Consider the following 55,754-nt stretch of genomic DNA (forward strand, 5'->3'; position numbering starts at 1 on the left):
GATCTGTAAAATATTGACAGGTATGATTCCGACAAATTCGATAGCCACGAATAGCCGTTGGCATTCGACCGGCCACCACGAGAGCCAGCGCCCATGCGCTACATATCGTGCTGCAACATGAAAACCAAGGTGTTAGGATCGGCCTGCAGGGGTACTGCTCTGCAAAACTATCTCAGCCCGCTGCAGGTGCGTCGATCGACCCGCGGTGGCGGCGCCCTTCAGAGAACCAGTGAGGACGACAGAGTTAATCCACCATGCGCCTCGTTCGGAGAATCGGCGATGGCAGCAGGGCTGACCACGTTTGGCGCCCAACGTATTGTTGGTTGATTTGCTGGGTGTTCATGGTCTCTCAGCAGCAAGAAGAGCTTCCCTAACAAAAGGGTGCTTTGCGGTACGTGGGCCCCAGGATTCGTCACAGTCTGCTGACACTCGTGGCGACTACAGGACACAAGACAATGGACAACCGGCGGCCACGCTGTGGGGGTCAGCTCGGGTAATAAGACAAGCCTTTCAACACGTAAGCCCCGATTTCTGCGGTGCCCGTCTCACCTCGGAGGGGGCAGTGAAACCTGTGCGAAATGTGTGCGTGTAAGTCCCCTCCCCCGTCCATCAAAGGCGGGCCGGCTACGATGACTCGAACGTTTCCCTCACCTAGGGATCTAGGGAACACGGAGTGTTTATAAGCGGCTGTTTGTCGGCTGCTAGGTGTGCTCGTGATCGTGCTCGTGAGCTGTGTGCTCGCATGCTGTATGCTTCGTCTTGCGTGCTCCATTTGGGAGCCATGCTAGACTGTCGAATGTAGCTTGTTCTAATGTAAATATATGTAAATAAATCCTGTACGCCTAGTTCCTCCCAAGTTCCTCTCTACGACCGTCAACCTGTACAACTGGTGGCAGCGGCGAGATCGCCCGACAACTCCGACAAAGGGTAGCCGAAACCACTAATTTTATGCGTGCTGCTTGCTATATTAGGTGTTTTATCCCTTTTCAGGGAAACGCTCCGCATGCTCACAGTAAGATGTGGAGCACGACTTTCCGAATTTGTATCCCGCAAGAACGCCGCTGACAGTCCAAATCACTGACCGGTGCATTTGTTTACATCGGCAGGTACAGCGACCACTTCGCTTGACATATAATGCTAGCGCTCATCTTTGACGTCAATTAATGACAGAACATATCAAAACAGGCAGATTTTGCACATGTAAGCACCATTGCATCGCTCTGAATCGCGCTATGAGCGACCACGCACCTTTGAAAACAGCGAGCGGGAGACTGTAGTACGGGAGCGTTATGCTGGGGGGGCTACTTATCATTCTTCGTATTCTCTTGACGCACGCAATATGCTACGTAAAGTGGACATAGATGAAGATTTTGCGCGTGTGATAGTTCATTTAGAGAACGCGTAGTATTCTCGCGGGAACGCCGATGCCAGTATAGACATCGTTGGCAGTTGAACGAGGCGGTTGTTTACGCTGCTGTATCGAAGGGGCCTACGCTTGCTGCCCATTTGGGATACGAGGCAACCAGTGCACCTCGGAAGCTAAATAATGGGTCGGCATGACAATACGTAAAAATACACCCCTCTTCGTAGTCGAATTTAATTTAGGGCAGTGCCGGTGAGTGCAGCGGGCAGCTTTCCGTCGAAAACGGCGACGTACCGATGTCGATACTTCTCCGTGCCGTCGCTTCTCGCTTTTTGTATGTGCACTGTACGAAATGCGGAATGGTTTATTTCAAATACGTATGGCCAAACTGAACTACAGAAGGAGTTTTCGTCATCCTGATGGCTTAATAAGCTTCAGGTCAGCCGCTCAGCTCCGCCAGCAACTGACGCATGAACTATACGCGGCTGTGACATATAGGCTTAACCTCGGCTTAACGCGATCGGCGTCGGCACAAACTGTGTGTGCGAATGGCGAGGGCTGAAGTTCGTGCAGCCAACAACGCAACACCACTCGCCTCACATCTCTGACGCGTCTGCAGGGAACGCAACTGCTCGCGAAAGCAACTTCTCACGCCAAGCACTAGCTCACGATCGTCGACTCCTCGACGCTCTCGTCGCTCGTCTGCACGATCCCGGCATGCTCAGCAGGGAACATTCCTGACGTCATGCACAATGTGGCCTGTAACTGAGGAGGAGGCAAGGTGGGTGTTCGAGGCAATTAATTAAATTCATTTGTAAAAAATCTGCGCAACTCACAAACCTGCTTTTTTTTTAAGGACACGACGGAAGTGTTCAGAGGAACGTACCCAGCGAATTTCATCGACATCCGTTGACATCAAAAAATCACCTGAGTTGCCCTTTAAGGCTTTCGCGTTAAAATATATCCGGAACCGACGCGCTGCGGTAATTGGCTAATGCCAATCTTTCATCGCTGTTTGCGAAGAACGCTCTAACTGTTTAGCAACCACTTGTCAGGCACTTTTAAACTTCGTCAGAGACACTGGTTTCAATGAGATATACTTCAGATTGTAGAGTATTTTAGTGTGTTTTGTATATGTTTTATGCCTGTGTCGGGGGGGAAGGGGGAGGGTGCACTGTCTGTAACTCTGTAGAGAAATTCATTTTTCATCCTACCCTTCTGAAGTAGCGTGCTACACGTACCGCCAGACAAATCTCTCCAAGATCCAATAAAGAGGACCCCCCCCCCACCTTCTCTGTCTCGATAAAGTTGGACACATTTTCAACGTGAACCGCCTCGTCAAAATTGGGACGCTCGATCGTACGTGCGCATCACACGCATGACGACGAAGAAATGACGATGCCTGTACAATGACGATGGTGCGACAACTATAGGATGACAATGGCATGACGACGATGGAACGCCCGCGGCGGCACGACGACCACCACACGACCACGGTGGCCTCGCGGCGACGCTGGAATGACAGCGACAGAGTGACTACAATCAAGCAATATGTCGACGATGGCGACTGCATGACGACGACGGCACGTCCGCAATGAGATGACGAAGCTGGACTGATTATGACAATGGGATGGCGAGCCGGAATGATGGCAAGTGTAGGACTGCACGACGGCGTGACGACAATGGTGTGACGACGCTGGGATGACGACGACTGTATGGCGACGACGCAATCACAATGATGGAATGACGACGGCGGTATGATGACAATATAAGAACGCGTTGACTACAGAGTGAAGACGGCGGAAGGATGACGATGGCATCAGAAAGAAAGAATGATGCAATGGCACGAAGTTGATGGAATTACGATGACGCCAGGCCAATGGCGGCGTGTTGGTGTTGGAGCTCGTGCCCGCACTTACATACATCACCAGCCGCTCCCGGCCGCCTCGGTTGTGCATTAAATCTAGTGCATGTTTGCACTATGTCCAGTAGGAGTCAGTTGTGCGAGGCAAGCAGCCAGCAAGCAATACCTAAAATGTGTTGGGAACAGGCAAAAAAGGCTTCGATCAAAATGAATGCCGTGCGAAGCACTTCTTCCCCACCTAAGCGGCCACCTTCATGGCAGCATAATATGTGTCACGAGAGGCATGTGCAACTTTCCACCAATGCCACACCGGCAAGGTGTAATACCCGGTTGCGTCACTATAGGGTTAGCGGCACCCGGGGCGGGTGCTGAACATTTCATTTGCCAAGCGTCACGCTGGGCTGTACATATAGACATAGGCTTTACTGTAGACAGGTCTCCCTGAAATTATTTCACGTCGGGGTCTTCTTAGATAACACAGTCCTTGTTGATGTTGGGATGCTTGAGGGATGACATAACGTCCGACGTAATCCGGAGCCCCCGTTAGAGCGTCTTCCAGATTCCCAGGCCCGGCGGCCAGCAGATGGATCGGATCGATCGCTGAAGAGAGCCCGGGCAGATATTGGAGATCATGTCGAATAAAAAAATAGCGCTTATTTACAAGGTTACACAAAGAACCGGAAGCTAGAAAGGCTGGTCAAAAATCGAAGACTTGACAGACGACGCCTTTGAATCGCATCGGCGGGTTCATTCTTACGTCGAGCTAAGGCCTGCCTCCACAACGCGCGGCGCGCTTATTCTCCTTCTATCGTCCTTAATTCCGTTTGCCCTCTTACCTTAGTACAGGGTATGCAACCGGTCTGTGCAATATCTAACCTCCCTGTCTCTCTTCGTCTTTTCCCCCGCAGAGGCGTCTGCGTCAGCAGGCGTTTGGTGTGTTGCGACACCACGTACCCGAGCACACGAGGGTTGGACCCTCCCGCGTGTAGCCGTGCGCGGCTTAGCCGTGTCCGGGGAAAGGGGGATCCTGGAGGTTGAGCCGATGCCGGGTGTTCGGACCTTTAAGGCCCCCCGGCGGAGGCAACACACCTCTTTGGCCTCTGCTTCACGTAGACGGCACCCCCGGACTGACCCACCCGGGGGAAATCGGCAGTCGCCTTTTCCTGTCCTCCTCTCCAATCTTCGTCTTTCCCTCTCGCCTTTTTCATCTTTCCTGTCTTCTCATCACTTCTCCTCACTTCCTAGTTTCCCGGCGGCAAGGGTTAACCATGTGTAGCTAGCCAGCCTTGGTTATGCTGTATTTGGTTATAGCAGCGATGTACGGCTGGCGTTGGCAGGGTTCCTCTAGCAGGAACTCCTGTCACGTCCCCCTGTTGGGCTCCATGGTGGGTGGTCGGCATCGCGGCCGAAAGTCCAACTGTACTTATGGAAAACGCTTTTCCTGAACTCCCTGATCGCCCTCTGAAACGAGGGCGCACCGAAGAGGTCTTTCAGTTTTTCGGACGCCAAGTCCACAACTTTCCTCGTTTTCATGTGCTCCACGCAGAAAAACCAGCTAAACAAGTGCGAACAATCTCCCCGTTCCTTGTATCTAAGTCTCTTACCGAAGTTTTTGGACCAGGATATAAGGTGTCGAGGATGGCCAGCGGTGACCTCCTCTTGGAGCTCCGCGATCAGAAGCAATTTGAGAAACTGCCTCAGCTAGTATCATTTGGGGAGACCCAAATAGTTGTAACCCCGCACCGCACGATGAATACCTCCCGCGGCGTTGTCTCGGACGATGATTTGCTGGAGCTCACTGAGGCTGAGCTGTTGGAGGGCTTCAGCGAACAGAATCTTATAAATGTCAAAAGAATTAAGATTAGGCGAGATGGTAAAGAAATTGCAACCAAACACCTAATACTCAAACTTCAATTCAAGCGTCCTGCCCGAGTCAATCGAGGCCGGGTACATCAAGCTCCGTGTAAGACCGTACGTGCCAAATTCCCTCCGATGTTTCAAGTGCCAGCGTTCTGGCCACAGTTCGCAGAGCTGCCGAGGCCGCCAAACTTGTGCGAAATGCAGCGCGCATGAACACTCCTCTGAAGCTTGTGAGAATTATCTCCACTGTGTAAATTGTGATGGGGAGCACGCCGCGTACTCGCGGTCGTGCCCATCCTGGAAGAAAGAAAAAGAAATAGTGACGATCAAAGTGAAAGAAAATATCTCATTCAAGGAGGCACGCAGGCGGGTAGCATACCTGCCAAAGAAAAGCTTTGCCGAAGTGGCGCGTCAGGGGGCAGCGTCACAACGGCCTCCGGCGGCTGTCCGACCCACAAACAGTGAGTCGGCAGTTACGCCATCTGCCCCCACGGCGGTTGCAGCTAGCGCTGCTCCGCCAACCCAGCAGACGGGGCCATCGACCCCGAAGGTGGGCGCAGCCGAGGCTGCCCCAACCTCCGAGGCCCCTTCCAGCGCTGGCAACGGCCAGCGCAGCCAAATCCCTCAGGGAGCTCCATCAACCTCCGGGCTGGTGGGCGCAGGGGTCTTGCCTTCCGGGGCAGGACTCTCTCGGAAAACCTCTCGCTCGCAAGAGCGCCTGTCCGGCGTCTCACAGGAGGCAATGGACACTACACCTGTCCTCAAGGCGCACCAAACGCCTAAGGAGCGCCGAGACTCGCTCGAGCGCTTCAGAAAGGGCAAAACCCCTATTACAGGGCCTCGAAAGGGCTCTGTAATCTAAGACATCCCTTCCGTTTCCGTAAACACAGCACCAATTTACTTTAAATATGGATACACAAATAATTCAGTGGAACGTCAGAGGTCTTCTTAGAAACCTTGATGATGTACAAGAACTCATCCACAAACATAATCCAAAAGTGCTGTGTTTACAGGAAACACACTTAAAATCCAAACACACAAACTTTCTCCGAACGTATGTTACGTTTCGCAAAGATCGTGATGATGCCGTCGCATCATCGGGTGGTGTTGCGATTGTCACTCATAAAAGTATAGCCTGTCAACCTTTACAGCTACAAACGCCCCTTGAAGCAGTGGCGGTTCGAGCTGTTATCTTAAACAAACTCATCACTATTAGCTCTCTTTATATACCCCCACATTACAAGTTAACGAAACATGAATTCCAATCCTTTATAGATCAATTGCCAGAACCTTATGTTGTTCTTGGCGATTTCAATGCGCACAGCTCCCTGTGGGGCGACTCTCGTATAGATACGCGAGGTCGTCTTGTTGAACAGTTCCTTTTTTCCTCTGGTGCGTGCCTTCTGAATCAGAAGAAACCCACATATTACTGTCTTGCGAACAACACCTTTTCTTCAATTGATCTGAGCATAGTCTCCCCGTCCATACTGCTTGAACTCGAATGGGAAGTTACGAACAATCCTTACGGAAGCGATCACTTCCCCATACTATTAAGAACACTTAAACAAAACGAATATCCACCACAGGCTCCTAGGTGGAAAATCGATACAGCCGACTGGGAGAAATTCCGAACCTTAACTAGCATATCATGGGATGACATGTCCTCGTTAGAAATTGATGCTGCTGTGGATTACTTTACAGCTTTCATTATAGATGCCGCATCTAAATGCATACGTGAAGTAAGTGGCTCGGCATGCAAACGGCATGTCCCGTGGTGGAACGATGAATGTAGAGTCGCACGTAGGAATCAAAACAAAGCGTGGGGGTTGCTACGTGCTTCGCCCACTGCAGAGAATCTTGTTAACTTTAAGAAAGTTAAGTCTCAAGGCAGGAGAACCCCCCGACAGGCCAGAAGAGAGAGTTGGCAAAAGTTTTTATCGAACATCAACTCGTTTACAGATGAGGCGAAAGTCTGGAACGGCGTAAATAGAATTAGAGGGAGACAAACATATTCACTCCCTCTGGTAAACACACAGGGTGACACGCTGCAACATCAGGCAGACTCACTTGGGGAGCACTTTGAGAGTGTGTCAAGTTCAAAACATTATTCGAAATCCTTCCTGAAGTATAAGCAAATAGAAGAATGTAAGCCACTCAAAAGAAGATGTCTACAGAATGAATCGTACAACTGCCCTTTCAGTATTGCCGAGTTGAGAGCTGCCTTGAGCTCATGCAAGAGCTCTGCACCGGGATCTGACAAAATGATGTATGAAATGATCAAAAACCTACACAATGACACCCAAGTTACACTACTCACACTTTTCAACACCATTTGGGCTGCAGGATACCTCCCAACTGCATGGAAAGAAGCCATTGTGGTTCCTGTTTTGAAACAAGGCAAAGATCCTTCCTTAGTGGCAAGTTACCGCCCGATCGCCCTCACGAGTTTCCTTTGTAAGGTATTTGAAAAAATGATTAATCGGCGACTCATCCATTTCCTTGAAATGAGCAAAATGCTTGATCCGTATCAGTGCGGCTTCCTAGAAGGGCGGTCCACAACCGATCATCTCGTACGTGTTGAAGGAAATATCCGGGACGCATTTATACATAAACAGTTCTTCCTATCGATATTTCTCGATATGGAAAAGGCATATGATACAACGTGGCGTTACGGAATCCTAAGAGACTTGTTAGAAATGGGCATCCACGGTAATATGCTAAACCTAATAGAAAGCTATCTGTCCAGTCGTACCTTCCGCGTAAAAGTCGGTAACGTACTTTCGCGTCCTTTTACGCAAGAAACGGATGTACCCCAAGGAGGCGTGCTCAGCTGCACACTCTTCATCGTGAAGATGAACACGCTTCGCGCTTCATTACCACCGGCAATCTTTTATTCTGTCTACGTGGACGACATACAAATAGCTTTCAAATCCTGCAACCTCGCAGTGTGCGAGAGGCAGGTACAGCATGGCCTGAACAAAGTGTCGATGTGGGCAGACAAGAATGGATTTAAGATCAATCCTAACAAAAGCTCTTGCGTTCTTTTTACAAGAAAGAGAGGAATGATCCCAGATCCTTGCTTAGAACTGGGTGGACAACAAATACCTGTAAACAAAGGGCATAAATTTCTAGGTGTTACACTGGACTACAGACTCACTTTCGTCCCCCACATTAAACATCTCAAAGAAAAATGTCTAAAAACAATGAACATAATGAAACTTCTATCCCAGACTACGTGGGGTAGTGACAGGAAGTGTTTATTGAAACTCGATAAAAGCCTCATTCGATCACGATTAGACTATGGTGCCGTGATTTATCACTCTGCCGCCCCGAGCGCACTAAAGATGCTAGACCCAGTCCACCATCTAGGAATCCGACTGGCCACAGGCGCTTTCAGAACAAGTCCCATACAAAGTTTATATGCAGAATCAAATGAGTGGTCACTTCATCTTCAGAGAACATACATCAGCCAAACATATTTTCTGAAAGTCCACTCAAATCCTCAACATCCCTGTTTTAATACCATTAATGACATGACATATGCTACACTCTTTCGCAATCGTCCCTCCGTAAGACAGCCTTTCTCGCTGCGCGTGAGGGAGCTTAGTGAAGAAATGCACGTTCCACTCTTCGAGCTTCGCCTTATGCATCCAGCCAAGCTGCTACCTCCTTGGGAGTGGCAGCTCATACAATGCGATATATCTTTTGTGGACGTCACAAAACATGCTCCAGAGATTGAAATCCAAATGCATTTCCGGGAACTTCAGCACAAATACTCCTGCACGGAGTTCTACACAGACGCATCAAAGTCACACGACGGGGTGTCCTATGCAGCCGTCGGTCCATCTTTCTCGGAATCCGAGGTACTACATCCGGAAACCAGTATCTTTACGGCTGAGGCCTACGCACTGTTGTCGGTTGTAAAGCATATAAAGAAATCAAAACTACAGAAATCAATTATATATACGGACTCCCTTAGTGTTGTGAAGGCCTTGATGTCTTTCTGTAGCCACAAAAATCCGGTAATTAATGAACTCTACTCCGTACTGTGTAAAGCATATATATCTAACCAACATGTGATAATATGCTGGGTGCCTGGACATAGGGGCATCGAGGGAAATGTACTAGCGGACCAGATGGCCACATCAATTTCATTGCATGCAGTTCATCCTACTGCTTCGGTCCCTGTCACAGACCTGAAGCCTTTCTTAAGAAGGAAACTACGAAACCACTGGCAACGCATGTGGGACGAAGAAATAAATAATAAACTGCATGTAATAAAGCCACAATTAGGTTTCTGGCCTGCTGTAACAAAATCCCGCCGGACAGATGTCCTATTCTGCCGTCTAAGAATAGGACACACTTTTGGCACACATAACTTCTTACACACGGGAAACGAGCCTCCAACCTGTGGTAGATGCGGGGAGAGGCTGACCGTCCTCCACGTCCTACTGGAGTGTCGGGAAGCCGAATCCGAAAGAAAAAAACATTTTCTCTTAGCATACCGGCACCACATCCCCCTTCATCCTGTTATGTTACTTGGTCCAGAACCACTCTTTGACACCAACGCCGTCCTAAGTTTTTTGAAAGATGTTGTGTTGCATGTTATTAGCCCCACACGTTCGTAGCGCTTCCTCTCTTCAGAGGATGCCGCTGCGATAATTATTTTGAATAGCACATGCCTCTAGGCCCTTGTGGTTCAAGGGCTCTGGCGAGGCAGTAGTGCTGTAAGCAATTTAACATCTCGCACATTTTAAACAATGCATCATTCTTTTACGATGGATTTTAATGTTCATAGTATTCATCATTAGTCATCGTCATAATTTTATAGCACGTAGATTTTACGCACTTTACAGCGATTATTTTTAGGCCACTTTACAGCCAAGTCACATCTTCCATAATACATCGTTAACACTACCACTTGTCATGGCGCTCTTTGGCCAAACCTGGCCCTTGCGCCACAAAATACCACACATCATCATCATCTTCGTCTTTTCCTGTATACGGCGCAAACTCACAAAGACATCTTCGCGAGCGGCCCGATAATGGAAATTATGTTCGCCACTGGCAACACGGAAATCACTGAAGCGTCCGAAAGGTCTTCAGTGTCTAAACTTGAACATCACTCGGAATTGGCGGAACGAACGCTCATCCAAGAAGCGACGCGCTGTGTTGCTTTTGGGTACTAAACACCGTCGATTCATTGACCGGTCGATCAATAAATTAATCAAGCAATGGAATGCATGCCGCGAAACGTGTTCCACCGCTAAAGTGTCCCTTTAATTCTCATAGCAATGGTTTTCTCATCCTCAATTTTTCGATTACTAAGGGCGAATCCGACATTTTTTTTTTCTGCATCATTCGGTACTAAGGTTTGGTCGTCACTGGCCACGTCGTGTCTTTCGTATGATACTCCTTTTATGATCGTATTATCAACTTGAGCTCTTCCTTCATGTCAGCGACTGAGCGAGGCCAATTTCGTTTAATGTCGCTAAGTTTCGTGCCCACAATTTCTAGCCTAATGGCGAATCATATGCGTAGCATGCAAGGTTGATTTTATGAGCCTTTCTGCCGCATGCCATCGGGCCATGGTCAACAGTAGCGGAGCACGTCGCGCCGCCAACAGGGAGACGAAACGAACCGAACAGGCGCGCTCATCATCGCGCGGCGCCACTCATTGTGCAGCGGCCACACGTGTCCGTGATGGTCGTCCGAGACGCTGATGGAAGAGCGTGCAGTGTTGGAGGCACAGGTGGGCGTCGAATGAAACACGCGAGACGAAAAAAAAAAAGCTTGAGCGAGAGAGTGTCCGGGCGACGTTCTCCCGTCAGCCGTGGTGTGGCCGAACGGAATACAAGACGAGGGTTGGTAATTGCTCAGCAGAAATTTACGCTCTGAAGGTGACCCACTTAATAAGGCTAACCTTCTTGTGGGTGGGCTGCGCAGTGTGCGTAAGCGCGGAGAATCCCCGGGCCAACCGAAGACGCCCGGACGAACAGCGAGAAGGCCGAGAGGAGCGGCTAACGTGGCGGCCGGACGATAGAAAGGGAAACGCGATGGCGCGATTAGCGAGGCCCTGCCAAGCAGGCGAGCGAGATGCAGCGTGGAAAGTGTCTTCGGATGAGTGCCGGGTATAAAAGCCTCTGGCGGCGGCCCATGGAGAACACTCGAGGGGTTGCTTGAGCCGTTGCAGCCGCGCCTGAGAGGAACACGCCCACTTGATCATGGTGAGTGCGAGCGGGGTCGAGAGTAGTCAGGCATTCACTACCGCTGATTCAGTGCGGCGGTAGAAATCTATTTCTAGAAAAAAAAAGCAGTAAGCGACTTACCAGAGTACTGCGCTCTGTGACGGAGTTTCTGCTTCCTAGACAAAGCTGCGTTTTGTCCCACGACGAACTCCCATCTCGCTTGTAGTCGAACGTACCAATCCGCCTTACCGCGACGATGACTAGCAATGGTTTTTAACGAGTCATTTCCATAGCTTCAGTGACACGATGCCGGTGGCAATTTCCAAGGAACTTTGTATTGGATGCGAGAAGGTGGTCTTTGTATACGATACAACTCAGATCGGGAATGACGAGCAATGAGAAGCCATTCATCGCAGTTCGTCCGTAAGCGGCAGCAAAGAAAGCGGGCGTCCGCAGGATGGGAGGGTTGTCCCGCTCGTGCTGCTTTCACCCCCCCCCCCCCCTACACATCGCCTCACACTCCCTGTATTCGCACACATCTTGCATGTGCGAATTACTCATCGTAATTTCGCTGTGCTGTCCTCATAGTGTCAGTTGAGCATGACTGATTAGCGAGGAGCAAATTCTTTCTCCGACCAATTAGCATGATGAACGGCCCCGGGTTGAGCCAAATATATGGGAATTTGCGCGGGCTGTTTTATTGACATTAAGCTAAGATGTCCTTGAGTATTTGACGTGAAAACAATAAGAAGTGGGAAAAAATATTGGACATGAAGCGCCAATCAGTTTCGCCGAAATTTCAGCGCATTAAATCCGGCACGGGCGGAATACGACAAGATTTTTGATAACGCAGTGAGCAGATCTTTAGGTTGCTAGGGTAACGCCGCATCTGGACGCTCGAAAGCCGCGCGGAGACTCGAAACACGCGCGGAAGGTTGCAGTTGTTTCTGCGCCCCTTGTCGTCTCGGTTGCTCCATTGAGCTAGCTTGCCGTGTTTGGTCGCCCTCTCAAAGCGCGAACAGCGAGGTATAACTTACCGTCTAACAACAGACTTCGAGCGTTGTTTCTTTTTGGGATGTATACAGCAATGACGTAATACAGACGGAGGTTGACATGAGTTACTGTCTTCCAGCACTTTCCTTGAGGTGCGCTTCAAGAGAAAACGAAATCCTGAGTAAGCCTGTGTCAAGCGTACGAGTAATGTTTTTTACCAAGCAAATATTTTACGATGAATGTTACTTAAGAAGCAAATATTTCGAAATAAATCCACCAGTTAGTATAGACATAGGCTGTCCCTCTTTGCTTTGAGTGGCACATAACCAAAATTGCTCATGACTTTTCTTTGAGGGAATGCTAGCAGAAAGTAGCGCTCCACGAACGCGAATGAGGACCCGCAGGCGCTGCCGGATCTCGAGCCTTTCCCCGAAGCAGTCGCTGGTGCGCGTGCTTTCTCATATGGACGGCTTCATGAACTCTGGTTCTTGCTTCTGCCGAGAATCCACGCTTTGATGAAGAAATCAACTGGCACTTATTATTTGACACAGAGGTGAGCGCGTAGACCAGGTGGTGACAATCGTGCCTGTGAAATCCGAAATGACTGCTCAACCGGGAAAGCAGGTAAAATTTCAAAAGAAAAAAAAAAGGCATTGGCGCCCTTCGTCTAAAGAGAGCCCCGCTTCCAGTCAGAAAGCCAATGTCGCACGCGCAAATGCCGCTGTACAAGATGAACTGCCTGCGACGTCACAGAATATGGCACGTGGGTTTAGTAAATCATCCAATGCAGAACCGCCCCTGGAAGTGCACCGCGCAACAACGAGAGGGAATCACCGATCGGCGGACGGCCCGCGTGTGATACAAGCGAAGCGTTTTTTACGTTCACGAAACTTTCTTTGCCTCCTCTTCGCGTTTATATAACTCGATGCTCCTTCTCGCTCAATGCAGGCTCTGGGCCCATTTTGTTGCCTTTCACTTTCTCCACACTCGAGTGCTTTTGTTGCCTACTTCCTCAATTCTTGCCTCTACTTCCTTATTCGGGCAGTGGTACATGAATCCATTCTGCAGGATCGGCCCAGAATGTTCCCGGAAGAGGCTAATAAAGCTTCGCGGCTCAAGAAGCTGCAGGACAAAGTAGAGGAGCTCCGACTGCGTTCCTTGCTTCATTCAAAGAACTCTTCTAAACTCCTTCACATGAAGCTTGTTTTCTTTAATCTTAGGGTAACGCTCTATGCTGAAGGTCAATATCATACGCTGAATAACTCTCATTATGCCTAAGACACTGGGAAGCATATGACACACACTTACTGTTTGAAATCTCTCTTTTGAATGTCAAATCTCTGCTGAAACGTTTCGTGTGCACTTTCAAGTGTTCCATATGATTTCATTGTGTTTACCGAATATTTCTTCCGGAACCTGTATGGCTTCCACATAAGTTCTGTTTAATTTCCGCATGTATCGTAAGGAAAACATACTGAAATACTGGAATGCGCACTAAGCGCTTTAGCAGCGATATATTTGGTTAAATAACAAAGACAAGACATATGCTCTATGTTTTTTTTTTTTTTTTCGTGTGTGTGTGTGGTTGAGTACCTTGCGGTAGCCCTTTTTACGGTGTAGTTTTCGAATTCAATAAAATTAGCTCCAACGTCCATTCTGTCCTGTCCCCTTTTCTGTTCCTCTATCTACGGTGTTTCTTTTTCCCATGAAGCGCTGAAAATATCACTGACGTAAAATCTCTCACATATAATACGGCAAATTAGGATGAAATTAAGGATTGTAAGCAAGTATGCCTGCTCGTAACTTCTGCGCAGCTTACATCATATTCGTGAACTGTGCTCATCAGATGTTAACCTTATGACACATTTTCGCTGTGTGCACAAGTGAATGCGTAAGTTCTGTTATGTAGCATCTCTGTGACTGAAACCAAGTTTTTATGACGCACTTTTCCATCTTCAATTTGGTATTCTTTCCTCGTAAAGAATTTTATGAATAAATGTTTTGAGCAACAAGAAATGTGCGCATGTAGAATTAATCTATATATATATATATATATATATATATATATATATATATAGTGTTCTATATATATATATATATATATATATATATATAGTTTTCGCGAACACTATATATATAGTGTTCGCGAAAACACCCTATATATATATATATATATATATATATATATATATATATATATATATATATATATATATATATATATATAGGGTGTTTTCGCGAACACTTTCAATATGTTTTAAAGGTTGCCTGTGGCAGATAGCGCAATTCTAGTTGGTGAGCCCGTCTGCTCGAAGCGGCGGACACTACTCGCAAAAAAAAAATATATAGATGCAAAATAGGCTAATTAGCACGAATTCGCTAATTACGTTTTAGCTAATTATCTTATGACCTATATTGCAATTTACAAATTCTAGCAGTGGTCTTCGCAAGGCGGATACACTTGGAACGAACTCTCAGGACGACACCAGTTTCGAGATGTAAATTCCCAAACTTTGCGTAGAAATGCATTGGCGTTCCAGTTACTTGTGTGCTTCAGTGCATGAAACGATGTTTTGTTAACAAATTAACTGGAACGCCAATGCATTTCTCCGCGAAGTTCGGGCATTTATATCTCGAAACTGGTGTCGTTCTGAGAATTCGTTCCAAGTGGATCCGCCTTGAGAACTCCATGGCTAGAATTTGTAAATTGCAATATGGGCCATAATGCAATTAGTTAGAAACTTAATTAATGAATGTTTATTAATTAGTCGGTTTTGCATCTCAATTTTTTCTGCAAGTATTTTCCGCCGCTTCGAGTAGACCAGCTCGTGAACTAGAATTGTGATATCGGCCACAGGCAGCTCTTAATGATTTTTGAAAGTGTTCACTGAAACACGTTGTATATATTGGTGTCGCTACCTTTTCAAGGACGTGTATTGCAATTAAGTTACTACAAGTCTTATATTCCTTCTCAGCCGGAGGACCTCGCAGCAAAGTGCGAATGGTTATATTGGTTCTAGGCTGATTATAGTGAACGGTTATAGAAATGATGTGGAGTAAAGGACGCCCAGTGACGTCTGTAGTAGCAGTTTACTTGCATTGTTTCCAAATACATTCGAGGATTATTCACAACTTGTTCACGATTCCTTTACGGGATGGCGTACCTTTACAATAATGCCCGCGAATTTTCCCTATGGTACATGTCTGATTACAGCTACGGGAAACTCAACAGCGGCTACGATGTTTTATGCACTTGCCTCGCTATAAAGCATTACGCAAGCATATATAGTATAGAGTGTGCTATCGGCACTAGGTTAACAACATTCCGCTGACAGAGATTAATTCCAGGGGTCGTTTGCAGGTCTCACTTGTAAATCAGAATGAAGGACACGTCATTTTCTCTCTCTTCCTTTTAACCTCCAAGGAGACAGTGGAAATACAGAGCAGTTTTCTGCTATAAGCTAAATGAACCAATATGTAATGTTCACAACAGATGGAAAGGAGTAGCTACTAGCAATACCAATATGCACTCACGAACACGGTCAAGGAAGCATTCATCTTCCATCATCCGCTTGGGGGAGTAATTGGCTGCTATTTCGACGTTTTTCCTGCCCTTGCGACGACTAGCATCTAAAGGGCTGTTGTATCCCCCGGGATATATAAAGCCACTCTTCTCGTCAGTTCCTCCTAAGCACGCGCTGTTAGATTGCAGGGCAGAGGTCACTGCCTGCTATAAACAACACTCAAGCCAGACGCTCTGTCAACTTACCGCCGTCGATGGCCATACCTTCGAATGCATACAAGAAGGCTACGCGAAGCTCGTTGGCTTGCGCCTACTTACATGCAACAAGATCGCGCACGTAAATGGTCGGTGAGCCATGCGCGTAGATGAACACGTATATACCGAAGGAAGCGGGATAATCGTTTCGTGCTGATTGGCAGGGGCTTCATTTAGCGCCTTGGGCGCAGCGCCGTATGCCGTTGACAAATTGTATAGGGAACGCCCGATGAATTAGCACGTTTTTGTGAGACCGGATCCGGGTAGGTCTAAAGAAGCCATAGCCCAAGATGGCAACCAACAGATGAGAAGCGCAGCTGTCTGTTGGCTGCGCTGAATAGGCTGCGTACTCGTCGGCTGTCTTGTGCATTATGTGCAGTTGCAATCGCTCGGAACAATGACGGTCGAGTGCGCCTAAAAAGCGCGGCCGTGTTGCGTGCCAGACTAACGTACCCTACAGTGAACTGTTGCCGCACGGAAGTCTTTTGTCGCCGTTTTGAGCGCGGGCATTGTGATGCGCCTAAGCCACAGCACTGCAGCCTGCGGAAACATGCGTATACAAAGCCGCGTTCCCGTGAGAAGGCTCTGGCAGGCGGTGGGAGCGGCCCGCTTCCGCAACCGGTTCTCGGAGCGACCGCATTCTGCCCCTCTCGCTTCCGCAACGAAGAAACAGGCCGCCGCCACTGCGCACCGGAGGAGTCGGCACAGGCCCTTCCACACTGGACTTGGTCCTACACGTGTGTCTGCACTGCTAGCGACGTTCCAGTGGTTATGACGGCACTGCCGATTAGGTGAGTGCTGCTCTGCGCGACGTGGCGGCCTCTGGCGCGCTTCCGCTTTCCGAAAGCACCTTCAGCTGCGCAGTCCAGAAACGTAGCAGGCGCTTTTTAATATTCCTTCGCGACGCACCTGTCGTTCGTGATGGTGCCGTCTCAAGATCAACACCCGGGTCTGATTTTGATCGATCGACTCCTTGCTGACCGCACATATAATATTCGCTACTTCAACGCGTTTCACACCGTTTCCTATTTACATTCACGAACGCGTGCTGGCACTTTCGGCTGAAGTAGCTCATAGGCCTATGCATCGGCGCTGATTATATCAAATGCCAAGTTTAGGAACCAGACTACCCGAAAGGCTCGATGTTCAGACTTGCTGCGCTTGTTTCTCTTGTAGCCTGTGAGGGCAGTGCTGGAATGCACGCTTCTGGTGCGCTTATTAGCTGCTTCGTTCCTATCATATTGTCGGGTAGCAGCACGCACGTGTCTATCACTTCTTCGTTCAGCGACTATCTTTGAGCGGTCTTCCGCTCAATTCAAACTTCTGTTTTACTTAATATCCGTGAGATCTGCGCCAAAACGTGATAATTTCAGCGCATGCTTCGGCAGTGGTCAAAACATGCTAAGGGCTCATTTATAGTCATACCTTTGAGCCGATAGATTATGCTCACACGAAGGTTTTTTTTTCCTTTTCTTCTTTTTTTTTTGGGGGGGGGGGGCACACAGCGCAGGTGACACCTACATACATGCGCTCACTAACAATCGCATCTCATTCATTCTCGCCTGTTCAAGAATTACATGTCCTGAAGTTCTAACGGCGCCTGATCTCTAAGAGTGGCCTTATTGCATGCAACACACATTCACAGTCTCACATTCCAGTCTCGCATTGCTACTCGCGTAGCACACACACACACACACACACATACGCAATGTGGTCCGTTTCCCTATGCAAAGATGAGCCGATATCGTCGCTGTTTTTCGCCGCACACTTTTTTACCACACCGCAAAAACATGGCGCACTTCATGGAAAAGCCGATATTCTTCATCGCACATTCCATTACACACCGCCACGTGGTTCATGTTCGCATGTAGAAAAGGCCAGCGTCGCCAGACTTTCAGCACGCAGTTTACCCCATGCCGATATTCTCCGACACACAATACTGCTAATCTAGCTGGCGAGATTCACTGTGGAGATTCACGTTAAAAAAAGAAAGAAAAGAAAGAAAAACACGCGTCCATGTGGTGCCCACCTACACTAAGCACTGCGTGGCTGTTTTGTCAACCAGGGCCACTGCACGTGCGCCGGTGACGTCACGCTGTGACGTCGCCGGCGCGATGTGACGTACCCCAGGAGAGGTCTACAGAGTTTCTTGCAATCTTACTTAGATGGAAATCTGGCGCCATCATCTACACAATTTCCTAAAGCCGCTGTGTCTTCTTGAGAATGCCGACATGTCGATGCAGTGAATAGCAGTGGAGAAATTGTGGCAAGGAGACACAGTATCTCCAATGCTATTTACTTCCACTTCATGCTTAGAAGTATTCCCGCTATTAGACTGGGAAGGCTTAGGAATAAGGGAGTGAGGATCAACTGCGAATATCTCAGCAACCATCGGTTTGCAGATGACACTGTCCTGTTTAGCAAGACTGTGGATGAATTGCAACAAATGATTGAGGACCTTAACCAAGAAAGTGTAAGAGTAGGGTTGAAGATTAACATGCAGCAAACAAAGGTAACGTTCAATAGCCTGGCAAAGGAACAAGAATTCATGATCGCCAGTGAGCTTCTAGAGCATGTGCAGGAGTACGCTTATATAGGTCAATTACTCACAGGAAACCCTGATCACGAGAAAGACATCTAAAAAAATAATAATAATCAATGGATTGGTGTGCATACGGCACACATTACCAAATCCTGACTGGGAGTTCACCACTGTCGTTGAAAAGAAAAGTGTACAATCGTTAAATACTACCGGTGCTAGCATATGGCGCATAAACTTGGAGGTTAACAAAGAAGCTCGAGAAGAAGTTAAAGAGCGCGCAAATAGCGATGGAACAAAAAATGTTAGGCGTAACGTTAAGAGACAGGAAGAGAGCAGTGTGGCCAACATTAGAGGAACAAACTGAGCTGGGCTGGCCATGTAATGTCTGAAGCAACCTCACCGCGGCATTCGCATACGTACTACGCGGCTCAGGGCCAGTTTTTCTTCAAGCTACTACCGTAAGAAACGCCCCGTGCCGTTCCTCCAGGCGCTACCGGCAGAGTGCTTACGGTATTCCGGCCAACTGTAACCCGCCTTCTGTCCTCGCAGCACGCTGCACTCGCGCTGCTGTCTGCCCTGGTGGGCGCTGCCCTGGCGGGTAACATTGGTGCTGGCGGCGGAGGCTACTCGAGAGGCGGATACGCCGGCGGATCCCTTGGCGGCTACGGAGCTGCTGGCTATGGTTCTTCTGCTGGCGGCTACGGCGTTGACAGCATCGGCGGCCATCACGCTGGTGGCTACGGCGGCGGTCTCGGAGGCGCCGGCCCTGCTGCGGGAGGCGCTGCAAAGACGGCTCACGGATATGGCTACTCCTCCGGTGGCTACAGCCTAGACGGTGTAGGCCACCATGGTGGCTACTCCGGCGGGGGCTTCGCGCCCGTTGGAGGATACGGCGGAGGTTCAAGCTACGGAAGGGCAGCAGGTGGATACAGCGGCAGTACTGGTGGCTACGGTGGCGACGGCACCGGTAGCAGTTATGGCGGAGCACCGGGTGGCCTTTCGGGATACGCAAAGTCTAAGGCTAATAAGCATTCCGGAAGCCGGTACAGTGGCGCGTCGCTCTTCGGCGCTGCTGGACCGAGTGGTGGCATTGGAGGCGTTAGGCTCACTGGTGCTGGACTAGGGGGCTACGGCAACGAAGGAGGAATTACCGGTGCCGGACTCGTTGGAGTAGGATACGCTGGCGGCGCTGGAGCTGGCAGAGGAGGAAGCACCGCTGCAGCTGTTCCTGGTGGAATCGCGGGCAACGCGGTGACCATACCGGCCAAGGTTATTGTTCTGAAAGTCCCACTATCCGACAGCGAGGGCGGGGGCTTCCCTCGTGGGACCTCAGCCGGCGGGTTTGTGCCTTCCGGCGGAGGATACGGAGGAGCGCCATCCAGCGGAGGGTACGGAGGAGGTTCATCCGGCGGAGGATACGGAGGAGGTTTGTCCGGTGGAGGATACGGAGGAGGTTCGTCCGGCAGAGGATACGCAGGAGGTTCTTCCGGCGGAGGATACGGAGGAGGTTCGTCCGGCGGAGGATACGGAGGCGGTTTGTCCGGCGGAGGATACGGAGGAGGGCCCTCCGGATACGGACCGTCGTCGGGCGGATATGCAAGCGTGGGCCCAGCTGTGTCCGCTGGTCTGGGCGGTAACCACCACGGAAGCTATGGCACAGGTCTGTCGAACGGCGTGCACCACGGAGGTGGTGGACTCGGTGCTGGTGCAAATCACCACAATGCTGGAAGTGGTCTTGGAGGCAGCCTCGGTGGAGGAAAGGGCAGTTACGGATCATCAGGTTACATCGGCAAGGGCGTATTCGATGGAGGACATCACGGTGGGCTCAGTGTGAAGGATGGCTATGCAGGAGCTGGAGCAAACGGTGGTGGTCTCGCTGGAGGTTACGGTAGCAGCTACGGAGGTGAACCTTCCGAAGGCCACCGTGGCAGTTACACCGGTGGCTACGGTGGAGCGGGGGGCTATCCGGGATCTGGTACGCATGGCTCTGGCGCCGGCAAAGCTGCCTTTGGAGGAGCGCATCACGGTGGCGGCGGCCAAAGAGAATCCAAGGGCGGCGGCGGCGGCTACGGTGCTTCAAAGGGTGGTTACTGGTGACTGCTTCATTCATTGGTATCATGCTTTAGCGCTCGACATGCCTAGCTTCACCAGCGAAAGAACTCGCCACCGACTACAGCTTTCATGCAACTGTTTGACTGTAGAGTATCGAAACTGCTTTTCGATGTGTTTTGTTGCGCGAAAGATTGTGACGTGTGCCTCTAGGAGCTCGTGTGCCTCTCGTGAAAGAATGTGATCTTTTGATGTTTCCTTCTTGTACAGTAAATTTTACACACAGAAGAGATACCTACTTTATTTGATTCTGTTATCTGTTTGCTTTCATGGTCACATAACGAGTATTATCACTTCTAAGTGATCAGCTAGCTAGCTGGGCATCGTAGGTGTATGTGCAAACGTACGAGTTGTGCGCAAGTGTCTGCAAGTGTGTGACTGCGTAATTTAACTGCGAGTGAATAAACACCCGATGGCTACCTTTTCGTCTATTGCGCTTGCCACTGTCTTCGGCGCACATATAAAGATAAGCTTTGTTTGTATAATAACCCTCCCTCCACAAACGGTGGATGCTGTGGATCCTGCTGCTGCGTCGGTATACCTCGGCTGATATTTCCATGGAGTTCCATCTAATTTTAGCCGAGCTTCCTTTAAAAAAAAAAAAACCTTGTGCAATATACCATTAGGAGACCTGCGGCATTCAGCCTGCTGCGCTCATCTATCACCAGAATAAGGTTTCTGGTTTAATTACCTCGCTCATTATACATTAGCTAATCCACCCCTACATTTCTAAATTAAGGGCATGACTTTCGAGGTGAAAGTTGTTATTGCATCCTAAAATATCCAATTCAGTCATTTTAAGCGCGCTACATGTTCTGTGTATTTCTTTTTCCCTGCTGTAATAGCAGAGCCTCAAATAAGAGAAGGGCCACGGGACCAGTGGCTCGAAAAGTGATTTGGAGGAACTAACACCGCTTACTGCCGGACTCGGCAACCACCTGGTCATCACGCAGTCTGCGATGATCACAGGGTACACGCTATTCGCGCTCAGTGGAAGCCAACACCCACAGCCTCCTGGCGGCAGCCGAGTCAGGCAATGATCGGAGTTATATGGCTACTTTGAATCACTTCTGAAGCCTCTGAGAGAGCAATGTACGGATCATTTCTAACCCACGCTCCACCGGAACCCGAAAGTGCCATGTGCTGACCCCCCCGAGACCAGACCGGTGGTGTCAAACATGGCCAGCACCCGGCCCAGGCCCGAAAGATTCGGTCACTGCCCCGCTCGGTTCGGCCCACTATTCCTTCAGTCTAAAGGAAGCATGGCACAGTTCTCGGTTATTGTGAAGGTACTTGGCGCAGGCATAAATTTGCAAGAGGCACATTTCACTGCATCAGGCTTTCCGTGCAAGTTGCTGCTGACAAAAACAAATTCTAGAAAGATAGAACCAATTGCATCATATGTTTACTGTTTCCGTGCGTTAAAGTGTGTTATTAACAACCGTACCACATTTTCCAAATAAGCGAAAGCACAGGTGACTGGTTTTCGCAAACCAATAGCCACTTCATTTCACTTTTGAATCGCAGCTAACCATTGCTTGAACTCGAGCCAATAAACTTGGTGGGAATAAAAATTTAAGTACCCTGCTGCATTGGCCTTCAGAATTTCATAATACACTGTCCCTAGAAGTTCTAGCTCCATTAACAAAAAATAATGACAGGCAAAGGTGATGCTCATGTCCAATCATACTGTCACGTGGAGCATGCAATTTCTGTTGATCTATTGGGCTTCGTTTTAATGGCGTCAGAATTTCAGTCGACAATTCAGGCCTCCGTGATTCGCAATGCTGACCCTCTCCACATTCGTTTAAAGGATGCCGAGTGCCCTACATCGCTAGAGACAGCGGAGTAGGTTTACTTCTTTTTTTCATAAAGTTGAAGTGTGATGCTTGCTTGTTCACGCTAATACGAGGAAACCCACGCAGTGTTATAAAAACAACTGCCAGACAGTCAATACGGGGGTTTCATCATTCAATGTGGAACGTTTCATTCAATAGAAAACTGCAGTGAGAGCCTAAATTTTTCTTTGTATTTCTCGCATCCTTTTCACCGACGTTGTGTGATTTAGCAGCATTCACGTTGGCTTAAAGTATTCATTTAGAAATCATAAACGTACATTTCAATGGGTAAATTTATTTATATTGGACTAGTTATGTGATAAACTATGTCAACTACTTATTCCACTCGCTTGAAGAAAGGATGAAGAAATAAATGAAAATAGCGAGTTGCACAATGCTCTAGCACACAAGTTAATTTGTGAATGAATATTCCAAAATTTATTTGCTGCCCCACTATTTCAGTACACTAAGAACGCGCTTGAAGTTTGTTTCATTTTGTCCTTGCAATAAAATGGTCCCACACAAGGCCGTTCCAGGCGTCATTAGCTGCCGCCTAAAATCCACACATTTTTGTGCAGAAACACAGAATCGTCTAACTACTCTGCCTTTAGGAACGTCATCCGCTCTTGAAAAATGTAACCAGTTGCAGTCAAATTTTCTTCGCTGCGTCCGCTTGTGGCTGCTATATCAAGAATACTTTTGGTAACTGAAGACAGTCTAGCGAAGTTTTGTGTGCCAGCCTTCCACCATTCGAGCAAGTTTCGTCCGCCCTGAACGCCATTGCGATGCGAATATTTGTCTAACTCTTCGTCATGTTATTCTGACTCTGTTCCATCTTGACACTCTTGGAATTAGTCCTTTGACGCTACTTGCACTAGGCTAATATGCCAGCTCTGCTCGGACGTCGGGCTGTCAGTCTCTAGCCTGAACACGAAGGTCACCTTTAGGACTCCAGGCATCTATAAGCTGAAAAGTTTGACCAAATTTTTCCAGTGTCGTGAACAGTGGGTGACCGTTAGTACAGTTTTTGAGCGTAAGCTGTTACGGGCTCACTCCAATAGCCGTTTCGGTTGGCGATGTTGTCCGCCGCAGCTACCGTCAGGCCCACAATGGGCCAAGGAATGGTCGGATGTCTTGAGGAGAAGATTAAGGAGATGTATAGAAATGCTAGAATGAAAAACATGTATGGCATACCTGATCGAATCAAGCAGGCTAGGTGACTGTCACCGCCCCGTTTAAAATGGGATGCTAATAAGTCATCATAATCATAATCATCATTATTATCGTACCGTGCCACATGTAACGCGTTGTGAGATTCGCGTCGCATATCGTCAATACGTGCGCACTTCGCATTTCATTTGCGTATTATTACACCAGGTGCCACCCTATGTAGCAGCTGCATAGGCAGCAGTACAAGATAGTTGTTTCCTATCAAATATCTGGCTCCTACCCATTATGGGGCATTGACGGTGAAATGGATGGATTGTCTTAAGGAAGAAAAACAAGATTAAGGAGATGTGTACAAGAATGCTAGAATTAAAGCATGTATAGTATAGCTGATTAGATGAAGCAGGCTAGGTGACTGCTTGTCACCGCCTCGTCAAGGGGATGTCAATAGATCATCATCAGCAGCAGCAGCATCTTCAGCATCGAATCGTGTCACTTCTCACGCGATTTGACATGCGCGCCGCGTAGCGTCGATACGTGCAAACATTGCATTGCATTTGTGTTGTATTCCACCAGGTGTCCCGACATGTAGCGCATTGCATATAGCAGTTTTATGGGACAAGTAGTTGGACGTGGTTAACTGAAGCAGGCTAGGTGATTATTTGTCGCCACTACGCTTCGAATAGGATGCCAATAAACCATCATCATCATCATCATCATCAACAACAACAGCATCGTATTGTGTCATGGGTCAAGCGATGTGACATGTTAGCCGCGTAGCCTGGATACCTGCGTTTACCCTTCGGTACACGTTATGGCGTCTCCTCGCAAGGTACGAACACCCGCTGAAGAACTGAATCGTAGAGCTACGCGCGCGGCCACAACTAGGGGTGCGATTTTGTAGAAATGCCTTTTTTCATGCCAATGCCTTTTCGCATGACGTCATCGATTTTGGAAATTGTGGTTACGTAGGCACGACGTTTCTTGGATCGTCCAATCAGAAGCTCCCTTCATTGGCCGGATGTTTCTTTCGTGTTCTCTTTTCTTTTTCCGGGGCTGTATAGCAAATTTTTTTTGTAAAACGGCACTTAATAAAAGCGGACTTCCATGCTGCGTAAAGCAAATTCATTTTGTTACCTTACAACGCAAAAGCTGCCGAAGTCCAAAGAAATGCAGACGCAAGTGCTCTATTTTTGAAGCCGTAGCCACATAGTAGTCGGATGTGCATCCAATCCATGCCGTTGAGCGCACGCAAAATGGCAGCCTCTGTTTACCTGTGAACAGCTGACAGCCCCTAGCGTGTCCGTCTGAACAGTTGACAGCCCCTTGCGTGTACGTAATTGCGGCCCCGCCCCCGTCAGATACAGGATTGAGGTGAGTAACTATTGCTCGTGTAGTGCTTGCATTGTCGTGTAGTTTTCGCTGCATGTCTGACGTGTGATAATTTCTTCTTTAGGAAGGGCCAAGAAGAATTATCCGTAGCCCCCGAGGTCAAACTTTGCAACATAGTGGAAGTAAAGAAAGCCTTGGGAGCTATGAAAGGGGGAAGGCAGCTGGGGAGGATCAGGTAACAGCAGATTTGTTGAAGGATGGTGGGCAGATTCTTCTAGAGGAACTGGCCACCCTGTATACGCAATGCCTCAGGACTTCGAGCGTACCGGAATCTTGGAAAAACGCTAACATAATCCTCATCCATAAGAAAGGGGACGCCAAAGACTTGAAAAATTATAGACCGATCAGTTTACTGTCCGTTGCCTACAAAGTTTTTACTAAGGTAATTGCAAATAGAATCAGGAACACCTTCGACTTCCGTCAACCAAAAGACCAGGCAGGATTCCGTAAAGGCTACTCAACAATAGACCATATTCACACAATCAGGTGATAGAAAAATGTGCGGAATATAACCAACCTTTATATATAGCTTTCATTGATTACGAGAAAGCGTTTGATTCAGTCGAAACCTCAGCAGTCATGGAGGCATTGCGGAATCAGGGTGTAGACGAGCCGTATGTAACAATACTGAAAGATATCTATAGCGGCTCCACAGCCACCGTAGTCCTTCATAAAGAAAGCAACAAAATCCCAATAAAGAAGGGCGTCAGGCAGGGAGATACGATCTCTCCGATGCTATTCACAGGGTGTTTACAGGAGGCATTCAGAGACCTGGATTGGGAAGAATTGGGGATAAGAGTTAATGGAGAATACCTTAGTAACTTGCGATTCGCTGATGATATTGCCTTGCTTAGTAACTCAGGGGACCAACTGCAATGCATGCTCACTGACATGGAGAGGCAAAGCCGAAGGGTGGGTCTAAAAATTAATCTGCAGAAAACTAAAGTAATGTTTAACTGTCTCGGAAGGGAACAGCAGTTTACAATAGGTAGTGAGGCACTGGAAGTGGTAAGGGAATACATCTACTTAGGACAGGTAGTGACTGCGGATCCGGATCATGAGACTGAAATAATCAGAAGAATAAGAATGGGCTGGGTTGCGTTTGGCAGGCATTCTCAGATCATGAACAGCAGGTTGCCATTATCCCTCAAGAGAAAAGTTTATAACAGCTGTGTCTTACCAGTACTCACGTACGGGGCAGAAACCTGGAGGCTTACGAAAAGGGTTCTACTTAAATTGAGGACGACGCAACGAGCTATGGAAAGAAGAATGATAGGTGTAACGTTAAGGGATAAGAAAAGAGCAGATTGGGTGAGGGAACAAACGCGAGTTAATGATATCTTAGTTGAAATCAAGAAAAAGAAATGGGCATGGGCAGGACACGCAATGAGGAGGGAAGATAACCGATGGTCATTAAGAGTTGCGGAATGGATTCCAAGGGAAGGAAAGCGTAGTAGATGGAGGCAGAAAGTTAGGTGGGCGGATGAGATCAAGAAGTTTGCAGGGACAGCATGGCCACAATTAGTACATGACCGGCGTAGTTGAAGAAGTATGGGAGAGGCCTTTGCCCTGCAGTGGGCATAACCAGGCTGATGATGATGATGGATCGAGAACTGTCAAGGCATTTGCATAGGGCACCGCCATGACATAACGATAACTTCGTCAAAGTTACCGCTGCATCGGTAATACTTCCTGCACTGATACGCTCCGAGAAAGAAGCTGTTACAACATTAAATGTGAGTTGTGACTTCACCTTTTTTTACATTAGTGGTATAAAAAAGCAGAAATAAGTCGTAGTGAGCCCTTTATGCAGGCGCTTAGCTTAGACAGAATGTTTGCCTCTAAATTTCTTACTGTGCTGCGGGCCGGCTGAAATTCCCAAGTTGACAAGGAGAAAATGGCAGCAAAAGGGCCGCGGGTGGCGATAGAGCAGGCGGCTATTCTAGTGCAGTTCATCGAGCAGCACCCATACCTGGCGAGAGCTTCTACAGAGTTCTCGCCACGTATGACTGCTGCTCGAAAAAACGAACTGTGGGAGGAGGTGGCGGCGGTCCTTAACGCACAGGGGCCAGCCGTAAAGACCACCAGCCGTTGGCGCAACCATTGGGCCAAGATGGCCCATAAAGCGAAAAAAGAAGCGGCCAGGGCCGCGAGCGAGAAGAGGTCAGCTTCTAATGATGCTGACAGTAACGTCGTTTCACGTTGTCGTTGTTGTTGCCGTGTTTGCAGGGCTACTGGAGGTGGCAAAGTGGGTAGCGTCGACAGCCGCGTCCTCGACGTCCTTATGAGGACAGGAGGGGTCCTTGTTTCCCCCCCTGAGTTCTTCACCGATAGCGAGGTGCGTACATTGGATTTAAAAAAGTGTTGTTTGTGTGACCTGCTGTGGCCTCACAAATTTTCAGCATTACATTGTAACACAATATTGCAAAATGTTTTAAGCCCTTTCTTTGTGCAAGTGACAATACAGGTTATGTACTCTGAGCAGCAACTTGTGTACATGATGCGCATTGCACACACTGCACGCAATGTCTGAACACTACTCTGACTGCAGGACACAAGTTCAGAGGAAGCTGCAGGGCCCAGCGGTTCCCGCAGACATCCACCAGCGACAACTGCCTTCGTGGTGTCGGGCCCTGCAGCTGTTGCTGGGCCAAGTGGCCTTACACGTAAGGCAGTGACCTAGCTTTTGTAGTAGCATTGTTGTTTGCAGTTGCTGTATGATCTTGCTATGAAGTAAAGTACGTCACTGCGCTGTTATTAACTTTGTGTCCAGCATTCAGCTCTTATTCATGGAGGAGAAATGCAAGACTACAAATGACATGATGTTGCAATAGAGATTCCTTGTGCTTCTTATAGGTTACTGCTACCAGCAACTTTCTGTGGCATCTCTTGCTCTAACTACATGTTTTGTGTATCATTATTGTAGCTATGCAGCTATAATGACATTTCAAAGTGACTGGTTAGGACAATCAATCTGTGTAGGTCGGATAACAGTGAATGAGCAGTCTTTGCTTTTGCCTTGCATGAAGAGCCGCCGGCTACCCCCCAGGTGCTGCGGCCTACCCCCCAGGTACCTCAGCCTACCACCCAGGTACCTCAGCCTACCACCCAGGTGCCGCGGCCTACCACCCAGGTGCCGCAGCCAACCCCGCAGGTACCGCAGCCAACCCCGCAGGTGCCGCAGTCAACCCCGCAGGTGCCGCAGTCAACCCCTCGAGAGCCACGGGCACCCCGTAGACAGCCCAGGCAGCAGGAACTCGATGGTGCCGTGGTGACTGCTACTGCCGAATACGTTCGCCAGAGCCAGTTGGCGGAAGCCAGAGCTCAAGAGGACGCCCGCTTCCGCCAACAACTGCTGGAGCAAAGCCGGCAGGTATGTGTAAGGCCACAGATGTATATTTTTCTGCGTATGAAATTGATGAGCATATGAGCTCTTTAAAAATTATATTAATCAATGAACAAGCATAACGTATACGTGTAGTCCTGTGGTGATATCTTGTACACATTCGCGTGATATAACATGTGTAAATATCTACGCAATTATGTGGCAAAAAGAAAAAAGTGGCGTTAAGTTCAAGGAAGCAGGTATAGCAATATAACACATCTTAATGGAATGCGACGACACAAGTTTGATGGGTCAGAAAGATATTTCCAGTGTTTGAATATACAATGACAAGACAATAGCTTGCGAATGCGGATGAATGCAACACACGAAGGCCTTGTTACTGAGCTTCTGTAATTAAACTAATTACACATCTTTGCTAACAGCACCACGAGGCCCACATGCAGAGCCTGCGGCACCTCGGGGAGGAGGTGGCGGGAATGCGGGAAGTGCAGTCGCAGCGCCTCGAAGTGCAGCGGCAGCGCCTCGAAGTGGCGCGTCGGTCGAGCGAGACCAACGAACTCCTGCTTCAGCTGCTGCTGGCTGCACTGGGGCATGGTGGCAGCCAGGCCCCTCCCCCCTCTCCGGCCCCACATAATTACAGGAAGCAAAGGTAGCATAGGCAAGGAATTTGTAACTTATCTTAAAATTTGCTGATGTATTAATGATATGAAGGGCAAATATTGCTAGTTTGCAAATAAATAATTGCTGAAGTCACCCATTAATGCACCCATAAGTAGCATAGCCATTGGAGCATGAATTTTTTCTTCAAGGTTTACTTCACCAATAAGAGCGTGCACACCATCAGGCTCACCTGCAAAAGTGCCAGTAGGCCTGGTGTGTGCGGGCATTCCGACTGTGGCACTGCAATTTTGAGGTGCCTAGTTATTGTCATGTCAATTTAAGCACAACGCCTCACTGCAAGTGTTCTACAATTTAATCCTTGTCATCGAATGGTGAAAGTTTCAGGCCTTAATATAATGTCGAAAGCAACCTGTCAATTTACACAGCAAAAAAGAAAAAAAAAGTTATGAAAATTCCTTGCCTATACTCCTTCTTTTCATTTGTAATGTTTATTTTTTGTTTGTTGCATATTTGTTTGTGTCACTACGTACTGAGCTGGAATGTCTCTTTTCTTGCAAATCTGTCTCATTATCAAACATTTTGTTGTCATTCAGTAATCTTTCAGGTTGTGATACATAGTATGTTTAGCCCTTGTGGTGCAATTTGTGTGCAATATTTATGCAGTTTGTCTTACTGAATATCAAAGTATGATGTTATGGCTCTTTAAGTTTCAGAGCGCCACAATAGCATGTTCCTTTCACATGTAGTGATGTGCCTATACATTTCGCTGCGATAAATATTTGGTTGGCGTGTGATTTAAGCACCTGCTCATTTCTGTTTCTGGTGCAGTTTAAGCCAGTTGTTATTACTGTGTACTTGTGCAGCGTACAACAGTTTTCTTAAACGATGCATGCCGTTACCTGTGATATATTATGATGCAAGAACAATGTGATCCAATATTTATTCCAACGTGTCTGTGATATGTTGCATAATGTATCTACTACTGAGTACTCATGATTCTCACACTTCTTCAATGTGGAGACTGTCGCATGTGATGTGTACATAAACAACTGTATGTTGAAGGCTGAATTACAGAAAGGTCAAGTTTTCCTCTAGTGCTTTTATTTACACATCGCAACCACATTTCTAGTGCTAGCTTGCACTGTACAAATATTACTGTATAACATTGCTGAGTTCTGCTATATACAAGTGAGGTCACTTTGTTGAAATCTATCAACTGCGTGTGCGTGCACACACTTCGCGGGAGCCGCAGCATTTGACATGTCGGATGACCAGTTGGACGGCATTTTCGTCACTCGAAAGGAACTTTGCCGTTGTTGCGAGACAAAATGGTGGAGGACCTAGAAGCTGCGCGTGCAACGGCACGTTCCATGGAGCGGAAGGTGTGACGTGCACTGTACATCTTGGCTTTTGTGAGCTTCTCTGTGCTAGTAGAAAGTGAGGAGACAGCCGCTTATGTCCATCAATGCGTAAGGGGATACGAGTAAGAATAAAAATTCTGCAGGCTACATGCATCTAGATGACGACAGCAGCAACAAGCAAATTGTGGCAGAAACTTTGAAAATGCACTTATTTTTAGCTTGCTTTCAATCTCGTATGTCACCACTAAAGATGCCGTTTCACTTACTATAAATGCAGGCTTTACATAACCCTTCACTACACAACCTTTATGTACCCGCCGTGGTTGCTCAGTAGCTATGGTGTTAGGCTGCTGAGCATGAGGTCGCGGGATCGAATCCTGGCCACGGCGGCCGCATTTCGATAGGGGCGAAATGCGAAAACACCCGTGTAGTTAGATTTAGGTGCACGTCGAAATTTCCGGAGCCCTCCACTACGGCGTGCCTCATAATCAGAAAGTGGTTTTGGCACGTAAAACCCCATAATTCTTTTTAACAACTTTTACATTTCTCAACAAATCATGAATGATTTGCATTACGCAGACATCAACTACAACTTAGCACGGGAAATGTATCTGCAATTTCACAGCATGAAATGCACAATGCAATTACTTAAGAGGAAGCTTTAGCTCGGGTGCTCCTATCTAAATACATGTAAAAGGAGAATTCGTTTTTCTCGGCAACCACTGCACCAAATTTGACGGGGTTTGCTGCATTTAAAAGAAAAGCTTAAAATCTAGTGACTGTTTGTTTCGAATTTTTGATTTAGGTCGTCAAATTTTTATAAAAATTTGGCAAAAATCGCAAATTTTCAGAAAACGAAACTATGAAGTTTACAACTCCGTAACTCGGCAAGAAAAAATAATATCGCAATTCTGTGAATTGTACCTGATAGCACATCTAAAGCGGACAAAATTAATATAATACACATGAACCTCAAAAAATGGAGTAATGTGTAATCACAACTTTTGCAGAACCTTCGTAAACAACGTAACAAATTCACGTCAGATGTAAACTGACATATCAAATTTGTCCGCTTTGAATGGTCTAATGGATGCCGTTTACAGAATCGCGATATCTGTTCTTGATGCAGAGCTATTAGCTTGTAAACTTCGTGCTTCTATTTTTTTCAAACGTCTGAATTTTTGAAAATCCTTTTAACAAAATTCAAGCCCTAAATCAAAATTCCGCTTCCAACAGTCACTAGAATTTAACTTTCTCTCTCAAATGCAACAAATTTCATTAAAATCGGTTCAGGGGTTATCTCATAAAAACGTTTTTGCGTTTTACATGTATTTGAATAGGCCGCGTCGGAGCTGGGCACGAGCTAAAGCTTCCTCTTAAAACTGTGTGCATGCACCTAGCGATGCTGACGCTGCTGTTGACGTCGCAGCTGCTGCCGCACACTCCTCAGATAACGCATGTGCTGCGCACGGGTTGTGCCAAACATGCCAATCACATTGTCGCGAACAGCCCGCCCTCCCAAGTAGTGCATTCTAGACCCCGTGTTTTGGGGCAGACTGTGTGGCATGGGGTCGCCGTTATTGTCAAGCTCACTGCTGCTGTCGTCATCGCTGTCATCGCCTGATTCGTCGCCTTCAGAAAGGCGAAGGTTGTGCAACACAGCACATGCCGCGACAATGTTGGCTGCACGTTCCGGCTCGTAGAGGAGGGTGCGATATCGCTGAAGACAGCGGAAACGGCTCTTTAAGAGCCAAATGCACCTCTCCACTACGGAACGCATGGCGGCATGTGCTGTGTTGTTCTGCCCCTCGGCTGTGTGCACTGGAGGATGGCCAGGAATCGGGGTCAGGAGCCACGGCTCCAAGGGGTAGCCACTGTCACCTGCACAAAGATGGAAATAGTACATTGAGTACTCCGCTGACGAAAGGCAAGTTGTCAACTGAGGAAAGCTACAGCATCATACAACAAAGGTAGATTTCAGGGTTGCAAGTCCCAAGTAAAGCATGAGTTGAGCATGTCCATACCCGACACAAGCTCTTAACCAATTTACAAGTGAACTACTCGGTGCCTGCCACAAACAAGAAATCAACACTTGTTGGTGCTATCAAGGACAGTAGTAGCAGTAGCACTAATGTGTGTTCATTTCTTCTTCTGGCAGTCACTGGGTGCAGTCAGCACCAATACGTGTTGCTTTCGTCAGCTCCTCGCAGACACATAATGTGCTTGTAACTTAACACTTCGAACATTGCCAATGGTGGCAGTCACTGTGCTAATTTACTTTTTTTACTCCGGACTTACTCAAGTTCTTGTGGTTTGGTTAAATGTTTGGGTTGGAGCGGACACGGCGTTCTGCGCTGCTGAAGCGTGACTGCGCCAAAAAAAAATTTTTTTTTCTCCCCGAGGAGGTATTCCCCGGCATTCCCGATGCGCCCCGCTTGGAACCGCTGGCGCAACCATGTCGTCCGCCAGACGAAAGCGTCGTGGTCCGACCCCGGTCGCAGAGGGTCCAAGGCCAAGATTTTCATGTCCGCGTCGCAGATCTGAGGTAAAACGTAAACCAGAGAAAGTGCCCGTTGACGAGAGCAACGTAACTTTCAAAAAGGATCGCAGAAAACGTGAGTTTTATTTACGAACATGCAGTTGAGGGCGTAGTATCCCTTGCGGCACATGCACACAGCCTTGCGCTCACCCTTGGGTGCAATAATGGCTATGAGGCTGCCGTCTACGCATCCGATGACACCGGGGATAACGCCGCGCCGAAGGAAACCCTCCTTGACGGCTGCCGTTTCCTCGGCTGTCTGTGGGAAATGGACCCGCTTGTTGCGGGCCCCTGCGTTCACGACAGCCTCTGCCACACGTCGCACGCACTCGCTCACCGTCGACTGCGACACACGGATCGTCTCCTCGCTCCCAACGGACGCTTGGAAGCTCCCGGTAGCAAAGAAGCGCAGCGCACACAACACTTTCCGCTCCACCGACACTCCCGTCGCTCGCTCAGCTTCTAGTTCCCCCGCCAGTTCCTCGCACAACAACCGCACCGTTTCCTTCGAGAGGCGAAAACGCCGTCGAAAATGGCCATCCGGCATGTCAAACGCGTCGTCTGGCTCTCCGTGTTCACGTCGGCGACGGCGAAGAGCCACGGCCATAGCGATCAGAGGGGCGGCCATTTTTTTTATGCCTTCGGAAACGACCCTGCCTCTGGCCGTGCCAAAAATCCGTGCCTTTTGCTCCGCATAATGAGTGCGTCAACGTCACTATGCACTGTAAACGAAAATAAACCCACCTGGGAGTTTTTAACAGGTGATGTGCCCTAAAACCTCCCCTCCTCTAATATTTCCTCCGATGTATGGGAGCAAAACAGCGCCATCCCCTCGTTTCACTCCGCTGGCTAGCTGCGGGAGTATTAGGGCGACATGACTCGACTTTATTAAACTTCTTTCTGGGCGAGTTGGTGCATACTTGACATAAAAATTGTTACAGCGCAATCACATGCAACCACAAGTAAGAAGGACGGGACACAAGCGCTCACTGTCAACTAAATTTTATTGATGGAAAACGGATACCTTATATAAGGGGAAAGGCAGAAGTGAAGGTGGAAGGGAGTGATACAATCGGGGAAAAATGACAATGCGCATCGATGAACGAACGTGCCAGCAGTCAACGGAATCAGGCGCCGAAAAAACAAGAAAACGAAAAAACTAGAAAAACACTATCAAAAGGCGAGGGATATTAACATACATTGAAATCAGTAAGCAGTCGCTTCCAAAAAATGAAGCTCTGCCGCAAAAAGCGATACAGAAGGGGTGCTTACGCACTTGCTGCCATATTTGTGTATGTGGAACGCTTCCAAAGAATAGCAGCTTGGGCTTGTTGGTTTTCCATCCTGCTAGTAACAGCGCAAAATGTAGACAAGGGACGAGACAAGAAGACACCACAAGCGCTGACTTTCAACAACGTTTATTCCAAAAGAAACACGGCTTCTTATAAACATTGCCTTCACGTGTCGCAGTCACGTGATCACACATCAAGTGAAACAAGCACTTTTTTTCTTTTATACACTCAAGATAGCGGTTGCACGTGCAAAAGCTCAAGTTCTTTTTTTGTCAGTAACAAGGACGGCGTGCTAACGCATTGGTCACGAAGTCTAGTAATCTCGGCCGCCTCAATTATCTCCCGGACCAGCTGGTCATTGTGTTTCTTCAGCACTTCACAGCGTCTAAATTCTGCGGCGCAATCTTTTGAGGGGCAATCCCTGATATGTATGCCAAGATTCCTGTTAGCCTGCTCGACGCTAAGTTTGTGTTCCTTCAGTCTCTCATTTGTGCATCTAGAAGTTTGCCCTACATACCTTTTTCCACATTTCAGAGGTATTGAATACACAACGGCTTCCGTGCACTCCACAAAACGATTCTGGTGATTAGTCGTGCACCCTTCCTGGTTTGTCGGCTCTTCAGCATTGACGCGTCGGCAGAGGCTTTTTAGTTTGTTCGGGGCAGTAAGCACTACATTAACACCAGCTTTGCGCCCAATCTTTTTCAGGCGGTGAGATACGTTGTGCACGTATGGCAGGGCCACGGTCCGTCGTTTTTCTTTCGGCTTCTCGCTACCTGGCTCGCCATGGGCACGCTTGAGTTTTAGGTTCTTGCTCATTTTTTCCGCAACGGACACAAGAAGGTGCGACGGGTAACCAGCCCTAGTAAGCCGGTCAACCTGCCGACGAAAACTTTGTTCCATTGCGTGGATGCACGATTTTTTGAGCGCATTTGTTAGACAAAGGTTTGCAATTGCTCTCTTCACTAGTTTTGAATGCGCCGATTCGAATGGCAGTGGCGCCTTGTCGCCTCTGGGTTCATAGGCCCAGCAGACCTTCCCTTTGGAGAGCTCGAGTCGGAGATCAAGGAATCTCAAAGACCCTTGCGTGGGGACCTCGTGGGTAACGGCAAGCGGCTGAAGCGCATGACTAAAGCATGGTAGTGCCTCCGAAACTGCGTCATCTGAATTCGTGCCAGAGCCATCACATAGAACCAAGTAATCGTCAACATACCGAAAGACTCCCCGGACGTTTGTTCTGGTTAGAGCGTTCTGAAGTAATCTATCTTTCTGGGCAAGAAACAAATCGCTAAGTACTGGCGCAATACATGACCCTATACAGACGCCGCGTTTCTGGAGGTACACATTCCCTTCCCACGTAACATAAGTGGATTTCAAATATACAGAAAGGAGTTCCAGGAACCCACCAGTTGAAACCCCGGAGGCGTTCTGAAAAGCGACAGCACCGTGTGCATCTATACATTCTTCCACGCACTCCAAAATTTCATGTTGGGGGATCGAATAATATAAATCTTTAACATCTACAGAGCATGCTGCAAAGTCAGTGCTAGAATTGTCTTTTAAAAACCTTATTACAGCGTCTGAGGATTTCACCTGGAAAGGATCGTCAACAGTTAGTAGCTTTAGTTTTTCTTGCAAAAACAGGGCAATCGTTTTCTGCCAAGTGCCCTTCTCAGATACTATAACCCGCAGGGGCCACTCAGGTTTATGCGTTTTTACAGTGAAAAACATGTCAAGGGATGATTTTTTGCTAGTTTCGATGCTACGCACAAGGCGGTCGAGTTTGAGATTTCAGCATAGCTTCTTTGCAGCTGACTTTGCTTTCCGCAGAACAGACTTTTCATGACTGCTAAAAACAGAACTTATGGCCTCTAACGCCTTACATTGGTAGACGTCTTTCGGCATCACAGCGAAGCCCCCCTCCTTGTCAGAAGTAAGCAACGAGAGGGAATGTTCTTTCAAATACGTCACCACTTGTCGCACAGGTAGGCCCTTCGTGCCCATTTTGCAACGGGCGACCACGTCGACTCCGTCGGACAGGCACCTGGCACTTTCAGACTCTGGCCCTGCGCGCGCAACTCGTCGCACCATTGCCAGTAGTTCCGGTGTAGAAGTCCTCGGCTCGACGGCAAATTTCGGTCCATGGCGTAGAACCTCCAGGATCGACTGAGGCAGACCCTCGACTCCGCTGGTATGGACACTGCTTCCAGGCGTCCGTGTCCCGAACAAACTAAAAAGCCTCTGCCGACGCGTCAATGCTGAAGAGCCGACAAACCAGGAAGGGTGCACGACTAATCACCAGAATCGTTTTGTGGAGTGCACGGAAGCCGTTGTGTATTCAATACCTCTGAAATGTGGAAAAAGGTATGTAGGGCAAACTTCTAGATGCACAAATGAGAGACTGAAGGAACACAAACTTAGCGTCGAGCAGGCTAACAGGAATCTTGGCATACATATCAGGGATTGCCCCTCAAAAGATTGCGCCGCAGAATTTAGACGCTGTGAAGTGCTGAAGAAACACAATGACCAGCTGGTCCGGGAGATAATTGAGGCGGCCGAGATTACTAGACTTCGTGACCAATGCGTTAGCACGCCGTCCTTGTTACTGACAAAAAAAGAACTTGAGCTTTTGCACGTGCAACCGCTATCTTGAGTGTATAAAAGAAAAAAAGTGCTTGTTTCACTTGATGTGTGATCACGTGACTGCGACACGTGAGGGCAATGTTTATAAGAAGCCGTGTTTCTTTTGGAATAAACGTTGTTGAAAGTCAGCGCTTGTGGTGTCTTCTTGTCTCGTCCCTTGTCTACATTTTGCGCTGTTACTAGCAGGCTTCCAAAGAGACGCGCGCCGTCGCGTCGGCACTCTTGCCGAGAATCTTTGTCTCTCCCAAACGAGCCTCGCATCCTGTGCATTCAATTACGTGCGCGACCAAATGTGCGTACTTGTCGTTTAAGTTGCTTAAATTTCGGGCATGTTCCCCCAAGCGTTCATTAATGCAGCGGCCGGTTTGGCCGACATAAGCCTTTCCACACTTCAAGGGAATGGCGTAGACCACTCCTGTGGAACACTTGATGAACGGCTTCTCATGTTTTAGCTGACAACCTCTTTTTTTAGAGTTGCAGATGCGTGGGCATAACTGTGCCAGCTTGTTGGGTGCCGAAAAAACAACGGAAACCCCATGCCTGTTGGCTACCTTCTTGAGACTGTGGGAAGTCTTGTGCAGGTATGGCACAACCAAAGGCTTGTCGGTCTTCCGACGGTCATCTTTGCCTCGTGTTCCCAGTTTCAGCTTCTGAAGGAGGGTCTCAGACACTGCAATCAAGACCGAATGGGGGAACCCTGCCGCCAAAAGTCGGCTGGCCTGATTGTCAAAACTCTTCTGCATCAGGTGCGGGCACGACTTCTGAAGAGACGATTCCAAACAGTGCGACACTATAGCTCTTTTTACAGTTTTGGAATGCGCTGAATCATATGGCAACAAGTCCTTTTTGGCGCGAGGGAAGTAGCCCCAGCAAACGTGCTTTTCATGAAAGGTTAGTCTCAGGTCTAAAAACTGTAAGGCATCTGCGTCAGGTAGTTCGTGGGTAAAATTTAGCCCAAGTGCATGCTTGTCAAATGCCTTTTTTGCAGCGCAACGGTATCTGCATTGGGTCCTGCGTGGCTCCAATTCTGTGTGATATGTTTTAGCAAAGGTAGATAAACTTTTAGATAGGTCTTTTTTTTTTTGGGGGGGGGGGGGGGGGGTTCGTTTTAAAGGTTTTTAGGTACGTAGATGACTTTTTAGTGCTTTTAAAAAAGCAGACTGCCTTCACCTACCTCTCTACAGTAGGTGAAGTTTTAAACGCATTTGACAAGCATGCACTTGGGCTAAATTTCTCTGGCCATGCTACTTGTTAATTTGCCAATCAACTTCTGGCAGTAGTATCAAGGTGTGACGAAGCTGAAAACAGAATGCGACGGTGCAATCTGTTGTTCTTTGGAATTCCTGACGAGGATAAAGAGAGCTGGGCAACTATAGAAAGAAAAGTTATTGCCCTGTGCTCAGATAAGTTGGAAATCACAACTGCTGGTTCTCAGTTGGAACGTGTGCACCGGCTGGGGCTTCAAATAAATGTAGGCCATATGACTGCTAAGTTCGCGTTCTTTAAGGACAAGCAGGAAATTCTCACCAGTGGATCTCTTGTCCTACATTATTCGGAAATTTATTGATGGACGCTTGTTATCGCCCACCTGCCCCTGACCGCCTGTTCGTGTCTGATCTTCATAAAAGTATTTTGGCGCTTGAACAGTTTCCCACTAACAAAATCTATCTACTTGGGGATTTTAATTTTCCTGATATCAATTGGTCTCGCTTGTCTTCATCGAGCAGCAGTTCAGTAGATTTTATTGAGCTGTGTTTAGAGTTCCACCTTACCCACATTGTTGCTGAGCCTGCTCGCGACACTAATATATTATATCTTATTCTCACAACAGAGCCACATAGCATAAGCCCTATCGTGCAGCTTGACGGCTTTGGTGACCATAACCTATTGCAGTTCTCAATTGATATTCCACTGAGATTTGCTGGTGTTGAGCGCAAGGTTATCAGGGATTCTAACAAGATAAATTACGAACAAATGAACAATGAACTTCAGGTTTTCTTTCCGAAAGCGTTTCTTTCATCATTCACCAACAGACCTGTTGAAGTAAATTGGAAATCATTTAGAAATGCTATGTCACTTCTATTAGATAAATATGTGCCACCAGTCACTATATCTAATGACAAACATAACCCATGGTTTAATAAATCGCTTCGATCGCTCAGAAAGAAAAAGAAAAAATTATACGCTTCTGCTAAACGGCTATCATGTCCCTCTTTATGGTCTAAATATAAATATTGTTTAAAATCTTACTGTCTTGCAATATCTGAAGCGAAAAAGAAGTATTTTCCCGCCGATCTGTCCTCACTTTTACATACTAACCCCAGAAAGTATTAGCGAGTTATTTCTCTTGATCGTGGCAGTAATAATGTTACATTACATACCGCTGACAATGTTCCTGTCTCTGCATCTGAATGTGCTTCAACTTTCAATTCGCTTTTCTGCTCTGTTTTCACTAATGAAGACTGCTCCTCTGTTACCTGTGTCTCCGACATTGATTATCACTTTATGTTCCCTATAAATATTAGTGTTGAAGGCATTTCAAAACTAACACGCGATGTAAAGGTTCTACATCGTGTGGCATTGACAATATTAATTCTAAAATTCTAAAAAAACACATCAGCTATGTCCAGTCAAACGTTATACCGCATTTTTCAGCAGCCTTTATCAACTGATCTTCTTCCTGCTGACTGGAAGATAGCCAAAGTTATTCCGATATTCAAAGATGGAAACAGACACTCACTTGGTAACTACCACTCTATTTCGCTAACATGAATTTCTTGTAAGCTTCTCAAGCCTATCATTGCGTCCCATATATCCAACCATCTTGAATCTAATAACCTTTTCTTTCAAAACCAACATGGTTTCCGTAAAGCGTTGTATTGTGACACTCAGCTATTGGAATTTACGTCAGACTTACATTATGGCATGAATAATAGCAAAATTATTGACTGCGTCTTTCTTAACTATGCAAAAGCCTTTGACAGAGTTGCTCACTGTCGCCTAATAGCTAAATTAATTACTCTTAGGATTTACTCATTAACATTATCCAGGATTCACAATTTATTATCTAATCGGCAGCGGTTCGTATCTGTGAATAACTTTAGCTCCTCCAAATCAGTTGTAACGTCAGGTGCACCCCAGGGTAGTGTATTAGGCCCTCTTCTATTCCTAATTTTTATCATTGATTAGTCCAACAACATTTCCTCCTGCATACGTCTTTTCACGGATGATTGCGTAATCTAAGAACGATTAACTGTGATGATGACCCTCTTTACAAAATGACCTTCACCTAGTTAATCAGTGGTGCGACCATTGGCAAATGTCACTTAACAGAGCTAAGTGCTTCGTACTTTCCTTCACTCGCATGAAATCTGCTCTTAAGTTTCCTTACAAAATCTATTCGGCTGAAGTTCCTCGTGGCTCTACTTACAAATATATTAATGTTTATTTTTGTACTAATCTTGCCTGGAGCTCTCAAGTCGAGAAGACATGCGCTAAAGCTAAGAGAACTTTAGGGCTTTTACGTCGTCATCTGCACCTTTCCCCATCTACCATCCGTCAACAGGCCTACCAAACGCCCTCAACTGGAATGTGCTTCATCGATCTGGTCTCCTCATCAACAATGCCTAATAGACAAACTGGAATGCAGCCAAAATAGTGCTGTCCGCTTTATAACTTCTAATTACAGTCGTCAATCTAGCGTTACCCATATTAAACGCGAACTTGGATTCCCGCCGCTACGTTGCCCCTCTATGCCCTTTTTCATAAATACTGCTATAATTTGTGGTCCAGCTGCTTGTCGCTTGAAATTTCTTCTCGCACATCTACTCGACTTCATGATCATCTCAGTTTCAGGCGCATTTTTGGCCGCACACAGTCATTCAATAACTCTGCATTGCCGCGCGCCATAGCACTATGGAATAGCCTTCCAAATGATATTGTTTCATTAAAATATCCTGCCAAATTTCGTGAACATTTGGAACTTCACATGTTTTCTTGGGCTATGTTTTACGACTTTACATTGTATTCGCCTTTGGATCGTTTTACGACTTTGTATTGCATTCTCTTGACTTTACATATTTTAAAATTTTACCAGTCTTCCTTTTCCCGTCAAATGTACAAATTTGTTTCTCCTACTATGTAGTTCCTTTTCCGCCCTAATTATTGTCATTTTTTTCTGTAACCACCCCTACCCAACGCTCCTCCGAGCCTGCAGGGTAAATTGAATAAATAAATGTGTCACGCGCTCCCTGCGGTGCATACTCAATGATCCGAGGATCACACAGCTGGACTGGTCATCTGGAAATCTGCAGTGTCGACAGGTAATAATCAAGAAGACTTCCTCCGCGTAACTGGGCATGCCGAGTGACTATGTACTGCTACTATTAGAAACTAAGTAGATCACCAAACTGTGCTTCAAAATCAGTCTTGAAGTTTTCACATTTATCACAGTGGGACCCTGTCGCGCTTTTACAGCCAGTACCTGTGCCGCGGAGTTTACCAAGCGCAACGGCGAGGAGAGACAAAGGCGTCCACAAAGACAATCCTTGAGTGCTCTACATCTGTGCACTCGCGAGGTGGAATGCGGCCGTCACCGCTAATGATCAGGAGCGACGCGACAAATGTCAGAGAGCGCTGTGACTTAACGGCGACTACCAAGCGTTGTGACAGTGTGAAGAACTCCTCCAACAAGTCAGCATTTGAGTGAAGTGTGCGATCGTAAGAGTAAATAACTGTGTGGAGACTTGCGTGGAAGAGTCCGGTAAATTTGATGACAGTCTCCCGGGCAACGGCGGGCGGTTTTGGGCGATGTTGGCGAGCAGACGTTGAATGACCTTTTGCTTCACATCGCGATGCGACAATTTATCACGAAGGCAGTCGGCAGCCAAACCGGCGACGACTTCTGCGGTATCTTGGGTCCACTTTATGAGTGGCATGGCGGAGGTTGGAACAGGCAGGTAGGCCTCAAGTAGTCTTGCGGTAGGCGATGGTGTAAAGGCGGCCACTGGACGTTGCGTCTAATTGGGCGATACAGCCGAGCGGCGTATGCTTTCTCGGCATGGCCCTACTTCGGCTGCTCATAATACGGGCACCGGCTGACGTGTACACCACGGCTAAAAGAGTAAAAAAAGGCGTAATGGGCGAACTTGGCATTAGCGCGACGTGAGAGCAAACGCGCACGTGACGCGTCCCTGAGGCTGTGTGTGGCTGAGCGACACTGAGGCTGTGTGGTACACAGGGTTGCCAGAGAAGTCCATGAGTTCGTCAGTCTCACACTGTGTACAGAATCTGCGCTTGCTTCTGCCCAGCAGCATGTCTTGGCGGAAGTGCCTGGCAGCCAAGCACGGAGCTTCGCAGCGGACGCCGCGAAGCCCTGCTATGATGACCGACGGTGCAACCATGGACTGTCCAATCACGGAGCAGCAGATTGACCTCCGTAGTCTTGACCAAGCCGCGAGAACCACGAGAGCTTCTGTGGAACTGAGTGTTACTGATAACACGGACACTCAAGACAGGTGGTACGGGCGCGTATGGAACCGCAGCCGATGGGACGCAACGGAAATGATGACTCATGTTATATTTCATATCCTAGGCATAGCGAGAGTTTGATTCGAGACGTGCTATGTCGACATAGCAAGCCGTAACATCTGTAATCAAGAGCTACGAAATTTTCTTGAGAAGCACTTTTGTTGCCATCTCAGCTAAGGAGGAGCGTGTGTGCCTCGCTCAGACACTAACTATTATAATTGCGTTCATCCAGGATGTGCTCGCGCACTGTCGTTGAGGCCGAAAACAACGGGACTGAGAAGGACACGGTCGGCCTTTTTCCGGAGGGCATCCTGCTGAGGCCTTCAAGCCCCTCATGTGTAAGAACTGTGACTCACTAAGCACCATTAGCAAAGAGTGTTGGCGTTTCGAACAGGCAAATAGCTGCAGAATCAGCAAGCAGCAAGTCAGGCGGCCGAATACGGCCGCGATATCTTCGTGGGAAGACCCTCCTACTCTAAATTATACGACTGGCCACAAATCTTTTAGACGGATCATTCCTCACGAGCAGGAAGCTATGACTCACGTCGGTGTTGATATAGACCACCGGGGCAATACCTCCTCCATCCCGCTAACGCCAGCTGTTCGCCGTCAAGAGATCGTGAACTTGAGTGTGGCTTGCCCTTGTCCCGTTCGTGCTACTATCGCTTTTCAGAACCATCCGAGTGCTGCCCCATATGTTATGTGCATGCAAGCGTCTATGTATGTCATCGTCATCATTCGTGCACACTGTGTGACTGTTTTTTTTTTTGTAAGTGCGGTGCTTAACCAAATAATGGACTATGAACTAGCCCATCAGTCTAGCGCTCTAGATTCGTCGCGACGCGCTCGACTGGCGAACAACGACTGACAGGCCCATTTGTTTTAATCGCTCTCGCGTTGGATAAACCGCAAGGCGCTACCGCTGCTCATCGTCACCTCAGTGGATATTTCCGAACAACCGTCCAGAGCCTTGCCCTCACCACTTTTCAGTGCACGCCAAACTTCTGGCAATGACGGCGGAACCTTCACGGCCAGCTGATCGCAATCGTTCCTGCGCCATTGGTCTCGTTTGCCGCAGGCAAGTCGGCCTTCCTCGCCCTCGTTCGTTACTCCAGAAAACTAGCCGATACAGCTTCCTGAGGTGATGCTGCGTCGTCGACCCAGCCTGGAAATCCTTTGTTAACTATGCCTGGCCATGTAAAGTTATTGAACGTTGATGTGCATGGCGTCCCAGCTCAGTCCCTGATCGAAACCGGGTGCCTGCTCTTAGTTAAAGACTCAGAAAGGTCTCATGCCTGCCGTACCTTGCACCACCCGCGTTTCCGATGGTAGTACGGCTTCCGCCGTCGGCACGTGCAGGGCGTGACAAATGCCGGTCACCAAAGCATCATCTTGTCTATCGTCCTGGAGCACATTTTGCAAGGCCTGATTCTTGGTCTCAACTTTCTTTCGACCCACTCCGCCCTTCTACGTCGTAGCAATGAAACAGCTCAAGTCTCATACATTTCGAGCGAAGCCTTCTAACTTGCCACCTTGTTAATCGTTATGTTTCATTAACATGAGAAGTAGGGGGTTGCAAATATTCAAAAATATCGAATACAGTGTAATATAATATTTTTTAACGTTCGCATTCGGCTCGAAAATTATGCATTCAAAATATTTCGAATATTCGATGGGATACGATTATTCGAGACAAATAAAACAAGTTGCTTGCAGTGCGGGAGCAGGCACAGTTGTACGCTTTGTTTCAATTTATTCTAGGAATATGTGCTTGATCATCAGCGGAATTATGAAATTCTGGCAGAATTTAGTGCTCAAAGTAAGCTCCGCCACTAGACGACAGAGCTGTGCAAGAGAGCCCAGCTCCCAGTAGCATAGGGCAGGGGATTGCGAACAGCGAGGGCGCACTGAAAGCGCTACGAAATGAAAAAAGGGCAATAGCGCGAAGAAATAAATCTGCAATAGGAATGGCCCTCCTGGGAGTATACGTCCAGTAGGCCGATACACATCAGCGGCGTCTGTCCACGCGGCGTTACTATGCATCTTACGCACGGAATGGCAAAACAGAACTGTTCGCTGAATGGCATAGCTGCATTGATAGCAGCAGCCTTTGCATTTGTTCGGCAGTCTCTTCGCACGGCTGTGCGCTGCTATGAGCAAGGTGATGAATTCGTGGCAAAGCCGGCAACAAGATCACGGTGTTATTTCAGGAAATGGCGCAGTACATGAGCTAATAAAAAAATATCGGCGGATTCCTCGTATACGTGCGAGTCCGTGATGAGCAATGTTTTGTTTGCTTTTTACTGAAATGTGTACCCTCCAATTCTCCTCCTTTTCCCCTTCTACGTAGCGCAACGCTCGATGCACCCCCTGGCATCGTTTTGTTCGCTCGAGTTGTTTCTCCATGCGGTCAATATAGTTTTGATTGACAACGCAGGAAAATGGGGGGGGGGGGGGGGCTGCACGCTGAACCTGAAACAATTTGTTTTCTTTTTCAGAAAGTGTAGTTATGTATACATTATGATTCTTGTTGTTATTTGATATGAAAACACACATACAATACACAAAGAGAGAAACAGGGAAGGAGCAGGCTGGCAACTGCCACCTGAAGGGGCAGAAAGCCTGGCTACTCTTTAGGATGGAGGGGATAGAAAAAGGAGTTGAAGATAATGAGAATGGAAACAACGAAGAAGGAAACAGCATGATGACAGGCTACAAAGGCGAATGTAATGCAACGACAAGGAATAGGGCGTGCAAGTAGGAGCAGAACATACAAGCAGCGCACAGGAGCACAACAGCCATGTACGGAACAAAATCGAATAAAACCACACATCATTATGCAACGTCGTGATACCTCGAGGTATCTCAGCTCCTTGTCAATCAGAGAAACAAAGAGGATACCAAGGAAAGCATCGTTTAAACGAATTTGTTTCCGCTTCAATTATTTCACCCATGACACTTTCTGAAAAGAAAATGCCAGAAAAATATCTTAGCATTACGTCGCGCCTCTTTGACGCCCTGGATGCATGATTTAAACCGTGTTCACCACACTGCAAACTGTTGTTCAGACGCACTGTTCAGGCACACAGACAAACTGTTCACTCGACACACGCCGTGCCTCTTCGAGGATGCAACACTGGCGGTGGTTGGTCGGCACGTGCCAAGTCGCCAAGGACAGCAGCAGCCACAGTACGCGCGGACACGCCAACGAGAGGGAGGGGCAAAGAAGGCTTCGCGTTAAAATCTAGCCCGCATGCGAAACAGTGCACGACGCAGAGTCGTTTTTATACCTGGTACTGGGTGCTTTTGTTAATCCGTAGTATAGTAGTATTAATGCGATAAGTACTCTTCGGGAACTTGGTTCAATTTGCGCTATATTAGTGCTATTAGCATTTTTTCTTGTGCGCATTTTTGTAATAATAATAATCTTTATTTCTCTCTCTCCACAGAATACAGAATGAGAGCGGACGTAAGGGTAAAAGCCGCATGCAGCGGCTTGAGAAAACCCCATGACGCCCCACGTGACAGTATGGCGAGCAAACAGCTTAATCATGACAAACGCAGAAAAACACTGCAAACAGGAATACATTCTGAATTTCGGAACGTACAAGGGCAAAAATACTTACAGCACGTATCAGAACAGCCTTAGTGCATTTGTTAACAGCGAATTGGGGGCAGTAAAAGGCATGCGTTCGTTTTTTCGAACTGCCCGACGTTTCGAACGTTTCGCGGCCCCTAGGGAGTCCGAAAAATCGGACGTTGACTGAAATCAGTAAGGCACAATTTTTAAAATAAAGAGAGAGTCGCAGGTTCGCCAAAACTGTATAAATATTATGGTGGGAACTTGCAAACGTATCTATTGTAGTCATTTCATCAACTTTGTTAAGCAATGGGCAAATGAAACCGAGCAACATGCTCTAGATATTCCAGCTCCATCACCTTGGCGCCCTCGTTGAACACACACTTTTCTTAGTACCGCCACCGTGTACAGACAGTAAGTTAGAAAAACAAGTTCCGGATAAAAATAAATACCTTTAAAAAATTTTTCATAACCTCCATAATAACTTAGAAACTTTCATAGGTGAGAAAACTCAGCGCCGTTTCAAAATAAACTATAATACACCAAAAAAAGCGATGACTGAATGACATCACCATTGTCAAAATAGCGAAAGCTCGGTTGCTCAGTAAGATGGACTCGAACAACAACGTAAGAAATCCAGTTTGGAAGTAATTCTCAAACTTCCCTCTACGAACGAAGCCCGTTGTTTCAATGAATAAGTCATACTTGAATTAATTGTGGCCTCATTCTTTCTCACAAATTAGTCCACTTAATAAATGCATGCATCCAATAATTGCATGCCACTTCGCGGTCAAGATTTTTGAGCGGCAACTATTCGATATTCGTTTGCAAAATATTCGGCCAAAATTACTATTCGCTTCGAATTCACTTCAAACTCAAAATTCCCTATTCGAACAACCCTAGAGAGCAGTTTTATCGACCGTATCAACTTGGAAACATTCGATTACTAATTGAATTAACAAGCATATGGTCCCAGCGCGCTCGAGCAAACACGAACACATCACAGTCGATGAGCGCGGACACTCGCTGTCAAAACGCTGGTGCGAGCAATGTGGCATCAGCAGCGAGCGAAGTTACCTTTGTGCGGTCTACCGCTTCAACGCAAGAGCGGCGAGCATACAGCGCGTACAAAGGTATGAGCCGTCGGCAAATCGTTTTGGAGATGCGACCGCGCTCCGAGGGTGCGCACTTGTTGGCGGTGTCGAAGCCGCCCCTCCCTCCCGTGCTGCCTCCCCGCTTGCCTCCATATGTGGCTCGCGAGATTGAGCCATCTGGCAGCGAAAGTGACAGTTCGATGTACAGGTACATTGAGCCGCGATCATCAGTTCCCCTTGCGCCCGGTTGCGAAATGCCCAGCCGTAGCACAACGCCCCCCCCCCCCCCCCCCCCGGCCTTTCGCGCCAAGGAAGGCGGCGCGTTTGCTCTCCGCTTTCTTCGTTCGCGCGCGCCAGATTTAGCCACGACTGTCGGCGTCCATCGCCTGCTTTAATTGGCACATGCAGCATACGACGCGCGGCGACAGTGTTATCGCCCTTGGACTTTATACCGAACATCACGGCGACGGCAAGAACGCGCTTGGAGTGTCCATATAATTGCTGTCGCAATGAAATGTACGGCAGACAAAAGATGCAAAGAGTTTACTGTATTCACTGACTGCGCCCTAAAGGCGCTCACGTGGACACAAAGAGTCTGGCGCGTAACACCAAGGTTGCAAGCGCATGTCTTCGCCGGATTTACGGCACGACCGGCGATGCCCGTGGACTTGGGCCTCAGCGGCAACGGTGTGGCCCACGGGCCAGTGGGCGGCTTGCTACTTTCAGGTTTTCCATGAACCCTTCTCTCCTCCGTACCTAGAACCGGAGTGCGAGCGAGCTGCTAACCACAACGGGGCCTGAAAGCGAAGGCGCCGTGCAATGCCCGGCCTTTGCGCAAGGGGCTTCCTCGAGGGACGCAAGTTGTGGCGCGCGAGGCCCGGGTGGGCGGCGCCCTCATCGAGAACGTCCTGGCAAAATGGTGCGCATATGTCGCGAGGTCACCATGAAATGCAACGCCTCGACAACGAGGGGGAGGCAGAAGCGAACGCGATGTAATTATGTGCAACGCAGGGGCCCCAATGGTTAGGGACCTACTGTGGGTCCGTCCAGCTTTCGCGATACTAAAAATGGAGGTGACGTTACCTCATTTGACGCACGAACTACGCCACCGCTTCAGGCCAATGCATTGCCAACTATAAAGGTTAGGTTCTCTATGAGAGTTCGTGCCCAAGGCTCGTTTGTTTTGTGTTTTGTATATTTATTAATATTTTTTTTTCTGGTAGGTTATGATCGTGTTCTTTCTTTTATATTTCTTAGATTTTTGTTTAATTTATGATGCCCACTAGTGACACTCTCCCTTACTTAGCCACTGAGCCATCCTTGTTGATAAAGTTGACTCTTTTTATTTTCAGTGTAGAACAAGGACGTGAAGACATTCGATTTTTTCAGCTTAAACGAATGTGTTCAGAGAGAAGACTAAGAAACACATCGCGGGTTGTTGCAGCACACATTTGTCTAACGTTATTCCAGGACGTATAAAAATGAAAGAAACTTCTGAAGAGCGAATTATGAGCTCACTGAAATAGAACTTTGGTTCATACTGAAACACAAATGCACTATTACACGTCAGTATGGGCATAAAGATGAAGGGTTTATACTGCGATTCACTTGCTGACAGGAAGAGAGAAAAGTTGATCGAAAAATGTATTTACTAAGCGCTGCAATAAAGGTTCACGAAGCCCATGCAAATTGCTGCTACACAACTTCGCCGCAGCGCACAGGGAGCAGAGTTGAACAAGGCCGTCTGGTGCTCTAGGCGACGAAATGGCCAGTGCCGGCTAAAAAGAGCAGAGCAGGAAACCAGAAGGACGCGAGTGAGCAATGCAGGTTAGGCGGTGCCTGCGCGCACGGAGTCAATCAATTTGCTCCCTCGTACTTTTTCATCCTGCCAGAGCAGTGCATTTGTGGAGGAAGGCCACGTCGAGATAGTGATCACACGTTGCCCACGCCAAGTAATGAGAAGGCGAAATGCATAGGTTCGCAAAGATCTCACACCACCGTCCGCATATTAAGCTACACTCGAAGGTTATCTTATGACGGCCGGGTTCAACAATAATTTCTACTGTTCAGACAAAACCGGATATATCAGATCTTCCATACAAATAAAATTCAAAAACGGACGTTGTATGTGCTTCCTTTATTTTAATTCCGACAGTTAATGAAAAAAGCCTACAAATGTTATTAGAATCACGTCACTATACATTTACTATTTATCCAGGTGGACCTCAAGAAAAACCAAAGCAGTCGATTCCATAACTAAACTTTTTACATTAATTACCGTCTCAGTTACAAACTTTACAGCCCATGTTTATATTGGAAAGCTGTAACGAATCGTCATAGAAGTCTAGTTTCGTGTTTCAACATTTCAAAACAGCCATGTAAAACCGAAATAATTGTCCTCAAATTATTCGTTGAGTTTACCTGATTAAGCATGCAGCAGCGCGAAGCGTGGCTTGCGGTGCAACCCATCGGTGACAAAGCAGGGAGGCGTAAAATGAAGCTCGGCTGTGCGGCACGATCCCTGCTACTGCCGAAGTGATTATGCATCTCAGCGGGATATGATTGCGCGCAACTGCGACGGCGGGTGAGGGGGCGTTATGATTGGCGTTTAGCACTGTGTTGCCTGGCGGTCGTTCTGGACAGAGGACCAGCTCGAGCGCGGAGCTGCGGAATGCCCGTCACGCCTCGTCTTCTCTTCAACGCCAAAGAGCTGCCGACGAAACCAACGTCCCGTCAAGAGAATTGACAAACGATTATGTATCGCGTCTTCGTCTGGTCAACGACCCGAAGCTGACGAATGAGAGGAGTTCTGGGACCCCAAATTGTAAAGGGGTCATCGGCCCTGCGCAACTTACTAGTCGCTGCAAAGAGCCTACGCTGGCGACTTCGTTTTTGAACAGCGTCGACCTCGGTTTCACATGAAATCGCATCTTCGTGGCATCGAGGGCGAGTCGAAGGTTGGTCACCAGAGGCGGAGTTTGGCGGGGTGGTGCGACACCATGGAGGGGGGGGGGGGTATTTCGCAGACTGTGCGACAGTTCCAGTTGTCCGCGAAGGAGGACACTGAATTCCCTCTTCGAGCGAAAGAGGGAAATCAACTGCTGGAAAGAGATGGAAAGACTTTGACACGTAGTATGCTCCGAGAATCACAGAGCCGTTCTTGTAAACCATCTTCACGTAAATTTGTACATAGAACTTGACTTCCTTTTCTCTTCTTTCTTACTTCGTTACCATGGAATAGGCAGCGCAAGTTGCGCACTAATAATCGCCTCGCCCCTGCTTGGTCGCGATGGCCTGCCCCACACGCCTGCGGCCTGTCCACAACGTCAAGCGTTGGTTGCGTTTCTTGGTCAGTGGTCTTGCGCCCAGGTCCCTTATTTCATCAGAGTTATAACCCTCCACGTTTTACTATTGAGGGGTGCCACCATGGACCAAGGCTCCTTTGTCAGCGCGGAAGCGCGGCTAACCAACCACGCGCAGGGTTTCAGGAGCGGTGGTGGAGGGTTCCGTGCTCACCACTTCCTGGGGACGCCGGGAGAAGTCGGCCACAACATCACTCGGCTCGCCGCAGCCCAGTTGACTCCTTTTCTACCCAACCTGTGCATAGTTAGTTTCTTAAGGGCGGGACTTGTCACACGGATGCTCATTTGATCTTGCAGAAAACATTTCGCTATTCAAACCTGATACCTGGACAGCATATCGTGTTTTATTGTAGTTAAACGTGAACGAACGCATGCTCATAGTTCGACATATTTTTTTCTCGTAATATGCTAAGGAAAGGATAAGTAAACTGCCTAAAATCACTTGGTTGCAAATACAAGACCTGCGCGGGGGTTGACGTTGTTCGATAAGTCAGACCGTACACTGTGATTGCGCAGCTTAGATGATTGTGTGCCAATTAATGATAAGGTAAGTATGTTTAGCGGGAAGATGCGTCGTAGTTTGTAAATGACTGGCATATTATGTATATTGTTTAGCATACCTGCTGCGCATGAAGACGCTTGTTGAGGCGACTGACAAGTATGACTCGAGAAATTTTGTTTCATGTACTCGTTGAAGTGGGGTGTCCTTCATAAATATTTCCTGCTCTAGTTCTAGACACTTGTTTCCTCAATGTTGCGGAAATCTAAAAGGTAGGCTGTCTACTTAACGAATGAATTGTGTTAGTTAATTCGAACACCGCTCTATCTATATGTGCTAATGTTGTATGCTGCTGTTTGAAACTTGCGTTGTGTAGTTTCCATTGTTAACTCGTGGACGAAAGTGGTGACTTTTTATTTCCTCTATGCGTAGCATCGTTTACAAATGTTATAACTGAACTCCAGCAAGCAGACTCGTCAGCTGGTTCGAAAACGCACTGCCGAGGCCCACGTCTCGCGGACAGCGCGTCACCGCGTTTGCACGTCGTCCCTGCCGGGCTTTTTCCTTCGTGCGTGTAAATTTGTCCTCCACCACTATCTAGTTAGAATGATTCCTTTGTTTCGCAAGCAGACAAAAAGACTCCATCCTCACCACTATGGAGATGAAGAAACTGATAAAAGGCAAATACATAAACTTTCCGTGGTTTTTGATACCACAAACTACGCTATATGCTACAAGACTACCAACTCCTGCAGAATTCGCGGCGTTGCCTTAGAATTATCGGAAAGCTCTGTGACCGATTCTTATTAATGCTTGCCTAAAAGAAAGCAAGAGAGCTGGAAACTAGTCAAGCTGACTTGTCAGCTTTTTTCCCGCACTCCCTCACTTCATGAGTGAAATAAAGATTATTATTATTATTAAACTGCGCCGAAAGAGAAATAAGTAAACATCTCGGTATGCTCTTCCTCGAGGCAATGCACTCGGTCCATTTTTATTTGTTATCTTTATTAGCGACAATGCATGCAAAAGGGTTCGCTAATTACGCTGACGCCCCGACCCTTCCGTCTCAAGAATAAATGTTGATAGCATCACCGCGTCGGTAAGTTACACATAAAATAGACTCCACACTTGAAGAGGCCAAGGTTCCTGCTGCATAAATAGTTCTAAGAGAAAAATTGCTCGTACGCGTGCCAAATCCCCAGAGTGCAAAATTTACACACGCTGTATCTGGACAAAGTTAAATCAAAACTTTCACCGTCTGGCAAAACGTATCGTGTTATGCTTCTCGAGTGCATGTTATAGGACCACCGTACCGATTACGTAGGAAGCGAACTTTGCAATGTCTTGGCCGTATATACGACGAAGGAAGTGTCAGCACGAACCACACGTGGCCGCAAAAACTCATTTTGGTTTGGGCTGCTGGCACTAAGAAGTCATTGACCAAATCAATCGTATTAGAAACACTGCAGGCCTTGCGTTCCACTGCGGGTATACCGTACAACGCGGACAATTCTAAACCACCTGTTGAATTCACACTTGGAAATATACGCGAGCGCAAGAGTTCAATGCCGTGTTGGCCCCACGCATTCGATAGCCAGTCGCTGCGGCAGTTTCGGTCAATTAACGCAGCGTTGCAAACGTTTGCAGGGTAAACAACTGGCGCTTTCGGCAAGCATATCGGACGTCGCAATGTATACACTGTTACACAGAAGAACTTGAAGTAAATTTCACGTACCGCTTTTATTATCCCCCTTTTTTAGTGGTTCATATAAGAAAAATATAGGCGAAAGATGGAATGTATTTGCTGTTGGGTAGCGAAAGCCAATATACATCGCCTGGCAGCCGAATCAGCGCAGCTGACACACATTTCAGGCGCACGCGGCAAACATGACCGCGGCGGCGGCTCGGGCGACAGAAGCCGCGATGCTATTTCTGTCGCCACAGCGAGATCCTTTTGTGTTTGCTGCCAACGCGCGGTGTTTGCTCGTCTCCTTTCCTTACGCTGCGGCCAATGGGAGACGGGAAGTGGTTTCTGTCTTCACACAGGCAAGCGTTCCAGCTCGGCAGTGACCCCGTGCCCCCCATTTTGGAAGGATTATTCTTCAGCATTTTTCTCAGGAGTAGGGGATTGAAGTCGTTTCTTTAACGCTTAGGGAACTGGGTTCTGAAGGCGCTTTTTTCTCTCTCTGCCATTAAACAACGTGCGTATGGTAATAGTGACAGCAGGATCTGCCGGATGCTCTCAAACAGTTGTTGGTATTGCACCCAATACGAAGGATGGTGTGCATGATTTTTACAACATATCGTGCAGCATGGAAACATGACAGCGGGAGAGTGGGTGCAACTAACAAAAACAACACAAATAAACAGACAGACAAACAGTTAAAGAGATTATTACTACAAAGCAAAGCATTCGAAATTTTAGAATATGCTATACAGTCCAAAAGAACGGCACAATGCAAGAATAATTCTATTAATGAGAGCAGCATTCCGGGCAAGTTGGTAATCCATTGCTTAAATGATATTGCGCGACATACAAACGACACGGACGTGAGAGAAGACGACACACCAAGCGCAAACTTTCAACTAAGTTTATTGTGCCACTGCGTCATTTTATACATGGCAGGCAACGTAGGTCGCGCATGCGCTTACAAGGAAATCAAGTGCGAAGTCATGTAACATGGTTACGTGTCATGTGATGCCGCGTCCAAGTAACTTAATTCTTTTTCTGTGAGAGCCAGAGACGGGAAGCTAACACACGCATCACCCAATTTCGCGATCATCTGCGCTTCAGATATCTCACGGATGAGCTGCGTACTGCCACGGGAAACAATCGTGCATTGATCCTCAAGAGGCTTGCACCCATGATCGCGACAGTGGATCGCCAAGAAACCACCTGAGCCGTTTTTTACATTGTTGCTGTGTTCGCGGAGCCGATCATTGAGGCAACGCCCAGTTTGTTCGATGTATTTCTTCCCACATGAAAGCGGGAGGTTGTACACCACCCGGTGTACACACTCGACAAACTTTTTTCGGTGATGCTTTCTGCACTTATCGGAAGGGACGGCATTTGTATCAGTCAGCCTGCAAAGCCTGCCGAGCTTGTCGGGAGCAGAAAAAACAACTCTTACATTCGCCCTTTGGGCAATCTTTTTCAAGTTGTGGGATATCCCGTGCATGTATAGTATGACACTTACTTTAGGGCGTATGCCAGGAGGGGTATCGGCAACTGACTTCTGCGTACTAGATCGCGCTTCTCTTAAGATGCGTTCCGCGACAGACACTAGCACCACCCTAGGATATCCAGCCAAGGACAACCGTAAAGCTTGCGCTGCTAAGCTTACGTCCACAACATGACAGCAAGACTTGCTAAGGGCATTCTTGAAGCACAAACTGATAATGGCCCGCTTAACAAGCTTAGAATGTGCGGACGTATACGGCAGAAGTGGTTTGTTGGCTCGCGGCTCATACGACCAACACGTGTGGCTGTCCTGAAAGTTCAGGCGAAGATCAAAAAAACGAAGAGACCTATCTACCGGCATCTCATGAGTAGTTTGAAGGGGGACTAAGCACTTCTGAAACGTTTCTAACGCTTTCTTAGCTTCCAGAATGAAGGCATCAGAAGAGCAGTCAATGAAAATTAAAAAGTCATCAACGTATCTATGTGTTTTAAAAACTGCAGTGCCTTGCACTTGTAAAGAAATGTCACGGTCTAAACAGGATAAAAACAAGTCACTAACAATGGGAGCCATGCAAGAGCCAATACAAACTCCGCTCTTCTGCAAAAAACATTGGTTATCCCAAATGATAATAAACTTAGTTGAAAGTTTGCGCTTGGTGTGTCGTCTTCTCTCACGTCCGTGTCGTTTGTATGTCGCGCAATATCATTTAAGCAATAATTCTGTTAGTTACAAATTATTCTTCAGTTGAGCGAAGTGGACACCCTCAGCTGTGACCACCTCCGCTGGTAAAGTGTTCCATTCAGACATTGTTTTTGCGAAGAAAGAGCATTTTGCGTAATCTGTACCACATTTAATTTCTCTAATTTTACCGCTGTGATCCATCCCGCTTGAGAGGTATATTGGGGAGGCTCGGTATATTTATATTTGTCCACACGAGTTAAGTTATTCTAAATTGCGTGCATTAGTTTCAGCCGGTTTTTCTTCCGCCTTCTGTCAAGGAGTTTTATTCCATTGTTAGCCTTAATTTGTGTGATACTACTCACCGGGAATATTGTTTTAATATAAACGCACGGTTCTCTATACCTTCAGTTTTATTAATAAGGCATTTCTGATGGGCGGTCCCTCAAGCTAGACGGTAAGAGCGGTCTTACTCGTGATCGGTGCGCCGCCATTTTCAGTAGTTGAGGAGCGCCACGAAGATTCCGAATAACGAGGCGAAGCGTGCTGGCAGATTGTTTTACGGCGTTATTAATAGACGGATTAAATTAAAGAACTTTTGAAATAAGCAGGCCTAGATATTTGACTTTGGGCACATTTCGGAGTAACCTTGCGTTCACTATGCGCTTCCCTTTGCTAAATATCACGTGGTAGCTTTTAGACCTAGTGGACATAATGGGGCAGTGGAATACATATTAGGCGCGACGTCATTTCTGAAAATTAAGAATAATAATGGCCCCCGAAACCGAGCTCGGTGGCACAACCCAAGTTACTTCTACAAGTCCCGATTGTTTGCCCCGCAGTACAGCGCATTGTTCGCATTGTTTTCTGTTATCAAGGCAATCTCCTATCTATTTCAAAATATTTTGATCAATGCTGAGAACATACTGTTTCT

The 55,754-nt window shown here is 47.5% G+C and overlaps 2 protein-coding genes across 3 annotated transcripts; both read left to right on the plus strand.

Moving 5' to 3' along the window:
• The first annotated feature begins 11,242 nt into the window (after positions 1 to 11,242).
• LOC126532366 (uncharacterized) lies at positions 11,243 to 21,128 on the plus strand. Of its 2 annotated transcripts, none has more exons than XM_050180083.3 (2): positions 11,243 to 11,314; positions 19,138 to 21,128. In XM_050180083.3, exons 1-2 carry the CDS (start codon positions 11,312 to 11,314, stop codon positions 20,683 to 20,685), a joined length of 1,551 nt encoding a protein of 516 aa, XP_050036040.2. In that variant the 5' UTR covers positions 11,243 to 11,311; the 3' UTR covers positions 20,686 to 21,128. The 2 variants fall into 2 exon arrangements, 1 of the variants encoding a protein (XP_050036040.2); XR_008612804.1 differs by lacking the exon at positions 11,243 to 11,314 and adding an exon at positions 16,213 to 16,837 and having other exon boundaries at positions 19,138 to 19,225.
• A 5,545-nt stretch (positions 21,129 to 26,673) lies between these two features.
• Positions 26,674 to 30,150, plus strand: LOC129384852 (uncharacterized). The gene is made up of 4 exons (XM_055070430.2): positions 26,674 to 27,432; positions 27,646 to 27,760; positions 28,124 to 28,467; positions 28,863 to 30,150. Exons 1-4 carry the CDS (start codon positions 26,992 to 26,994, stop codon positions 29,091 to 29,093), a joined length of 1,131 nt encoding a protein of 376 aa, XP_054926405.2. The 5' UTR covers positions 26,674 to 26,991; the 3' UTR covers positions 29,094 to 30,150.
• The last annotated feature ends 25,604 nt before the right edge of the window (positions 30,151 to 55,754 follow it).

This window comes from Dermacentor andersoni, chromosome 5, assembly GCF_023375885.2.
Source record: "Dermacentor andersoni chromosome 5, qqDerAnde1_hic_scaffold, whole genome shotgun sequence".
In the NCBI taxonomy this organism is placed as follows: Eukaryota; Metazoa; Arthropoda; class Arachnida; order Ixodida; family Ixodidae; genus Dermacentor; species Dermacentor andersoni.

Excerpts from the sequence above, each read along its gene's own strand:
- LOC129384852 (XM_055070430.2), top strand. The coding sequence starts at position 26,992 with ATGGCAGCAAAAGGGCCGCGGGTGGCGATAGAGCAGGCGGCTATTCTA. Across the intron at positions 27,761-28,123 it reads TGGGCCAAGTGGCCTTACAC|AGCCGCCGGCTACCCCCCAG; the intron begins GTAAGGCAGTGA and ends CCTTGCATGAAG. Across the intron at positions 28,468-28,862 it reads TGCTGGAGCAAAGCCGGCAG|CACCACGAGGCCCACATGCA; the intron begins GTATGTGTAAGG and ends CTTTGCTAACAG.